General features: G+C 40.0%; 5 protein-coding genes, 1 non-coding gene and 1 pseudogene across 10 annotated transcripts; 3 read left to right on the forward strand and 4 right to left on the reverse strand.

Annotated features, from left to right (window-relative positions):
• Positions 1-14,789: 14,789 nt before the first annotated feature.
• LOC133741492 (glutamate receptor 2.2-like) lies at positions 14,790-18,530 on the forward strand. The gene is made up of 5 exons (XM_062169386.1): positions 14,790-15,128; positions 15,343-16,673; positions 16,886-17,195; positions 17,327-17,733; positions 18,185-18,530. The coding sequence occupies exons 1-5, from the start codon at positions 14,858-14,860 to the stop codon at positions 18,512-18,514; spliced, it is 2,649 nt and encodes an 882-aa protein (XP_062025370.1). The 5' UTR covers positions 14,790-14,857; the 3' UTR covers positions 18,515-18,530.
• An 11,197-nt stretch (positions 18,531-29,727) lies between these two features.
• LOC133737681 (splicing factor 3B subunit 6-like protein) lies at positions 29,728-37,419 on the forward strand (annotated as a pseudogene).
• An 8,905-nt stretch (positions 37,420-46,324) lies between these two features.
• LOC133741040 (protein FAR1-RELATED SEQUENCE 5-like) lies at positions 46,325-48,042 on the forward strand. Its single transcript, XM_062168978.1, has 3 exons — positions 46,325-46,474; positions 46,676-47,245; positions 47,600-48,042. The coding sequence occupies exons 2-3, from the start codon at positions 46,724-46,726 to the stop codon at positions 47,807-47,809; spliced, it is 732 nt and encodes a 243-aa protein (XP_062024962.1). The 5' UTR covers positions 46,325-46,474; positions 46,676-46,723; the 3' UTR covers positions 47,810-48,042.
• A 97-nt stretch (positions 48,043-48,139) lies between these two features.
• On the reverse strand, positions 48,140-50,466 carry LOC133741038 (uncharacterized CRM domain-containing protein At3g25440, chloroplastic). Of its 5 annotated transcripts, none has more exons than XM_062168975.1 (4): positions 50,090-50,466; positions 49,696-50,005; positions 49,198-49,608; positions 48,140-48,697 (listed from the first exon to the last, which is right to left on the reverse strand). In XM_062168975.1, exons 1-4 carry the CDS (start codon positions 50,170-50,172, stop codon positions 48,149-48,151), a joined length of 1,353 nt encoding a protein of 450 aa, XP_062024959.1. In that variant the 5' UTR covers positions 50,173-50,466; the 3' UTR covers positions 48,140-48,148. The 5 variants fall into 5 exon arrangements, with proteins under 5 accessions (XP_062024959.1, XP_062024957.1, XP_062024961.1 ...); XM_062168973.1 differs by having other exon boundaries at positions 49,696-50,008; positions 50,090-50,465; XM_062168977.1 differs by having other exon boundaries at positions 49,696-49,983; positions 50,090-50,464.
• Positions 50,467-51,589: 1,123 nt separating this feature from the next.
• LOC133738863 (calmodulin-like protein 3) lies at positions 51,590-52,454 on the reverse strand. The gene has a single exon (XM_062166533.1). The coding sequence runs from the start codon at positions 52,165-52,167 to the stop codon at positions 51,703-51,705; it is 465 nt and encodes a 154-aa protein (XP_062022517.1). The 5' UTR covers positions 52,168-52,454; the 3' UTR covers positions 51,590-51,702.
• Positions 52,455-53,780: 1,326 nt separating this feature from the next.
• Positions 53,781-53,860, reverse strand: LOC133741592 (small nucleolar RNA snoR53Y). Its single transcript, XR_009862035.1, has one exon. It is a non-coding gene; the product is annotated as a small nucleolar RNA snoR53Y (small nucleolar RNA).
• Positions 53,861-56,929: 3,069 nt separating this feature from the next.
• LOC133738462 (uncharacterized) lies at positions 56,930-57,655 on the reverse strand. Its single transcript, XM_062166013.1, has one exon. It carries the CDS (start codon positions 57,620-57,622, stop codon positions 57,149-57,151), a length of 474 nt encoding a protein of 157 aa, XP_062021997.1. The 5' UTR covers positions 57,623-57,655; the 3' UTR covers positions 56,930-57,148.
• Positions 57,656-60,948: the final 3,293 nt, after the last annotated feature.

Genomic DNA, 60,948 nt, shown 5'->3' on the forward strand with positions numbered 1-60,948 from the left:
TTTACAGATATTTCTTCACTTTATTGGGGACATTTTCTAAAATTCTTCACTTTATCGGAGATATATCACAAATATCGTATATATATCAACGAGCGGCTTTCAACCACCTACAATATCTTTTTGTTCTTATAAACCTATTATAACTTGTAGTGTATAGGTTGAAAGACAAAATAAAAAAAAATAAAAAATGAAAAAACAGAAGAAAAAAATAAAAAAATAAAAAAATGAAAAAACAGGAAAAATAAAAAAATAAAAAATAAAAGAAAAAAAATATAAAAATTCCTTTTTTTTTTTTTAGTTTTTATTTTTTTGTCTTGAAATGACCATTTTAGCTCTCAAAAATCAGACTTAACGTCCAAATTGGATGGAATGGACACGGTTGAGGAGAATTGACAAGCTTGGGGGGTAAACTGATTAAATTGAAAGGACAGGAACTAACATGAAATTACCCCCAAACCTCAGGGGGGTAAACTGAATTTAATCCTTACCATATTGTCTTGGAGTTATGGGATTAACTGTGACTATAGTGGTATTAGTGGCATTCCTGAGTGGATAACCATGTATATATATATATATTTGCGTGATATATATATGTATTGGTGGAATATGTGTGATGAGTTGGATGATTACGATCTGTGTGATGATTGGTGAAATTGTGTATTGATTTGTGATTGTAGAATATCATGTGTTGAGATGCCATGGGTCTAATATGACCGTCTTAAGTGATATTTAAGATATGGTAAAGCTTGTGTAGGAATATCTGTGTGATGAATCTGTGTGATGATTGCTATATGTGTGATGACCGGCGATATCTGTGTGATGATCGCTATCTGTGTGATGACCGGCGATATCTGTGTCATGAATCTGTGTGATGATCGCTATCTGTGTGATGACCGGCAATATATGTGTGATGAATCTGTGTGATGATCGCTATCTGTGTGATGACCGGCGATATCTGTGTGATGATCGCTATCTGTGTGATGACTGGCGATATATGTGTGATGATTAGTTGGATGATCGCTATCTGTGTGATGACTGGCGATATATGTGTGATGATTAGTTGGATGATCGCATCTGTGTGATGACTGGCGATATCGGTGTGATGATTAGTTAGATGATCGCATCTGTGTGATGACTGGCGATATCGGTGTGATGATTAGTTGGATGATCACTATTTGTGTGATGACTGGCGATATCGGTGTGATGATTAGTTGGATGATCGCTATCTGTGTGATGACAGCTCGGTAGCGGAGTTGAATTGTTATTAAGTTAACAAAGATCGAGAGGACTGCTGTGATAGTCAGAGCTACCTATGGATGTCAGAGTGTGGGGTTATGATGATTACTATGACTTGTTTTGCTTGTTTTGAATTGTGATTGCCTTGTTTTCTTCTTGATTTTATTGATTGATGGTTTGATTTATCTTGAAGACCATAGTGGTGACGATTGTGCTTTGTGTGAGGATAGGAAGGTGATTCATTGCTTTCACCTTGATGTCATGTTGATGACAAAGGCTTCCGGTGGAAAGGAAACGAGTGTGATCCTTGTGATTCGCCATTGTGCATCAAGGGATTTCCAAACATTATCTGAGGAGGTCTTGTTTGATGGGAAATTTGTGTAATGGGATGCTAGGTTGAGAATCTGAGCATGTAGTTTAGTCACGAGTTGACCTACGTAAGCATGTTATGGAAGATTTTGCAAACAGATGGTTGTAATTGTGAGTTATGTGCTTATCGTGGTTAGGGTGAGGTGACGTAAGAATGTGTTTCTGTTTTGTGGTTTTGAGTTTACTCATACGGGCTTGCAAAAGCTTACCGGGTTTGTTGTGTGGCAACCCGGTGCACCATTCAAACGGTGTAGGGGTTAATCCTGCAGGTCAGGGTAATCGTGGCTGAAGCTGAGGTGGCGTGCTGGCAGCATTACTGTAGGAAGCCAATGTTGTGACTTTACCGTTATAAAGACTTCCGCTTGTAGTGAGCTCTGAGGAGCATTTACGTTTTATCTTGTTGGTGACAATTTAATTCGTAAGCTTATGTAATATATGACTCTACGGAGCGGGTCAATATTGACATAGTAGGTTCAGGGCATCAATATGTGTGTAGTTAAAGGGAAAAAAGTTTCCAGGTATTTGATATTGATGACTGAACGTTCACGCATGTATAATTATGGGGTTATATATCGATTTTTATTTGTGTTAAAAATCAGGGGCGTGACAGATTAGTATCAGAGCGTAAGGTGCATATTTGGTGACAATCAATACTCCTCGAGTGATGGCCCGTCTGCAGCGGATCCCCATCTGATGCTCTTCGGTATTGATATAGTCATTGGGTATGCAGTGAGCATTGGAATACGAGTCTTCAATGCAGTGTTGGCTCAGTGAACAAAGTGTAGGAGCTTAGAGTAGCTTCTAGGAGTTATAATCTTTTGAGGAGTGAGGGCCTTTAGATTTAACTCTAGATTGACGTGGGGGATGGGATGGTTCCTCTGACGTAGTGTTGTGGTTGATCGAGTCATAGCGTTGACTTATACTTGTGTTTGAGGATTTTGCAAGTATTAATCAAGGGTGCTATGCTCCTTGGGTGATGGATTCACAAGGAGGCAGAGCTTGGGGTGCAAGGTACCTTATCTGCTTGGAATTATCTTGTGTAGATGAAGTGTGATGTTTGCGTGTCTTATCTCTTTGTGACTGTGTGGTGTTGGGTTGCCTGATGTCTAAGTTAGACCTTTGCATGTGGCGTCTTTTTGTGGAGCGATTACTGAGCATTGTGTGTTGTGTGTTGCATATTTCACTTTGTGGTAGTTGAAATTCTTTGCAACCCTCTCTGTGTGTGCGATTTCATGTAATGGTTTACGTGTGGATTGATCGATGCTAGACCTTATCTTAAATGTGTTTTGAGACAGCAGTACATCATGGAGTGTGATGCATAATTCTTTTCTATTGTGGTAGAAATTGCTGTGAGGGTTGGTCTATGGAGAAAACTTTGTGTTGTTATTGTGAAAGGTCGACTGTGAAGGAACTGTGTGTTGATGTTTGCTGTGTGTTGATGTTTGAATTGAAGTGATGTTGTCATTTTCAATTCTAGGAAATGCCAGTGTGGCTTTATCAATGTGTTGATGCAGATACTGTGTGAGGACAGGATTCTGAATTCTTGTGTAGTCTGTGTGCAGTGTTATAGTTAGCAGAATTGTTGTGATGTTGTGTGCAGAAATGAGATTTATGAAATGCTTGTTACCACCAAGTGGAGTGGTAGATTGTGCCAGTGTGGCGATATGGGGTATTGTACCTGTAGTTGTGGTTTGATCTAGGCATGTTTTACTTCGAGGATTTAAAACTGTTCTAGAAACTACAAGGGATCACTCAAAGTGCGAGTCCAATCATTGTTGGTAGTTGAATTTCATTTTGTATGGTTGACTAGCTCAATGTGGTGCGGAGGCTTCGTGGTGAGAGCAATTCTTGTTGGGGAATGAGAATTGGATTTGAGCATGATTTATTCGTACTTGTTGGCGTGGTACGTTTAAATTTCGGGACGAAATTTCTTTAAGTGGGGTAGAATGTGATGCCCCGGAAATTTGTATTTATTTTTTGAGGATTTTCCGGAATTTAATTGGTGGTTATTGGACGGTTTCGTGGCTCGTGGATGGAGCGGAAGTGTTTTGGACGAATTGTTATTCAAAAAGTATGGTTTTAGGGGGGGTGCGAAGGTTGACTTTTTATACATTGAGATTCTTCAAAAACTTCCTTCACGAAAGTTGTAGAGCGCGTCGATACGAGTTCGTGGACATGCGGAACGCGAGAATCGGAGTTCGTATGAAGAAGTTATGGGCTTCGGAAAAACTTTCCATTTTGGTATAAAAGGACGAAATTTTCCGGAAATTGCAAAAAAGGCCAGATTTCCCAAAATGGAAACCCAGCTCTGTTTCTCTCTCCACGAGCCCGAGTCGCCACTCCATTTTCGCCGGCGTCATTCTCCCTCCTCCAGCCACCGTTTGCTTCGATTCAAAAGTGGGTTTTGCTCGCCTCAATCCCTTCTAGAGGTCTGTGGAAGGATTGGAGAGAGATTCGAGCTGTGGAGGGAGCTACATCAACTGGAAGAGGCCGCTTCGGGGACGAAATCGCCTTGATTGGAGTCGGAGATTCCGGCCACCATAGCCTGTGGTTCTTGAGGGCTTTTGGAGCCCTGAGGACGTGGATGGTTCTCCCAAAGTGGCTTGCATCGATTCAACTCGTGGATGTCAAATTTTGGAATTGAAATTCTAGGGTTTCAATCGGTCCGATTTGTTCTAAGGTACTTGACGAGGTATCCTTGGACGGTTGTTTTGTGGTGTGGCTGCCTTGTCCTGTATTGAAGACGCAGCGGGAGTTTCGAGGTGAATAAATCTTACGATATTTGTTATGAGCCTAATTACCATATTGTCTTGGAGTTATGGGATTAACTGTGACTATAGTGGTATTAGTGGCATTCCTGAGTGGATGACCATGTATATATATATTTGCGTGATATATATATGTATCGGTGGAATCTGTGTGATGAGTTGGATGATTACTATCTGTGTGATGATTGGTGAAATTGTGTATTGATTTGTGATTGTAGAATATCATGTGTTGAGATGTCATGGGTCTAATATGACCGTCTTAAGTGAGATTTAAGATATGGTAAAGCTTGTGTAGGAATATCTGTGTGATGAATCTGTGTGATGATCGCTATCTGTGTGATGACCGGCGATATATGTGTGATGATTAGTTGGATGATCGCTATCTGTGTGATGACTGGCGATATCGGTGTGATGATTAGTTGGATGATCGCTATCTGTGTGATGACTGGCGTTTTCGGTGTGATGATTAGTTAGATGATTAGTTGGATGATCGCTATTTGTGTGATGACTGGCGATATCGGTGTGATGATTAGTTGGATGATCGCTATCTGTGTGATGATCAGTGTGATGACAGCTCGGTAGCGGAGTTGAATTGTTATTAAGTTAACAAAGATCGAGAGGACTGCTGTGATAGTCAGAGCTACCTATGGATGTCAGAGTGTGGGGTTATGATGATTACTATGACTTGTTTTGCTTGTTTTGAATTGTGATTGCCTTGTTTTCTTCTTGATTTTATTGATTGATGGTTTGATTTATCTTGAAGACCATAGTGGTGACGATTGTGCTCTATGTGAGGATAGGAAGGTGATTCATTGCTTTCACCTTGATGTCATGTTGATGACAAAGGCTTCCGGTGGAAAGGAAACGAGTGTGATCCTTGTGATTCGCCATTGTGCATCAAGGGATTTCCAAACATTATCTGATGAGGTCTTGTTTGATGGGAAATTTGTGTAATAGGATGCTAGGTTGAGAATCTGAGCATGTAGTTTAGTCACGAGTTGACCTACGTAAGCATGTTATGGAATATTTTGCAAACAGATGGTTGTAATTGTGAGTTATGTGCTTATCGTGGTTAGGGTGAGGTGACTTAAGAATGTGTTTCTGTTTTGTGGTTTTGAGTTTACTCATACGGGCTTGCAAAAGCTTACAGGGTTTGTTGTGTGGCAACCCGGTGAACCATTCAAACGGTGTAGGGGTTAATCCTGCAGGTCAGGGTAATCGTGGCTGAAGCTGAGGTGGCGTGCTGGCAGCATTACGGTAGGAAGCCAATGTAGTGAGTTTACCGTTATAAAGATTTCCGCTTGTAGTGAGCTCTGAGGAGCATTTACGTTTTATCTTGTTGGTGACAATTTAATTCGTAAGCTTATGTAATATATGACTCTACGGAGCGGGTCAATATTGACATAGTAGGTTCAGGGCATCAATATGTGTGTAGTTAAGGGGAAAAAAGTTTCCAGGTATTTGATATTGATGATTGAACGTTCACGCATGTATAATTATGGGGTTATATATCGATTTTTATTTGTGTTAAAAATCAGGGGAGTGACACACCTTCTTTGCTGTGATCATCACTTGTGCACTACCTTGGAGCTGCTTTGGATCTTTGGGACGTAATCAAGGGTTGTTCATACCACCTCTTCCATGTATTCTTCACGGTTTAGTCATTTTGTAGTTAGAAAATCTGCTTTGGTATTTCTGTTGTGTAAACCGAAACTATGAGTTGACAATCTGATTTTTTGATGCAATTTTGATATTCTTTTCAATGATTGATGTATTTATGTGTGTTTGATTCTTGTTAGTTGCCGAAACATTGGTTTGATAATCTGATTTTGTTTTATAGAAAACTTTTGCATGTTCTTGTTCTTTGCTGCGCAACTTAGAGTGATTGCATGTAATTGGAGCTAGTAATTAGGTTTATGCTTTGTAACCCTAATGCACTATAGTAGTAAAGGCTTTGGACAAAGGTCGAAATCAGATTATGTATGCATTGAATTGAATTGCTTTGAGTACTTGAATTTGCATATTTATTGACCAAACTTTCACTTGTTCTTAATGATTTGAAACTTGAGATTACAAATTGTTTTGATTGTGTGATACCTGTTTTTGAAATATATTGGTTAGGTGCTTTGCTTGATCAATTGTGATTAATTAGAGTTTGTTTCCTACTTGTATTTGTATTCCTAATTAGTGTATAACTAGTATTGTTTGTCTAGTGTGGATTCCTAACTTGACTATGACTTGTAAATTGTATTTAAATAGGAGTGAGATTCCTAAATTAATTTTAACTTGTATTCCTCTACTTATTTCGAAATTGTATGTCTAAATATGTTGTTTTCGTTGCTTTCATGTTTTGTTCTCTTGATTTCGTGTGACTTGTATATTTTCTCTCTAATTTCGTGTGTTGCATGTAAGTATCCTCAATCCCCGGCTTGAACAATCCCTACTTATTCTATACTAACAACTGTTTTTTCAGGGTTTAAATTGGCACTCGTTCTGAATGTATCACTAGTCATTGCTTTTTTTTTTTTGTTACAAGGAGGGCTAAAAACCCGAAAACTAACTAAGCAAGAACAAGTCTCAGTCTCAGAAGACCCTCTTTATCTTCTTGTAGTCTTCCCTTGTTACAATCAGGCGATTCCTCAAAAAAGTGTTGTCCCAAATTCAAAGTTTGTCAAAACGTACCCAAGCCGTCTGCAGACATGTTACATTCTCGGTAGTTATGCATTATCGTGTAATTCCAATTCCTCAACCAAAGAGCTTTGCAAACTGTCATGATTCCATGGAGGGGATGGGTATCATCCCACCCCCCGCCCTTTAAGCAGATTAACCACAAGAGAAGAATCAGAATCAACCATAATATGGGTAGCATTACATCCTAAATCCATTTTCAAATCAATACACAAAACCCATAGTTCAACTACAAATATTTCTCCTACACCAAGATTGGGAGAAAAACCCCAAACCCAGTCTCCATCACTATTTCTAAGCAGTCCCCCAACTGCAATGCAACCATTTTGAGATAATCTAGATCCATCAATATTAAGCTTTAGGACATCGCAAGGATGAGGAGACCATTTTAAGAGAACTTGATCACGTAAAGGTCGAGAATTGGGGAGTTTATTAGTATTACACCAATCTTTAAGAAAAAGTTGAATTACTAACCTTGGATTGAAGGGAGATCTGAAGTGAGGATCAAATATTGCACTACATCGCCACTTCCATATGAACCAACAAGTACAAGCAAAAACACCTTGCCACTGCATGGAATTGCATAACTCATACTTCGAACGTAGATTTGACAACAGTCCATCATAAAAAGTTATAATCAAAATAACCTCTTATACAATGAGGGATAGAGATAATGTTCCAGATCAGTTTAGCTTTAGGACAACCAAGGAAGACATGATGCAAAGACTCTGAAGATGAGAGCATAGCGAACAAGTGGCATTGTCTTCTTATTCTTTGCTCATGGGTTAGGATCTTGCCTTGAGTGAGGAGTCAGAGAAAAGTTTTAATCCTTGGAGGAATATTAATCTTCAAAATGAAGTTCCATTTTGACTCAGTGTGATCATCTTGGCGACAACAAAGACTGTAAGCAGACTTAATATTCCATTAGAAGACAGTTCCCAAATACAAGCATCATGCAGACCACTCTCAACCCCTAGAGGAACACTGATGATTTTTTGTATGTCTTTATTAGAAAGACTGCTATATAGCTTATCTATATTCCACTGGCCCTCAATTAAGTAATCTGCCATATACTCTGAAAGATCAACATTATCAACATTCACAAGCCCCAATTCAAGTAAGGACTTTGTTCCAATCCATTTGTCCGTCCAAAACTTCACATCCCTACCATCCCCCAAACGCCATTTTAGATCATTTTGAAGAGTTTCAGCTCCAAAAATTATACTTTCCCAAGTACTAGAAGTATGGCTAGGGGCTTCATTGTAGCTGGAGAAATTAGAGCTTCCCCCAAGATATTTTTTTTCCTCATAATCTCAGCCCATAAACCTTCATCTTTATTAGTGATTCTCCAACTGGCCTTTGCTAGCAACGCTTGATTCATGTGGGCAGATTTTTTAATTCTAAGACCACCATATCTCTTTGGCTGACACACATAATCCCAATTTACCAAATAGACTTTAGCACGAGCAGTGGTGTCCCCCCAAAGAAAATTTCTATTAATTTTATCCAATTGGTCACACACACTCACAGGCAATTTTGTTGTTTGCATAACTTATGTAGGAATGTCAGATGTGACTGCTTGAATGAGAGTTAATCTTTCAGCAAGAGAAAGCATCTGGCTTTTCCAAGAGGTGAGCTTAGCTTGGACTTTATCAATCACATCTTTGTAAGTATCACCTGTAACTCTCTCTTGGATAAGAGGGACACCCAATTTCTCTCTTGGAGAACCACAAACCCTACTAATATCAGTAGCAATGTCATGGGGAGAATTAGGAGAACAGAAAATTGCAGATTTATCAAAATTTACCTGTTGCCCAGAGATCTCACAAAATTTATCAAGACAGTTCTTCATTAGAACAGCTTGTGAAGTTGTAGCTTCACCAAAAAGAAACAAATCTTCTGCGAAGAACAGGTGAGAAATTAAAGGCCCTGACCGAGAGCTTTAACTACTCTCCACTGTCTGTTGATGACTTTTTTCTGAAATTATATGGCTCGGTTTCTCCATATAGAGCACAAATAAATAAGGAGAAAGGGGATCTCCTTGTCAAATACCTTGGTGTGGAGTAAAAGAATCAGACAGCTCACCATTTAGCACCACTTTGTAATTTACTGACCTCACACAATGCATTGTCAGCTTAAGAAAGACACCGTTAAGGCCCATTTCTGCCAGCACCTCTGATCGGTTATTTTTATGCCAACAATTTTCCTACTACCGATTTGAATGTCAATTGTAGAATAAGGAAGTAGGGTCTCCCGCAGAGGACTTATGGAACTAATTGTAAGACTTTCCGAGTTTAAGAGTTGATTGTGAAGTTTGTGAAAACAATTGAAAGTAAATAACAAATAATGAAATTGTTTAAGGTTGAGAATCAATAGAGAAGCAGAAGTCAGGGAATGTATCCACCACCAATCAATCAAGTATGCAAACCATATCTAACCTAGTCTTATTTACCTAAGGATGAAGATGCTCAAGTTAACCCAACGCCTGAATTAACCTATTGTTTTTCCTTACTTGTATGCTAGGTGAGAGACGCTCTACACCTAACCTATTTCCTAAAATGCAACCTAGGTTGACGCAACTCTAGATTTAACACAAAGAAATCATTAAGATTAAGAAAAACGAGACATCACAAGACATCATGAGTACGACGCGTCTCAATTAATCTAGGAACCTAATCACTCGCCTTATAGACGATTTACTACTCTAGAACTTTCAACGGAACCTTCTTAAAAGGAACAGGCAATGATCATTCATAGCAATAGAATCCTAAACATGCAATCTAAGTTGGCCACCAAAGAAAGCACATAAAGAAATCATCAATGTAAAAATAGTGATTAAGTTCTCATCCATTGAATAAACAAAAACTAATTAAATGTCATAGCATTGCATACAATCATGATTGGGGCTTCAACATGCCCTAACTACTTAGAATTTAGTTGCACATGGTTTGAATTGGAAGCACAAAAGAATTCATAAGCAAAGTAAAACAGAAAAACCCTAAAAATCAAGTTGGAAAAGTCGTCAGAACGACTGGTCGGCGGGATCTGCCGACTGGTCGGTGGATGGCTGATCTGCTTTCTTCTGCTCGGGTTTCTTGCTTGATTCTCGCGCGTAAGCCTCTTTTCGTTAGCTTTTCTAGCCTTTTTATAGTGCTCTTGAGTCCTCCTCTATTCCTTTTTGGTTTGAGAGTCCTTAAAGTGTAGAGAAGATCAACTTCTTAATTCTCTGATTGAATTAGGATTTCTCCACATCACTTTGTCAAATGAGAATTCGTCATGTCATCATCAATATCTCTGCGAATATCTCCATAATTTCCTGCAATATCTCCATGGATTGGGCTTCTCGTTCCGTCAAGGTCTTCTGCTTGGGCTAGGACTTCAAGCTTTTCCTTATTTGCGCATCTTTCCTCAATATTATCTTCTTTTTGTATATTTGCTCCGAAAAACCTAATAAACACAAAAGTAAATAAATAAAGAGAAAATAGAATAAACTAACAAAGATTAATATAGGGATTAACCATATACACATCGCATAAAATGCTCCTATCAGCCTCCTCAATAAAATTTCATCTCAGTCTATCACAGGCCTTTGATAAGTTAATTTTCCAAGCATCGAGGATATATCGATATTTGTGAAGCACTTCTTGAGCTATAAGTATATTGTCAGTAATTTGATAACCTGGGACAAAACTCACTTGATTGAGGCTGACCACTTTGCACATAAGGGGTCTCAATTTCTGACAATAATTTTTGAAATAACTTTATACAAAGTATTGCATAAACTGATTGGTCTCATCTGCAGCATAGATTCCAGCTGAGGGATCTATGGAACCAAAGTGATTTAATGTATCATTTAGATTACCTGGAATCAATCCTGTATTAAAGATATCCAGAATAAAGCTAACTACATCATCCAAGGACCAAAATATCGAGTTTCGAGGAAATTTCGATGGTCCCGAAAACGAAAATTTCAACGGAAACATCGAGGATATATCGATTTTGGTAAATAATCAAGAAAAATGATAGAAATTTGAAGAAAAATATGGAAATTTTAAGTGAAACTTTTGGATATATTTGTTTTATCAATTGTCTACTATATATGAAAAGAAAACCTTGAATAAACATTGTTATATAGTAATTTGTAATAATTTAAGATGAAACGGTAAATGCTGAATTGCTGACAACTCTGAAATTTTTTGAAATAAACATCTAATTATTTTTTTGATTGCTGGAAACCCAATAGGAGGCTAGGCCATCACGCCTTATATACTTTCTTTGTACATATCATACATTACACCTTGAATTACATGAGTGACTTAGAACAACGTAGAAGACCGATGAGGTACAAAATCTTCACTATCTTCATCATCTCTATTTGTAGAGTCTTGAGTGTATTGTGAAGAATAGTCATTAAATGATATCTCCCCTTTGTAGTTTTGCATGTATTGACTTACATGCCAACCATATAGGTCCGGGGGATTGGCTGTGGGTTTTCAACTGTATAAAAATCTCAATACGTTACTAATCTCCTATATAATGTAGGAGTGTATTGAGATAATGTAGGAATATATTAATTTAAGCCACCAAATAATAAAAGTAGTAAATGTCATTAATTAGAACAATAAAATAAACAATAAGAACTAAATGGTTAATAATATTAACTTATTACTTACTTAGTAGGAGAAACAAGTGGAGAAAGAAACTTGTAGTTTCCTTCGGCGCAAGGAATGGATGTTTCATTTGAACTATTTATAGAAGTTAAATTTTGAAATGTTGTTGTAAAATTTTTGAACATTTGGTAAAAATAATTCAATATAGTAAATTATTGTTCCAAGTTAGTTGTTGATTGGACATGTACCTAAGTTTTCAGATTTCATAGGCAAATCAAATATATATTACAATGTTGCAAAATAAAACATGAAGCCATGTGCAGCAGAGTTGGCCAAGGCTCTGAAAGAACAATGGGGTGACCAAGGTTTGATCCTTGGTGCGGATGTTGATTTTTTGATTGAATTTTAGGCCAACCAATTGTCCACCACGTGGTGGGCCATCAAGTTTGACCTTGCATGTGAGAGAATGGATGTTGGAGTTGGAATGTTTCGGAAATATCTCAAATCTCGGTGATATTTCGCCATTATATCGATATTTCCTGAAATTTCGGGAAATTCCCAAAATCTCGGTCGAAAGACTCACGGTATGCAACGGAAATATCGGCCCTTAAAAAAATGAAAATTTCGAAAATAGCTGGGAAGCCATCTGGCCCTAGAGCTTTTAGAGGACCAATTGCAAAAAGAGCTGCTTCAATTTCTTCCCCAGTGGCAAATGCCCCAACATTTCTGGAAGAAAATAGCTGGGAAGCCATCTGGCACTAGAGCTTTTAGAGGACCAATTGCAAAAAGAGCTGCTTCAATTTCTTCCCCAGTGACAGCAGCAGTAATTTCTTCCATATCATGTAAATCAACTTCAAGAAATAAGCAAGGTAGTGAATAACTGACCTGAACAGAGTAAGGTGAATCAAATAAATTCTTGAAATTTTTATAAGATATTGGTATATTAGATGAGTTGATTTACAATAGATTTTGAAATATTAGTATCAAAGCATGTTTTGAGATGATTTGAATTTATTTTGAGATTTCAATACTAGAGGCTAGTTAAGAGTATTTTCACGAGACGTTACTGCATGCCTGGTTTTATATGGAAACAAATTTTGGGAAAGCAATAAATTTTATTTTATTTTCTTGAAATTTATTTATTTTTCGTCCACTCACTCTAACAGTTTTTAAATGCTTTTCCTGGGTTTTTCGGTTTTATGTGCCTAGTCTGCAGATTAGTTGAGGTTGGGCGTGCATAAGAGTCTAGGCATAGCATCCACCGCTACCATCTTCGTTGTAGATTAATGTTTAACCTACTTGTGTCATATTTCAGTTCATTGTCTAGTTTGCTTTGATGACCAACTTTCAGTTGTATTAATGATAATTTGAGACTCGAGATCTAAGTTTAAGTTTTCTTATATGTGTTATGAGAGTTGAATTATTTGTGGAGAGCATGTAGGCTCTTGACGTTTGGGTGTCTTTATGGGTATTAGAAGTGTTCCTTTTGTTTACAGGTTTGATGTTTTGGGTAGTCCACTTAAGGGAAGTTCCGCCAAATTTTTGGTAGAATTCATTCTAAGTTGGACCCTGCAGGGCTAGTTCGGATTTCAAAATGAAATCCAGGGCGGGTCCTGTCACAACTGTTGGTTTTCTGTCTTGGCTGGTGGGCTGCATCGCTGCAGCGTTCATTGGTGGTGGAGTTGACGCGCGCCCAAGGGTGGTCGTTTTCTGACAATTGGAGTGGTTATGGATTGCAGTGGCGGCGGTAGCATGGTGAAGGAGGTTGTCTTCTCATCTTGGGCTAGGGTTTGTCCAAACTAGGCTTGGACATGGTCATTTTGGGCTGTGCTTTGGGCCTATTTATGGCTTATGTTTTTCTCTTTTTGTTAAAAAAGGGGATGTGTCTATGTTTTTCTTGCTTTGAGTGGGAAATATGGCAAAGAAAAGAGAGAGATGTTGTCAATTTTACTCTTCTTCAGAGGGCTCTACTTTTCTATGTTCTGAGCTTAGTCCTAAAAGGTGAGTGTGCTAGCTAGGTAGCTTGCTCTTTTGTTAGGGGTGGGCTTTGTAGTTTACTCTACATAATGATCTTTTTTGTCAAGGGTGTAGTGCTTGCTGAATTTAAATAAAAGTGTATATATATATATATATATACGGGTTCTGGAGCGGACGTCCGCACTATCGCTAAAGTGCAGACGTCGATGCTTCTGCAGCTTTTCAGGCGGCGACGGGGGCACGAATCATGCCGGACGGAGGCCGGAGGCATCCAAGACCGCTTCTGGGCATCGATCGAGGTCGGAGGAGATCGAGGTTGAAGGTTCTGGGCAGCGACCTCACCTGCAACTGTAAGGTTTTGGGCAGCGCTGCAAACCGGTCGCCAGCGACTCCACTCGACTGCAGACTGGTCCGGCTCGACTCCTGGCCTCCGTCCGGCAAGCCCCGCCGCCCCTTCGCGGCCTGAACACGACTGCGGCGTGGACGTCCACACTTTAGCGATAGTGCGGACGTCATCTTCAAAACGCCTCTCTCTCTCTCTCTCTCTATATATATATATATATATAATATAATATAATATAATATATATACACACACACAATTTTTTTTTCAATTAGTTCTTTGTCATCTACACGTTGTATTGTTTTGGCTTTGGGATATCTATGCTGCGAAATTACGTTCCATCATAGAGGGGCCTTGCAAACTGCTTTGGCATTGACTCCGCGGCACCATTACATTTATCCCCCATTCCTCCTCCTATCACATTAAACAAGAAGATTCTTAGCTTTTGATGTCGAATTTTGATATTCTTGTCTTTCCCTAAACCCCATAAGAGTAGGACGATTAAACTCTTGAGTAAGTCTGAGCAAAATTTCCTCGAAATGCTTGAGACAATATCTACAACAAGATTAGAACCAGCAGCTACAATCAACAAAATAAAAAATTGAGAGCGATTTGACAAATTATGTCTCTATGCACCATCAATGCTATCGGCAATCAACCCAAGTGCCGTAAGGTTGGAAATTTTGATAGTACCTCAGAAGTTTCTTCAAAATTTCTATTTTTTAACAATTACCGGTAGTTAATATAATTCTGATTTGTTTATGGCGTTTAATGGAATTGAATAAATGAATTAGAACAAGTAGCAGGCCGGTTTTCAGAAGTTCAAAAGCAATCCGCTCACTTGACCAAAAAAAACCTATTTCAAATATGAAAAAGAAAAAGTACCCAAAGTTTGCTCTTTTGATCTTCTTTTTCTCTCTTTGTTCTTGGTATGGAGATGCAACCCCACAAAGCAAGACCAACCTAGTGAATATTGGCGTTCTACTTGATGACCTTAACTCACGGGAGGCTAAAATATGGAAGAGTTGCCTTGACTTGGCCCTCTCAGACTTCTACTATTCTAATTCTCACTATAAGAGTAAACTGGTCTTGAACACTCAAGATTCAAAGAAGACTGTGGTTGGGGCAGCTGCTGCAGGTGAGCTATATATGGTGGTAATCCTTGCTGGGTTATATGGTGGCAAATTAACCTATTTTAGTTTAATCCATTCTAGACTTTTCAGTTAATTAATTACCATTTGCTTGTCGATATAATGGATCGAATGTTACTGCTCAATCTTTGTAGTCTTAATATATGTCACAATTATTGTAGATTTATTAACTAATATAATTATCCTTCCATTGAGACACAGCTGTTAATCTGATCAAGAAATCACAAGTGCAAGCCATCCTCGGGCCTGTTACATCGAAGCAAACTAACTTTGTCATTAATCTTGGAGATCAAGCTCATGTCCCCATAATATCATTTTCTGCCACAAGCCCTGCTCTCACGTCACTCCGGAGCTCTTATTTTTTCCAATTTTCAGAAAATGACTCCTGCCAAGTGAGAGCAATAAGTGCTCTTGTTGAAGAATTTGGATGGAGACAAGTCGTGCCCATTCTGGTAGACAATGAGTTTGCGGAGGGAGTCATGTCGTCTTTAACTGATGCCTTGCAAAATATTGATGCTGGTATCCCCCACCGGAGTTTCATCAGAGCATCAGCCACTGATGATCAAATTGTTGACGAGTTGTACAAGTTAATGAAGATGGAGACCCGGGTCTTTATTGTTCACATGACAACTGATCTATCGTCTAGACTATTTTCTAAGGCAAACGAGCTTGGAATGATGAGTGAAGGTTATGTCTGGATCAGCACTACTGAGATACTTAATAGTCTTCAGTCTCTGAATTCTTCAGTCATCTATTCCATGCAAGGTGTATTGGGTGTACAAACTCACATTCCAAGAACAATAAAGCTTGAAGAACTCAAGCAAAGGTGGAAATTACAATTCCAACAAAACAATCCCACCATCATTGATGCTCAATTAGATGTTTTTGGTCTCTGGCTATACGATGCTGCTCAAGCACTCGCAATGGCAGTTGAAAAGGTGGGGACGACAAGTACTCTAGGCTTCCAAACGTCAAATGCTTCGTTAAATTTGACAGATCTTGAAACTTTGGGGGTCTCTAAATATGGTCCAAAGCTATGTCAGGCGCTATCAATGACTAGATTTGAAGGCATTGTTGGAGATTTCAGAATTGTTGACAGACAACTTCAGTCATCTACTTTTGAGGTAGTTAATGTAAATGGTGGTGGAGCAACAACAATTGGATTTTGGACTAAGCAAAATGGGCTACTGAGAAAGTTAGGTTCATTAGCAAATTCTAGTTCCAAGTGCAATCTTGGACCTATCATATGGCCGGGCGAGTCTCTATCCGTCCCCAAGGGATGGGAGCTCCCTAAAAAAGGGAAGAAGTTGCGAATAGGTGTTCCTGTCAAGCTTGATTTTACCGAGCTTGTTAAGATTACTAAAGATCCAAAAACTGGCACTACGGACGTCACTGGTTTCTGCGCTGACATTTTTAAGGCTGTCGTAGAAGGACTACCTTATGCTCTCCCTTATGATCTCATTCCCTTTGCGAAACCTGATGGCTCCAGCGCTGGCACAGAAAATGAATTGTGCTATCAAGTTCATCTTGGGGTAAATTTCTTAATTACCTTTTGTTTTTTGGTAGGAGAAATTATTGTAACTGATCATGATAAGGCTAGCTAATCGATCTGGTTGTGCCCTTTTATATACGGGCCATTTTTTGTTTATCTTTAAAAGCATCAAGTGAGGCCTGATTATCAAAGAAATTAAAACAGCAAGTTACATGATGATTTTCAGCTGAGATGACTGGGTATATTTTGCAGAACTATGATGCTGTTGTCGGAGACATAACAATCAACGCAAAGATGTCAGAGTACACAGAATTTTCAATGCCATACGCAGAAGCCAATGTGGCCATGGTTGTGCCAGTCATCGACCTCAAGAGAAAAGGTGCATGGACTTTCCTCAAGCCGTGGAGCTGGGATCTTTGGGTTGCAACATCTTGTTTCTGCCTCTTTATTGGTTTTGTGGTTTGGCTTCTTGAACCTACAAATCCAAATAATAACCGTCATATCTTATATCAAATTGGCACCTTTGTCTTGCTCTCCTTCCCAATAATATATTTGACAAACGGTAATTGTTCATCACTCTCTATTTCAATAATTTACCCAAGGATATGATTTTTAATTTCTCTTTTTTTTCTTTTAAATAAGAACAAATTTTGTTGACCAAAATAACAAACAAATTTTATGTCTATTGTACAGCGGACAGAGTACGGGGCAACTTGTCTAGGTTTGTATTGATTATGTGGATAATTTTTCTGGGAATACTGATACAAAGTTATGAAGCCAATCTAGAAACAGAATACACAAAGCTAAATGTCAAGCCTATTGTTACTGATATCAATTATCTATTGAAGAGGGGAGAAAGCATAGGCTACATAGCGGGTGCTTATACTTTCGACATCTTAAGACAGGCAGGTTTTGACAGTTCCAAGCTGAAGGGTTTTGGAACCATGAAAGATATTGACCAAGCTCTTTCAAAAGGAAGTGCAAATGGTGGTATTGGTGCTTTTGTTGGTGGCACCTCCCACATGCACCTTTTTCTTCAAAAATATTGCAGCAAATATATCATCGTTGCTAACGTCTTTAAAACGATGGGCTACGGCTTTGTAAGATCTCTAATTCCCTTCTACATGCGTGTCTATATTTTGGATAATAGAAACCAAATATTGGTTGATGTACTCCAGTAAGTGATTCGATGATCTTCATTGCTCGAATTTTAGCTTTGCTTTGGAAACAGTTTGAGATCAATCAATCAAAATCTTTCTATCATTCTATTAACATTATCCAATCATTTCATTATTTATAACCACATTGTAATAATTTTTACCTTGTTTTTTTTTATACTAATTTTTACCTTGTTAATCACGGTTAGAAGATGAATTAATTTCCAATTCAGATTTTTTCTTTTTCTTTTTTGTATTTAAATTTCTCAGATGGTTCCTAGAAGGCTAAAACACAAACCAAAATACATTTCAGGGGACCACTTCTTGGTGTAATGAGAATTTCTTTTTGGTTTCTGATTTTTTAAATTAATTTGTTGATAATGCAATTCTGCAGGTGTTTCCAAAGCGATCCCCTCTTCTATCAGATATTTCGCAAGCAATTCTGAACTTGAGGGGAGGAGAAAAGATGATCAACATTAGCAACATATGGTTGAAGAAACATAGCGATTGTCAAGAGTTAATTCCGTCAAGCAGACTTGGCCTTGATAGCTTTTGGGAACTCTTCTCAATAGTATTTATCTGTTCAATACTTGCTATAATGATTAATCTCATCGACTGTATTAGGGCTGTTTGGAATAATTTACGAGCGTCTGTATGGAATAGAATTACGGCCATGTTCAACCGCATAGTTACATTGTGGTTGGACATAAAAAGTCGGTATTAATTTCTCCTAAAGTCAAAATTTCACACAGCTAGCGAATATAAATTTATTTATTTATTTTTGATATAATTTAATTTATTTAATTTCAATATTGTTTTAGGGAAACGATATTTTAGAGAGAATTGCTGTGTGTTTTCATTGATAATAGAGGTCTCTTTATATAGAGGATTACAATGCATAGAAACTGAATCGTATAAGGAAAGGTAATCATACAATGAATGGATATCTCTACGATATTCTCCGAGATTTTCTCTAATTAAAACTCTATTACCACTAGATCAAGTAACCTAGAGTTTGCGCTAGACACAATTCGGATTTACTTAAACACTCCCCCTTGTGTCGCCCCAAACGCGGTGCTTCTCTCGTTGCCTCGTTAAAAACCTTGCCGAGTAACAAAAACCCAGTGGGACAAAAATAACCTCGGTCGAATGGGAAAAAGAGCACAACACATGTAGACATCTCCCCCTGATGTCTGCATCTCCCCCTGATGACAACGGTCATGGGAGTTCAGATAACGTCTGCAAACGATGCTACCAACACGTTTCTCGAAAGTGGAATTTAAGCAATGACTTAGTGAGCAAGTCTGCCACACTGTCCTCAGATCGAACCTAGTTCACTTTGATCTTGAGGAGAGTCTGTTGTTGCTGATTATCCTTGGTGATGTCGCTTTTGATGTAGCCTTGCTTCATTTGTTCAAAACAAGCAGCATTATCCTATACGCTCGTAGGCTCATCTGTGGTAGACTTCAAACCACAATTGTTCGAACATGCGTAATTATGGATCCAATCCATATACATTCACGAACCTCTTCGTGAAGAGCAATAGTCTCTGCATTGTTCGAAGATATAACGACTAGGATCTATTATGTAGACCTCCAAGTTATCACGGTCTTTACCCACGGTGAACACTTAACCAGTTTGGGAATGACCTTTGTGTGGGTCAGAGAGATATCCAATATCAGCAAAACCTTCCAAAACTCATGTCATTTTGGGATGGGGATAGTGGACGCAGGCCAGTGTTGACAGCGTTCTTGGTGTGTGATGGGTCCGAATCCATCGTCTCTCTGTAGGGATAGAACAAGCCCATATTAATCGTACACCTCAAGTACCGAAAGATATCTTTTACACCAATCTAATGGTGTCGCGTTGGCGCAAAGCTATACTTTAGCTAACAAGTTCACTGCAAATGAGATGTCCGGTCTTGTGCATTGAGCTAAGTACAATAATGCGCCTATTGTACTTAAGTGAGACACTTCTGCCCCTACCACATCTTCGTCATCATCCCTCAGACGAAGAGGATCCTTTTCAGGATCAAGACTACGGACGATCATGGGGATGCTTGAAGGCTTGACCTTGTCAAAATGCCTAAGCATCTATCAACATGATGCTCAAGTTCCAAACCGAGACATAAGCATGTTTTCCCAAAATTCTTCATCTTAAACTCGGATTTCAAGTGTTCAGCGGTTTCCCTTAACTCTTTAAGGGCTTCTAATGAAAATCATGTCCAACATGAACCGCGATAGAATCCGAAACTTGTTATGGAAACGCGCGGGCATATCCCTTCCCAATCAAGTAGTCACTTTAGTGAGCGTTTCAATCTTATTGCAAACGCGCTCCGTGGTCTAGAGCCACTTAACTTGGGTAAATGAAGTCCACCATGAACCTTCATGTATATTTCGTATCTAGATCCCCATAGAGATACGTAGTGACCACATTCGTAAGCTGCATGATCAGTTATTTGGAAACTACCAAACTGACAGGGTAGTGGAGTGCAATGACATCCATTACGAGAGAATATGTCTCATCGTAGTCGATTCTAGGGCGTTTTGTGAGAAGCCTTGCGCCATAAGGCGAGATTGCCATCTCTTTTTCTTATCACACTTTCTAACGAAGACCCATTAGTCAATAGGTTTTATGTCAGGAGGTGTTGGCATCACTGGCTCAAAAACCTTCCTCTTCGTTAGAGAATTCAACTTAATCTGGATCGCATCTTTCCATTTAGGCCAAATTTCTCTACGTTGGCATTCATTCATCAACGGAGCGTGGTTCGATATCATCGGGCTCAACAAACTCATGCGCAACGAAATGTGCAACTACATCATCAATTATGATGGAGTTTCTATCCCATGTCTCATGTACACTAGTATAATTTTCAAAGAGCTCTATATTCTCAGGAATAGGTTCTGACATTGAGGCGTCCCCCAACGGTAACCATAATCCGGAAGATACTCATGAGACGGATTTTGAGTATCGATGATTCAAGGATTGAGTTGTGCCAAAGTATCCTTCGAACCCACGGGCGTCCTACTCATCCTAGCTGAGGCCATGGCCTATAACGCCAGAGTGCCACTCTCTTTGGCGTTGGCGCCATGCCTTCCTCCGTATAGGGTGGCGCTACGTCCTCTCGTAGAGATGTCCATCCTTGCAGGCATGTTTGCAGCAGATATGTGTGATCTCGTCACTTTAACAGGGATCGAGATGAGACATAGTGGGGACAGACCACGACAATTCCTGTCGTTCCTGCTGAACATCTGTGTTCTTATCTCCCCCTAACGACGGGAAGACTGTCTCATCAAAGTGACATCCGCAAATCTAGCGGTAAGGAGATCGCCTAGCAAGGGCATTAAGTGGCGGACGATTGTCGGAGTCTCAAATCCAACGTAGTTGCCCATTCGTCTGTAAGGACCCATCATAGAGCACTGTGGTGGCGCAATTGGCACATAAATGGCACACTCAAAGATGCATAAGTATGATACTTGTTCCCAGTCATTAGCTGTAACGCAGAGGTAGATTGAGTGGCGGTGGGTCGTAGACGAATTAGCATAACTGCATGCGATATTGCATCACCCCAAGCGAATATAAGGAGATTGGTGCGCATTACCAATGTCCTGATTCCACGAGACCATTTGGGTGTGTTCATGGGAATATGATGTCCAACATCAGTCCCAGTGATATGCAATAACCATCGAAAGTCTTCGATGTAAACTCTCTAACATCGTCAAGTCCAATTGACGGAATAGGATGATCCGGGGAATGAGCCCGTTGTTATATGATATGTGCTAGGAATGTAGTATAAGCAGCATTACAAGTGGACAATGGCACAACACGTGACCAGCGTGTTTGCGTGTCAACCAACATCATGAGATATTTAAACGTCCGCAAGTTGGTTGAATCAGTCCATAGAATCCCCATGGGTTCTATGTAAGAACAAAATGAGTATTTTCATATCCTTTGCATAGGACGGTCTCAGTCCTAATTTCCCTAAGGAATGGGCTTTGTAAAACGAGCGAGAGGCTTTAGAAGCAACCAATGAGGATTTTGGTTGGGCCTGAGCGTCTGAAACTCTATTTGAAGAAAGTCAGTGATTGCAGTATCACCTGGGGTGTCATCACCATGATGTACGCTATCCATGGCGTCATGGATAAGGACTATGCTAGCCCTAGGCTGGTGGTGGACGGCAGCGGCGGCGGTCACACTTAGTCCAGGAATCAACTTTTGATTCATGCTATGTTTCGCTCGAAAGAAAGGATGTCCATGTGAAGTCTTTAGTAGACGGATCATCCTATCATGACCAGGATGACCTATCCTGTCGTGACAAAGCCAATATGTGTCTAAATCCAAGAGATCTTCTCTCATAACTTTATTGGATTTACTAGCTCGAATAGTGACATAGAGTCCACTAGAGAGACACGTAAACTTCTCTAAGATGCGCATTTGTTCGCTATCATTAAAGGTATTGCAAAGGAACTCATTTCCGTTCTCTACATGCGTTTTCGCATGGAATCCGTTGGCTATTCATAAGTGTGATTTGCCCTAGGAGCGTAGAGAGTTTCTGTGACAATAATCAAGGTGCCATTTAGCAAGGGGAACTTGGGCTATTCCATGTCCTTGAATTAATACTGATGGCCCAGCCATCGTAGTCACAAAGTAATGTGCTCAGAATCAAAATGGAGTCACGAAAAGAACTCGAAGTTTTATTCATAAGCCAACGGAGTTACATCATTGTCTCTTTGACCAAAGAAAATCTAATCCAAAATGCTAGCTAATGCAAAACAATGGTAGTCGTCTAACTTCTTTCGGTAACTCCAAAATAAATGTGACCAGGTGAGTAGAGAGATGTCGGTGGAGCAAGGCTCGCTTAAGTACCACTAATCTCATAACTTTCCTAGACATCACACTTACTTTGGGTGAGCCTACTTTGAAGAAATACTAAACCATTGGCATCTACTACAAAAATATATGGCAATTGCCTATTACATCTCTTGGAAAATAAAAAGACTTAATCAAAATCGCCAGTCTCTGGATCTTGGCCTTTGAAGTCTTCAACCCTTAGAGCGAGATCGTTATCTTGATCTTCTTGCTCCATGTAATTTGTTTCCCTTACTTCACGATACGTCTTGTACGCGTTAGCAACATTCTGGGGTGCATTACATGCTTTAGCCCAATGTCCGGACGCTCCACACCGAAGACAAACATCATCATGGTCAGGCTCCCTTGATCGAGGTGCGCCTAGAGCGCGTTGGGGACGGCTATGATCCTTGGTGGCGCCACCACCATAGCCGGAGGCTCTGCCTCTCTCTCTCTCTTCACACGTTGACCTCTACGGTTCCGTGCACGCCTATCTTGGCGGTTTCCTTCCTCTTTGGGGTGAGAATATGGACCAGAACGTCCAGAATAATCCCTTTCCTTAGGGTTTCACTCCTAGCGCCCTCTCTTAGGGGCGCGACTATAATTAGACTCCGGAATTGGCTTTTCTCCCACGGGTCTAGAGTTATAGTTCTTCACAAGTATGTTGTCGTGCTTTTCAGCTACGTTCATGACACCAATAAGCTCATGAAATCTTGTGATGCGTCCAGCATTGACATCAATCCGATAGTTCTTGGCTATCATCAATGCAGAGACGAGGAAGGTAGAGAGAGTCTTCTCGATCAACATAGTATCAGTGATTTTCTGCCCACAGAATTCCATTAAAGACTTGATACGAAGTGCTTCCGAATTGTAGTCAAGTACAGACTTGAAATCACAAAAGCGGAGGCTATGCCATCTCACTTCTAAATCAGGAAGCAGGGAGTCACGAACGTTGCAAAAACGCTGCTCGAGTTCTACCCATAGTTTACTGGGGTCTTCCTCGTTGAGGTACTCATTCTGGAGCGCGTCATTCATGTGCCTTGTCATGAGAATTATGCTTCATTGGCCTCTCTCGTAGCTCTATTCGCTTCAAAAGCGGCAGCTTGTTGAGGTGTAAGCACTTTCTGACTTGGCTCTTGGATCGTATTTAGGATCCCATCAGCCTTAAGATGCTGGCGCACATCACGGACCCATTTGTGGTATCCTGCGCCTGTTGTCTCTTGTGGAGCGAAGCTCAACTTGTTCAGGTTACTCATCCTGAAAAACAACAAAAGATTAGGGTTAGTTTCGGAGAGAAAAAGGCTACCACAAAAACAATAAAAATTTCTGAGCGTAGTCGCTTCCAAGAAATTAGGAATTTCCGAGCGTAGTCGCTTCCAAGAAATTCGATTCCAAGAGGAGTTGGATTAGATCGAAACAATGATGTTTGTGGTCGATTGTTTTATCTCAACAAACTCTAAGTTTGGACGACTCTACAAGCTCCAAGCTTGGAGTGAGCACGAACCCCCACAGTTCAGCTTAATTTGGTCTCCCCTATGATGAAGAAAGGGGGGTAGAAGAAGGGAGGTTGCAAGTCCCCGAAAAACAAGAGAAATTGAATTAAAAAAACGGGAACCTTTAGAAAAAAATACCTCTAAATAGGTCGCCGGAAAATTTGGCCGGAAAAATGCCAGAAAGTCGCCGGCGGAGTCCTGAAAAAGTTGCCGGCGGTGACGTGGTACCGGACTACTGATGTGGCACCGGATTGCTGACGTGGCTTGCGTCAGTGGGCCGCGGCGTGGGCCTCGACTTGGGCTCGGCTCGGGCTCGGCTTGGGCTGCCTCCTCCTTTTTTTTCTCTTTTTTGGGCTTCTGTCCTTTTTGGGCTTGCAGGCTTCTGGGTTTGGGCTCGGTGGTGCTGCAGGTGTAGATATTGGCAGTGGCTGACCGGCTCGGAATTTCCGAGCTTCAACTGGCCGGTTCAGGAAGTATATGGTCGGTTAGGGTGAGTTTCTTCCCGGTTCCCAGATTCTGGGGTATAGTTGCAGTCTGTGACAGAATTTGAAGGTAAATGGTGGACAGAAAAAGTGTGAACCGGGCAGGAGATGTTGTGGTTGTTCTCGGGGCCGGTTCAGTGTCTTTCTGGCCGGTTCCGGGGGTGGCGCCGCCTGTTCTGGACTCCTGGAGTTGAGAGCTTCAAGGTGGGCGGCGGAGGTTTCTGGGATTTGAAGGCTACGAATTTAGGGTTTCAGGGTTAGAGCTTCGTGCTGATAACGTGTTTTAGGGAAACGATATTTTAGAGAGAATTGCTGTATGTTCTCATTGATAATAGGGACCTCTTTATATAGAGGATTACAATGCATAGAATCTGAATCGTATAAGGAAAGGTAATCATACAATGAATGGATATCTCGAAGATATTCTCCTAGATTCTCTCTAATTAAAACCCTATTACCACTAGGTCAAGTAACCTAGAGTTTGGGCTAGACACAATTCGGATTTACTTAAACAAATATTATTTTTTTGTGAAATGTTTAACTTAATTTTTTTTAGTTTAAGATAGAACTTTTTTTTCTTCGATTGATTTGTTTAAGATAGAATTTAAACTATTCACCATTATAGAGAGATTTCTTAGCAATTTTTAATATATATATCTGTGAGACAAAAACTAAATTGTAGTTTCATGGCCCAGTACTATTTGATCTAGTGGCATAAGTCTCTCATTCATAAGTGGGAGGTTGTGAGTTCGACTCACAATAGACTAGTTGTTGTATATGAGTTGTTTATTTGATAAAAAAAAAATTACAATTTCATGACTCTGCGTTGAAATTTCCATCCAAAATAACGTAATTTTACAAATGTTGAAAATGCACCGAGCCGTTTTTGTTGTCATCTCAATGGCTCTTACTAGGAGTGCAAGTTGGATTGAAAAATTTCGAGTCCGGCTAAATACACCCTTAAATATTGTTTTCCTTAAAACAACCTATTATGCCCTTCTCATATGAAAAAACAAAGATTAACTAGTTGTACTTACATAAGCATTTGCCTAAGCATAATTAGCTATATTGGGTTAGCCCTAGATTGCCGCCAGTGACACTAGCGCCTTCAAGGGTGTGACCTTCGGGAACACCGTCACATAGACTATCGCCTGAGCTCAGGCTCAGGCCAAGATCACCTCTGATGCGCTGCCACGCGCCGCGTTTAGATCACCTCGCTGAGACATTAGAAGCTGCAAACTGATGCATATCAATCCCACATCGAAAACCAAAAGGAGATCACTCTCTTCTCCTCCTAGAAAAGGTCCATTCATCTTTCTTCATTGATTACGCATTAAATACTTGTCTAACGTTACTTTGTCAACACAAATACATTGACTGACTTAGGCATCGGAGTAGAAAAGACCGCCAACTGCGGTCTCCCTCTGACGCCATTTGTATTTTACTTGACAGGTGACGCTAGCGCTACTCATCCTTCAGTGGCGGTCCGAGCTTAGACCAGCGTTAACGAGATTTGGCTACTACCAGAGCTTGAGCATTAACACTAGTGTGCCAGATTGCGAGGTTGACAAAGAGATAGTGTAGACGTAGGGAATGGTAAGGCTAGACAAGATGAGGATGCTGGTCGTTTATAACCCTAATTAAATATAAGGACTAAATACAGTTTACTCCCTATACTTATAGGGTCTCGATGTTTCAGTCAGATACTCCCTAAACTCTCTAATTTCACATAATAGGTCCTTGCCCTCAACTCTCCGTCAAAAGCTCTGTTATCTTGCTGACGTGGCATCCCTTTCACGCCAAAATGTCTATTTTACTCTCACTAACTCTTTTTTTTTTTTTTAAATTTTCTTTTTCTCTCTTTATTTATTTTTATTTTTTTACCTCTTCTTCTTCCAGCTCTCTCTCCTCCTTCTGCTTGTCTCCTCCTTCTCTCCTCCTATTGACAAAGAAAGAAATGCAATAACTTGCTAATGCCATCAAAGTACTACCTTTGGGACCTAATTAACAAAATTTTACCCTACATTCCAAACAACCAACCAAAAAAAAGTACTACTCTCAGCAAACGCAATTCAATTTCCCAAATTCACCAGTCTAATTAAGTATAGCAATATTGCACAATCTACCACCCCAAAGAAAAAAGCAATCAATTCTGGCACAAATCATCACATGCAACGGTGACAAAGCTGACAAATATTTGTCGAAAGCTGAGGTGGATGGCCAAACATTGGCAACGGCAGCGGAATCATTGTGCTTTATGGGCAACAATTTCCCTTCAAGACCGCCACAAGATGGAGAAGCTCCCCGACCTCAGCTTCGGGTCGGGTTGGCCCTACTTCGATCTCATGAAGCGGCTCGAACAGGGCCCCATGCCCATCTTCGCGAGACGGCCGTATCAGAAGGAGGAAGACGAAGAAGAAGCGCAGGATCAAGACGACGAAGAACCTCTGCCCTACCTCCAACTCCTCCAATTCTCATCCCAGCCTTTCATAATCTTCCTCCATCTTGGGAGCAGTGGTGACTACGACGGTCGGCGGTGATGTCCTTGGTCAAGTTGCAGTGATATTGCGGAGAAGGGGAAATCATGTTCTAGGGTTTTGCGCTTCGAAATTGGGCGGATCTTTGTTGAGAGAGAAGAGGTTGAACGGGAGAGAGAGGAGGTTGAAGCAGTGCAAGTGCTTGAAGCAAAGAGAGACAAGGTGCAAGGGTAAAGAGAGGAGGTTGGAAACGACGAAGATGAGGCCAGAGGTGTGGTAGAGGAGGTGCAATTGGACAGAGAGGAGGAGGTCAAATTGGAGGGAGAGCAATTCGAATTTGAGAAAGTGGAGGTCAAATTCGAGAAAGCGGAGGTCGAATTAGAGATGGATGAGGTCGAATTAAAGAGAGAAGAGATCATAGAGGAGGAAGAGAAGGCCGACGAGCAAAGACATGGTGGAAGAAGAAGAGGTAAAAATAAAAATAAAAATAAAAAGAGTCATTGAGGGTAAACTAGACATTTTGGCATGAAAGGGATGCCACGTCAGTAAGATAACAGAGCTTTTGACGGAGAGTTGACGGCAATGACCTATTGTGTGAAATTAGAGAGTTTAGGGAGTATCTCGGTGAAATTGAAAAGTGAGAGACTGAAACGTCGAGATCCTATAAGTATAGGGATACACAGTATTTAGTCCTAAATATAATCATAGACTACCATTAATTTCTAAGGCTGGGTACGGTCCCAGACCGGCACTGCTTTTACAGAGACCGGGACCGGGACCGGCAGAGCTACTTCAGACCGGGCTTGCAGATGTAGAGAACAGGGACCGACCTAAACCTGGACCGAGACAAACGGGCCGGTTTTTCCGGGCTTTCGGTTTCGGTCAATCTTTGCAGCACTGCTGCATTTTGCTGCTTGGCTGCTTCTGTTTAGGCAAAACAAAGCTGCAAATACCATTCTGCAATCTGCACTAGCTATGTTTGACTGGCCCGTTACAGATCTTGGAAGAAGATCAGTTTGTTCCCACATAAACTGATCTTCTCCCAAAAAGCAAAACCCTCCATCCCATTCCTCTCCTCCTCTACAACCTCACATCCACCAGACCCATATCCAAATTCACCTCCATCCCTAAGAAATTGGACCAAGTCCGCGCCAATTACATGGAAATCGAGAAGAAGATTCAGAAAGTCCTCCAACTCCAGGATCTATTGCTGGTTAACCCGAAAAGCCCACCTCCAAATCGAGCATGAGAAGTTAGCCATCACCGACGTGGGTCTCCGACGATGCAGATCCAGTCGATTGGCGCCTTTAGAAGATGTGGAGGATCAAGATGGCGTTAGCAGAAGAAGGGGTTGTGCACTGAGGAAGAAGAAGAGGAAGAGAAAAAGAAACTAACGAAGAAGAAGAAGAAGAAGGAAAAACCGGAAGGAGAAACCGAGAAAGAGAAAAAAGGAGACCGCGAGTAATAGAAGAGCCAAATGAGTGAATTACGCTGGGTAAAAAAGAAAGAAGGAAATATTAACTAATACTTCGGGCCCAACGGGCTTTTACATATTTCAGAATCCAAGCCCAGGACCGGACCGGGTGTGAAATTGTTTGGACCGAACCGGCCCGATTAAGCATATTTTTTTTGCATAACCCGGACCGAACAGGTCAGGCCGAGCCGGTTTTTCAGGCTAATGGGTTTTTTTGCCCAGCCCTAACCATTTCCTTTTTTTCTTTCTCTTTTTGGTCAGGAAATGATAAGGCATGCTCACCTAAGGGACATTTTGTAAGGAACTGTGAGGGACAAGTGAATCTGACGAATGAAAATAAATGCACAATTTTAAGTTGTTATAATTTCTGCTTTTATATTTAATACATGTGGTTGTGATGCATTTATCCCTCACAGTCCCTTAAAACTATCCCTTAGGTGAGCAAATATGAGGAAATGATATCAATTAGTCACATACAAGAGCCCAGAAACTACAGTAGAGGAATCTAAAAACAAGAAAGGAGATAAAACTAGAGAAACAACACATAAAAGCAAGCTAATGATATCAAAGAGGTTTCAAAAAAATTGAAGCTGAGGGAGATTCAAAGCTGATAATGGATGTTGTTAAAGGAGTCTCTCCACCTCTTTGGAAAGTATTGAAGATCATTTGTGACATACAACAACTTGCAAGTTTATTTGATAATATTTTGTTCAACCACATCTATCCTTTTATTGGTCTTCTTGGTCATTTTACATAAATTGACAAACTCAACTATCGGTTGCAAAAAATGGAGGTCCAAATACCAATTTTGGAGGTATAAATAGAAACACCCAAGGGTAAAAGAGTATTTAAATTCTTTATAAAAATTGAGAGTGTGTCTCAAGTAGATAGAGATGTGTGGGTAAAATCTCTCTAATGAAAATCTATTAATGGAAAAAACAATTAATTGGAATTCAAATGCTTACATAATTTCCATTGTGATCTGCATTCTGTGTTTAATGTTTTTTGGGCTTTTGTAAGAGTGTAAGACTAGGCTCATCGCCTTATTGTACTATTTATGGCCCTTGTTTTATTTGGCTATACTAAATTTTGCTTCTGTTATCTTCGACTTTTCTCAAACCCAAACAACACGAACACTTCAAGAACATAAAACCCCTAGCAAGATGAGCGCAGTCAGTCTTCGAAAACACGTGACTTTTGCCAAAAGTGAACCGGTTCATGTACGTCAGGAACCTCCTATAATAACCAGGATTTTCGTATTAATTTCTTGTATTTTGCGTGAAATTAATAAATGTCCAAGTTAGTACAAATTATGGTTTCGATGCCTCGTTCTTTTGGTTGATCGAGAAATAGAAATTATTTCGAACAATTATTCGCTCGGAATGCTTCGATTCAAGGGTTGATTTTTTATACGTTAGGATTTTGTGAAAACTTCCTTCACGGAAACTGTAGAGCGCATCGATACCAATTCGTGGACATGTGGAATGGGAAAATCGGAGTTCGTATGAAGAAGTTATGACAATCAGAAAAAGTTTTCATTTTGGTTAAATAGAAAAATTTCCAGAATAATTCAGAAAAACCTAAATTTCTGTTTTTGGAAACTTTTTCTCTCTCTTCTCTCCCGAACCGCAATCGGGGACCAAACTTCGATAGGCGATTTCTCTCACGTTTGGGCACCAATCGACGCGCCACCAGTCCTATTCTCTTCATCTATCATCCTCTCCAAGTCTGTGGCAGCTTCATCGCTCGGTTTGAGCCTTGGACGGCGCAGCAAGGGCGAAAAGAAGTGGCGGCGCTGCAGTCGGGGTCCTCCTTGGAACTTCCGATTCCGGCCACCTCAGGCGACTGTTCTTGAGGGCTTTTGGAGTCCATAGGACGTAGAAGCTTTCTCCCTAAGCGGCTTTTATCGATTCAAAGCGTGGAGGTTGAATTTTGGAATTGAAATTCTAAGGTTTCACCGGATTTCAGAGCTTTTGAGGTAAATTCCGGCCAAATGGCTTTGATTCAGACTTTGTTCTAGTTATGAATGTTGTTGTACATGTTGAGAGGAAGATTTTGGCATAGGTCTCGCCACCCAATTAGGAGGTTGACGGCGGCGCTGCCACCTTCTGTGGCGGCGTTTTTCCGGCAGCTTCAGGCTACTCTAGGGACAATTTCTATCCCTGATTATGATCTACTCATTGATACGAGCATTTTGATATACAACACTTTATTTTTGGAGATCGTATGAGTATGTTAGGGTTTTAGCGTTTTCGATTCGATCGATTTTCGATCCGTGAGGATCCGGCCATTCGATTGACTTGTAGCTTTGATATATTGAACGTATAAGTATTCCGGAGACCTTGAGTGATCTTGGATGAAGTTTCGCCTCGATTGGCATTACTTTCAGGGTTTCAGTTCAAACGGGGGTTCGAAACTTAATCGCTTTTGATTTGTGTACTAAGTTGTGACGTATATTACTTAGGTGATTGACGGAGCATATTCGATACCTTATCTCTGCTGTAAGAGAAGACGCAGCAGGATTTAGAGGTGAGTAAATCTCACATGGTTCATTTACGAACGGATTTACTTAAATTGATAAATTGATATGAACTCGATCGACTACGGTTCATAGGACTGGGGTTCACAGGTATGGAAAATGTGTTTTTAAGTATAAAAATGAGTTTCTCGAGTTTTGTGATTGTGAACTATTGTTGGTATTAGTGGCATTCCTGAGTGGATGACCATGTATATATATATTTATGTGAAATATATATGTTGATGGCGTGACATTGTGATATGCGTATGATTTGTGAATTATTCAAAATATTTTTTGAGCGTTTACTCTTTGTGGAAATATATTATATCATGGAATTGATGATTTTATTGTGTTGAAAGAGTAGTCAAGTTTTGGTAACATTTTGAGTCATGTGGACTTTTCAAATGTTTCGGTCTAAGGACCTTTTGTCACATTGGTGATCGAGGCAAGGAAATCGGGATCCATGCCTTTGGCCGGGTGAGTGGTTACGAACAGTTAGAGCTCTAGTCTGTCTGCCAATGTACTGCTTGGGGGATGACTTTGTGTCATCGTGCTCTTAAGTGTTTGTAAAAGAGAGTTTCGAGTTGTTCCTTTCTTTTATGGGCTAATTACTGTTTAGTACCCTATGGTTTTAGTCCAACATCGATTCAGTCCCTCATCTTTCAATTTCATCAAAAACACCCCTGCATTATCAAATTTCATCTAATAGGTCCTTCCGTCAATAATCCGTCAATTGGAACCGTTAACTCGCTGACGAGGCATGCCATGTCAGATCATGTGGGCCCCACCTTTCAGGCAAAATTCCAAAATTGCCCCTGCCTCTCTCCCAGCTCCAGAAGAACTCGGCTTTGGCTTGAAACTCTGCGTCTTCTCTCTGTTTCTGCATAATTTGGGTCGAAACTCTTCGAAAATGCAATGCTCTCTTTGTTTCAATTATTTCTTCATAGATCCTTTGTTCCGAGTTAACACACACACTCTCTCTCTCTAACCCTTCTTTTGCATTTTACTTTTCAATTTCGCTCTACATATTTGGTGTTGATGCAATTTTGTTCATGGTGTTGATAATTTGACAGCGAAGAGATTCTGAATCCAAGAGCTCTCTTTTCTCAACACGACCTCGTGAACCAACGTTGTATCGATGCCATTGATGTCGTGGCTGCGGATGAGTCTGCACTCTGCAGCAATTGAACAAATTGAGAAGATTGAGGGTCCGGCAGACCTCGTTCGCGAAGTCAAAAGTGGCTAAATTGAAAGGCGCGGTGGGGGACACCGGAGAGGATCAACGGCGGAGAAGCGTTGTCTGAGATTCCAATTGAATTAGCGACGTCCTTTCCGGCATGGGTCCCGACACAGAGGGTAACGCCACCGTCGACGTTCGAGGCACCGACGCCATCATTCTCGGATCCCAATGGAAATGAGGGGAAGATAGCCCGACCCAGCTTGACAGGACCCACCCCGAATTTCACCCTGAAATCCGAGGTGGCCCTGTGGGGCCCACCTTAGGAATAACTCTACTGAAAATTCGACAGAGTCACCCCTAAAATGGACTACCCAAAACCTGTGGAAAAACATTTACACTTCTAAGCAATCCATCCTTATTCTCCTGGAGCAACCTGCTCCCCAAATCACAACTCCAAATTCACAAACAATTGTCTCAACCCCAATACAATATTGATCCCACAGATTATTAGAGCAATACTAATCCACTAGTTAACAAAGAAAACAGAAATAGAATGAGTACGCGGAAGCAATGCTGTTGGCTATGCCTCGACTCCATGTACGCCCGACCTCAATTAACCTAGCCTGCAAACTGGGCATTTGAAACCGAAGGGCCCAGGGGAAAAGTATTGAAAAACACGTTAGTGTGAGTAGACCAAAAATAAATAATTAAGATGGTTTAAATGAAGCAAACTTAAATACTTTTCCCACTTATTTAAATTTATAAAACCTCGATGCATGCAACGTTTATAAAATTTCATTTCTTAAAATCAGGAAACTGGAAACTGTAATTCAAACCTGCTGAGTATCGTATCATCGGACTAGACCCCGCTAGCCCAGAAATAATATAACAGTGGGGGAAGAAGATAGCCATACGAATGAGCCACCCAGGCTCGGGTGATAGCCTCTCAGGCTAAAGTACTCCCATATACTCCCGTTATATACCCACACGCCACTATGTGTAGCGATTAGGATACTGGGCTTCAGCATTACTGTCACAAAGACAGTAACCAGCGCCACAAAGGCGGACGAATCAATGCTAGCAATGATAATAGTCACCCAACGTATGGCAAAAGAAAATCCAAAAACCACATAAATCCATAAAGCTTCCCCCAAATTCTCACAGTAAGGCGAAATATCATCGACGTGTCCCACACGCCAAAAGTATCTCAAAATCAATAGCAGAAAGGCGAGGTCAAACAAAATCATAATTCTCAAACCGAAATCATTACTAAGGCATTCCCAATGCCAAAACCAAAGATCGAATAAATAAACAAGAAATAATTCCATCGAAATCCCATTTCGAAAATCTTTCAGAAATCTCAAATCGACAAATAGAAATATAATTAAATAGTATAATTCCGGAAATCACCTCGGAAAATAATTCATTAAAAATCACATAATCATAATTTCAAATAATAATCAATCTCTGAAAATCAATTCATATTCTCAAAAATAAATCATAAATCCAAACCCGAGCATAATAAGTTCATATCCGAAACTCATGAAAAATCAATGTCAAATTATAATCCAAGACAAAATATCATGCTCGATAAATAAAACGATAATTAAATAAACCAATAATTTCAAAATAAATGCATGCATCATTTACTTAAAAACAAAAGTCCACTCACAGTACTATTTAGGCGATCACGCGTACGAGTTCCTTCGTCGAGCAATAGCTCGGTACAACGCCCTGTACATAAATATAATTCGTGAATAACTATTCTAATTAAATACGATTCTCAAAATCGAATCCTCATAAATCAACTCTCCAATTCTTTTCGGATTCAACCCACAACATACCCATAACACCAATTCCTCGATTTACATATTCCACAACGAATACAAGGGAAGTCCGACGGCCGGATTTCCCACAATTCAATCACAAACTCCAAACTTCGGAAAATCACAACCAATTCCAAACTCCTCCAAAATTCACCAAACTTCACATACAAGCTCTACAACATTTATAGGATTTAATTGGGCTAAAACAGGAATTAAAAACCAACCCTACACGCCTCCACGCGCCACCCACAGTAGCGGCGCGTGGGGTCCACGCGCCGGTGACCACCACCTCCAATGGCCACCAAATTTTGGCAGCACCACCTACTCAACAGACCCAACACTTTTCACAACTACAAGAAATTCCAATTTTACCTTTAAGTGCTCGAGATTGGCCGGTGAAGAAAACCCATAAATTTTCCAAGAACCCTAGGATCGGGTTTGATCGATTCTCCCTCTACATTGCAAATCGTGGCTCAAGGCTAGGGGCAAAATGATCCTTGGCAAAAACCGCACCTTCGACAGTGGTTTGGTGGCCGGAAACGGAAGAATTCGCCGGTGGAAGAAAACGGGCAGAAGGGGAAGGAAAGTCGGGGAAGAAGAGAGAGAAAATTCGGTAGATTTCCGAAAATGGAAATCTACCACAGTAACTCAGCTATTTATAGAAAGTTACCGTAAACAGTAACCATGAACAGTAACTTTAATCTTTCGCTTATAACTTTCGCATACGAACTCCGATTTTTACGTACCACATATGCACGCGCTCGGTTTAACGTCCTCTACAACTTTCATGAAGGAAACTTTCTCAAATTTTGACCCGAACAAAAAGTCAACAATTTAGGGCCACTAAAAGTATTAAAACAAAGTAAAAGTGAAAGTAATTCCTGTTTACCATCCAAATGACTAGTAGACCGGTAAATTGAGATACGGGACGTAACATAGCTGGAACTGGATTGCCTCTCGGATTCTCAAGACCTGTAGTGCCTAATCCAGCGGCGGCGTTACGACCGTGATTTTGCTCTCTGATCTCTCCCTGGTATAGGTTTTTAGCCAATCTAGGTTCTCGCTTTCGGTTTGTGTTTGGTTGCTGAGAAAATTAGGGATGATAAAAATTGATCGAAATTGTGTTGATTTGATTAGGCGTGGCATGAGCAAAATAGGGACAGGCCTGTGAAGAAAATGCCGGAATGTGTGAAGCAATTGCGAAAGAAGTATAAGCGAAGGAAGCTTTCGAACACTGTGACTATTGATTCCATTTACAAGAAGAATTTCTTGTCCTTGAACAGTGTTTTTGAAGTAGTGATTGTCGACGTTTTTGTTCTCCCTAGTCATTTGTTACTTTTGAAAGTTTTGCTGTAATCTGTATTCTGTAATGTGATGTTATTGTCTTTTGTTTTTGACAAAGGCACCAACATTTATCTGCTTTCCCTGGGGATTTTTGGAGCCCCAGTACCATTGATCTTTTTCTCCACCGCAAGTAAAAGATTGCGCTGTTATGATGTATTGGACATAGTCGGTATTCCTTTTGTTTATCTGATTTTCGGGAACCCCCGCAACTATGGAGGTGGCGCTGGATCTGGAGCTGGGAGAGAGGCAGGGGCAATTTTTGGAATTTTGCCTGAAAGGTGGGGCCCACATGTTCTGACATGGCATGCCTCGTCAGTGATTTAACGGTTTCAGTTGACGGATTATTGACGGAAGGACCTATTAGATGAGATTTGATAATGCAGGGGTGTTTTTGATGAAATTGAAAATCGAGTGACTGAATCGATGTTGGACTAAAATCACAGGGTACTGAACAGTAATTAGCCCTTCTTTTATTGTCCATGAGGGACTTGACTTATTATTGATTTGTGTTGTTGTTTTTGGGTTGCTTGATTTATTCATGAGTTGAGGAATTGTTAAGCATGTGGCGTTCGTGTCATTCTAATTCAGTTTACTTATACGAGCTTCAAAAGCTTACCAGGTTTGTTGGTTGCAATCTGGTGCACTATTCCATGGTGTAGCGGTTATTCCTGCAGATCAGGACCACCAGGGTGGAGATCGCGGCGTGTAGTTCAGCAGTGTTAGGTTCAGGACCTATTTTTGTTATCGTACTGCTGTATGTAGTATGCTCCTAGCGAGCGCTTGCTTTTGTATTTCATTCTTTCGAGTTTTGTAAACACTTGATGATGTTATATTCGACTCTAGTGTTTGAGTTTTTATTGACATTATGTTTTTGGTTATGTTGTATTTTGGGCCCTGAATTTTAGATTAAATTGAAAAAGTTTCTATGTATTTCGGGCAATTGGTTAAGTTATCGTGTTTTGGATTCAAATTTCTTTATTCGAAATTCAGGGCGTGACATCTCCCCTTCAATATATTGTTGGTGCGCAAAAACTCGGTAGAAGATTTCCTCACCTACTTTTCTCAATGGAGTGAGAGTGAAGGCTTATGGTTCAAGAGGTTATCGTCACACCCCTGGAATTTGGATTGGTATTGGCAAGTCAAATTGGAAGAAGGGGTACTTGCAAAAGATACTTTGATGCCTAAGTTAATAAGTGTTTTAGTAGTAGTGAGTGTTGTTGGGATTGATTGTTTACCTCGAATATCCATCTTACCAAGTTTTTATAGGTGAGTCTGAGCGGATATCTAGTGTGTATATTGGTGTGAAATGTCTACAAGTCATGCGTTAGTGGATCTATTATGCCACTCTAAAGACAACGTCGGGGAGTGTTTCCCACTTGCTACAAATTCAGCTGAGCTGACTGATTCCGCCGACCGATTCTGCTTTATCCACATCCACCTCGAGGGGATTTCACTTTGAGGGGAAGTTCCCAAAATAGACTGGGTCATCTCACTTTTGGCCCGTTTTCTGACTAAAACATGATTTAACCTCACCCATATCCGCCTCGAAAGGATTCACCTTGAGGAATCTCCCAAACATGTCAAGCTGCTTCTCCTCTGACCCATTTCTTGATTAGAGAACCCATTATTTCTCATTTATTGATTATGAACTCATTCCAAAATTTTACACCCCACACATACACATCAACGAGATGTACGACATCTTCGGCCAATACGGTGGTATACGGCAGATTCATATTGAGACGAACAAAGACACGAGCAGCACGGCGTTTGTGGTCTACGAGGACATCTACGACTCCAAGACCGCCATCAACCGCCTCTCTGGCTTCAACATCCCCAACCGCTATCTGATCTTCCTCTATTACTAGTAAGCTAAGATAGGCAAAAGTTTGACCAGAAGAAGGAGGACAAAATTGCCAAAATGCCGGAAAAGTACGGCATCTCCACCGAATGGAGGTGGCAAATGGGCCGGCCTGGCCCATTTTAAGCGGGCCTATTTGTGCTTCGTGCCGTGCATGGGCCGACCCATTTATTATCGTGTTGGGCTCGTGCCGGGTCTATAAACGGGTCGTGCTCATGCTATCCTATTATAAAACACGGTCTTTAAATTTTAATTTGAGTAAATAAAAATTAATTTTATTTAACTATTTAGAAAATTAAAATAAATAAAGTTCTACAATATTTTTCTTAATCTTAGTTTTTTAAGATTAGTTTTCTAATAATTTTTCATATTCCACTATAAGAAAGAAAGGGAAAAAAAAATCAAAAATATATTATTTTAAATTTAGAACAAATACTTATGTCAAAACAATGATATAATGTTTTATTTCACTACTTTGACAACATTAATGAAATAACATTGGTGGAATTGTCATGAGATTTTGAATAAAGAGGTCTAACGTGGGAGTCCCGTATTATAATTTGAAAGAAAAATCAACTCCAAGTCATTGTTTTTTTTTTTTTTTTTTTTGAGATAAAGAGCTCGCTCTAGTCATTGTTTATTTATTTAGGGGAGTGAAATTCACAATCCTCAATTTAAAACCACACTCTATGTTTTATTTTTTAATATCTTAAAATTTTATTTTTTTATAGTGTGAATTATAAAATATTTGATGTTGAATACTAAAATAGAAAACATAGAGCGTAGATTGTAGATTGTAAAATGATGAATGTGTTAAAGGAAAAACACGTTATGTGTCTTCGTCAAAGTAACTGACGAAGAGGGAATTAGCGGTTATAGCTCAATCATCCATTATTGTTATTATTGTAATTGCTATTACCATTGTAATCCTCACCCTATATAAATGGACTATCTAATGAAATGAGTAGACGAATTTTCCCATTTTATTTTTACACATTATCAGCACGCTCAGAGCCAATAGCCAAGAAAAAAATAGAGGAAAAAACCCTAGATTTTTTTTCTTATTCCCGTCGAAACCAGATGAAAACAAAACCAGAGAAAAAAACCTAGATCTGTCAAGCCGAGCCGCACGGCCTAGCTCAGAGCACAGAAATCAGCAAGCCCAGCAGAAGTCCAAAAACATCGCTACGCACGTCTGCATCAACACGCGCATGCGCTAGGATCGTTTTGTTTTCTCGAAACCAAGTATTTACAATTAGAACTTTTTAGCCTGTATGGTTAGATAATATTGATCCTTTTAGCATGCCTTGTTATTTTATCTATGTTTTATTATTCGTAGAAATTTGAGCATGCTAGATTATTGCTGTTATTATGTGTCGCATATATTTTGTTATTTATTATTTGTAAAATTTGAGCATGTCCTGTAATTTATGTTACTACCTTCTATAATTGTTTTATTTAGCATGTTATATATAAATTGAGTTTTGCCCTGATAATGAAAATTCATGCGTATTATAAATACATTAGTACCGTGATAAAGTATTTTCACACAGCATCGAAAAAAATGTGACCATTACAAATCTTGGTCTTGAAATCTAATTCATATCCTTGGAAAATAATTCACGTGGATGTCTTTATGACTGCGTAATTTATATATCTTCTCTCTTGTTTATGTAGATGGCTGATCCAACTCGACCTGAATTTGACATTTTGGACTCAGAAGGACTTTAGTACCATCGTTGGACTTTCGATGTGGATACCGCCTTTGTGGCAAAAGACTACCCTGCCACCATCGAAACTCCCACCGACCCCAAAGACGATGGACCGTCTAACAAGGTGAAAGCAAGTGCCTTAATGTTTCTAAGGCGACATATTGATCCTAGCCTACGCTGGGAGTACCTTCAGTTGAAGACACCCAAAGAACTGTGGGATGCCCTTAAGAGACGTTTTGGGAACATTCATGACACTTTGCTCCCAGAACTGACCGTTCAGTGGAATGAAATCTGCTTGCTTGACTACAAAAGGGTCAATGACTTCAACAATGGCATGTTGCGCCTAAAGGCACGTCTCAATTTATGTGGAAAGGAACTCACAGAAGATGATATAATCCAGAAGACTCTTTCCACTTTTCCTACTTCAGCACTTATATTAGCGAACCAGTATAGGCTGGAGTATGACAACAAAAGAATCACAACCTTCAATAAGCTGATCAACCTACTGCAAGTGGCTGAGAGGCATAATGAGGTTCTTTTGAACAACAATGTTAGGCCCATTGGGACAAAGAAAATTCCCGAGGCTAATTATGGCAAGGTGAAAGGTGGAAAGAACCCCAATGCAAAGGGGTTTGGACGTGTTGATCCCTACCCACGTGGAAAGGGACATGGGGGTCGTGGTATGGGCTGTGGAGGCCCTCCCAATGTATGGCGCAGAGATGGTGGTGCTGGCCCTAGTGGTCATGGAAACAAGGTGCAAAAGGCACCTAAGAACCCTTCAGTCAAAAAGGAAAGAGTTGGCATTGAACCATGCTATAGGTGTGGAATTATTGGGCATTGGTACAAGAACTGCCAAGCAAGCAACAGAGTAACAACCACTTACAAGAGATATAGGGAGTCTAAAGAACAAGAGGCTCACTATATGGAAAAAGGAGGCCATGACCCAGACGTCAACCTCACAATTGCATACTTCAATGGCAACAAGGAACTTGCTCAGTCAATGGATGCTCCAGATTATGACTGATCTGCTTTATTTATTTATTTTATTTTCCAAAGACGGTTTTGAAGGCATAATGCCTCATTTTTTTTTTAATTAGACTATTGCTTGGTCTTAAAGTTTATTTAAATAATAGTTTGATGAATTAGATTTCTGAACAAGACCTTGAGTTGATTATCGTTGGCTTATTAATAAATTTCGGATTTTATTCTGAAGCATTGAATTCATTCGATTTTATTTACTACACATATATACATGGTTCGAAATAGCACTATAAAGATGTAAAGCAATACATCTAGAAAAATCAAGAAAAATTATTAGAATGAAAAGATTATCATTCTACCTAAATCGAAATACTCTAAAAAATATGAGATATATTTTTTTGAATTATTTAAATAATACCTCCCATTTACTTGTAGGAATGAATCGAGGAGAACTTGAGTGCTTAGTTGATAGTGGGACTACCCACACCATATTAAGGAATAGGCAATTATTCATTGAATTAATAGCCTATGATTCCTCTATGACTACAATGATTGGATCATCACAAGTAATAAAAGGGCGAGGAACTGCCAAATTTTTGCTGCCTAACAACACAATGTTTAAAGTCACAGACGCTTTGTATGCACTCAAAGCTAATCGAACCTTGTTAAGTTTTAAAGATATTCGTGCCAATGGTTATCATATAGAAACCCACTGTGAGAATGGAACTGAATACCTTTATATTACCTCTAATGAATGTGGAAGGAAACGCATTTTAGAGAAACTAATGGGTCGATCTAGTGGACTGTACCTCACTACTATTCAGATCATTGAAACCTATGCTATCACCAACAATGAAATGTGGGACTCTGACTCATACAGGTTTTGGCATGACCGCCTAGGGCACCCTGGTCGTGACATGATGATCTGTATTTTAAAGAACTCACACGAACATCCCTTCTTTCGAGTGAAAAATAAAATGGGACAAATAATCCGCCACACTGCAAGGTGTCGATCCTAGTACTGCTCAAATGCAGCCATTGCCTTCTGAAGTACCAGAAGCACTACCTCCCTCCCATTATGCCTCATCGACTATTTCGAAGCCACATCACTCGTTTTGCAAAGCCTGCTCTTTAGCAAAACCAGGATCGAGACCTTCCTATGCTAAAGATACAAAACATTCTATTCTTACAAAGGATACAAGGAGATATATGTGGACCTATCCATCCAGATTGCGGATCATTCAAGTACTTTATGGTTCTGGCTCAATACGCTGGTCACATGTCTCATTATTGTCCACAAGAAATGCTGCATTTGCAAAACTCCTAGCACAGATTATACTTTTAAGGGCTCACCACCCTGATCACCCTATCAAGTCTATAAGGCTTGATAACGCTGGAGAGTTTACATCAAAAGCATTTGATGATTATTGCATGTCTATTAGGATCGATGTAGAGCATCCTGTACCCCATGTGCATACACAAAATGGTCTCGCAAAAGCCACCATCAAAAGGCTATAGATGATGGCTAGGGCACTGGTTATGCGCGCCAACCTGCCTATATCTGCCTGGGGTTATGCAATATTGCACGCAGCTTTACTTATACGTTTCAAACCCACTGCTAGCCAACCATTTTCTGTGTACCAGTTGGTAACTGGATATGAGCCTGACATTTCACACTTACGCATATTTGGTTGCAGAGTATATGTGCCTATTGCGCCCCCACAGCGCACTAAGATGGGTCCTCAGAGACGATTAGGTATTTATGTTGGATACGAATCTCCAACCATTATCCGCTATTTGGAACCCTTGACAAGCGATCTCTTTACCGCTAGATTTGCGGATTGTCACTTTGATGAGACAGTCTTCCCGTTGTTAGGGGAGATAGGAAAAAGGATTTTCCAAGGGAACGACAGGAATTGTCGTGGTTTGTCCCCACTCTGTCTCATTTTGATCCCCGCACTTCACAATGTGAAAGTGAAGTGAAAAGAATAATCAATCTTCAGAACGTAGCAGATTCGATGCCTGATGCGTTTACTGATGTCGCAAAAGTGACGAGATCACATATACCAGCTACAAATGTGCCTGCAAGGTTAGAAGTCCCCAACAAGGGGCACGACGCCACAGATAGAGGCGCTGCAACCACACTTAGTGGAGGTGTGGTTGAGGCCGTGGCTCCCCAAAGGAAGAGGGGGAGGCCACTTGGTTCGATTGACACTCACCCAAGGAAGAAGAGGGCGAGTAAGGCACAAACTGATCCATTAATCATCAATGTAGAGAATCTCTCTCATGAGATTGTCTCTTATTATAGTTATGTCCATGAATCAATACTGAAGGACGCTCCGATGTTTGAAATGATTCCAGAGAACAAAGAAATCTCAATGGATTATGAAAGTGTGTATGAGTTGATGGAAAGATCTTCCATACACATTGATGATGTATTTGCATACACTGTTGCTCAAGAAATCATAGAGCACGATGATAGCGAACCACGCTCTGTTGCAGAATGTCAACAAAGAGCAGATTGGCCTAAATGGAAAGAAGCAATCCAGGCAGAACTAGATTCTCTGGCAAAGAGATGGGTATTTGGTCCGGTAGAGCTAACCCCACCAAGTGTAAAGCATGTAGGACATAAATGGGTCTTTGTCAGAAAGCGTAATGAGAAGAATGAAATCCTGAGGTACAAGGCTCGCCTTATGGCGCAAGGTTTCTCACAACGTCCTGGAATTGACTACGAGGAGACATACTCTTCCGTAATGAACGTTATAACGTTCCGCTACTTAGTTAGCTTGGTAGTTTCCGAAGGACTGGAAATGCAGCTCATGGGTGTGGTTACTGCATATCTCTATGGGGATCTTGATTCAGAGATATATATGAAAGTGCCTGATGGCCTTACATTACCCAAGTCAAGTGACTCTAAACCACGGAGTGCATTTGCAATTAGGTTGAAACGCTCATTTTACGGATTGAAACAATCCAGGCGGATGTGGTATACCCGTCTAAGTGACTAATTGATTGAGAAGGGATATAAGAACGATAAATTATGCCCCTGCGTATTCATAAAGAAAACAAGTTCCGAATTTGCAATTGTAGCTGTATATGTCAATGATATGAACATAATAGGTACTCTTGATGAAATAAGAGAAACCGCGAGGTACTAGAAATCCGAATTTGAGATGAAGGATCTTGGGAAAACTCGATTCTGTCTAGGCCTTGAACTAGAACACAGAGTTTGTGGAATACTAATCCACCAGTCTGCGTATGTCCAAAAGATGCTCAGGCGATTTAACATGGACAAAGCGCATCCTGGTAGCACTCCCATGATCGGTCAAAGTTTGGATGCAAGGAAAGACCCATTTAGTCCAAAGGAAGATGATGAAGAGGTGTTGGGAGCTGAAATTCCCTATCTAAGTGCAATAGGCGCATTATTGTACTTAGCCCAGTGCACTCGACCAGACATTGCATTCTCAGTGAACATGTTAGCTAGATTTAGCTCAGCGCCAACGCAACGTCACTGGAATGGTATCAAGAACATTTTCCGATACCTAAAAGGAACCATTGATTTGGGACTGTTCTTTCCCTACAGAGAGACAAGAGGGACCGCAGATGGAACTGCAATCCCTAAAGGAAACGTTGATGGCGAAAGCGCCACCCACTACACCGAAACCCCAAATAATGTTTTGGTTGGTTTTGCAGATGCTGGGTACCTCTCTGACCCACATAAAGGTCGTTCCCAAACTGGTTATGTATTTACCATTGGCAACAAGGCGATATCTTGGAGATCAACCAAGCAAACCCTTGTGGCTACCTCCTCGAACCACTCTGAGATCATTGCTCTACATGAGGCGGTTCATGAATGTATATGGTTAAGGGCTATCATTACACATATTCGAGGGACTAGTGGTTTGAGTTCTACCACTGAAGAGCCTACTTGCATTTATAAAGATAATGCAGCTTGCATCGAACAGATGAAGCTAGGTTATATCAAGGGTGATGATACAAAACACATATCGCCAAAGTTTTTCTACAATCAGCAACAACAGGCTCTCCTCAAGATTCAAGTTAATCAAGTAAGGTCTGAGGAGAATGTGGCAGATTTGTTTACCAAATCATTGCCTAAGGCCATATTTGAGAAACATGTGAAAAACATAGGAATGCGAAGACTTTTCAAGCTCCCTTGACTGATGTAAGGATCAGGGGGAGGTGTAGACTTCAGGGGGGGTCTAACACACACATGTCATCATCAAATGTAATAGGTGTGTTGTGCTCTTTTCCATCTACCAAGGTGTATTTTTTCCACAGGATTTTTATTGATACTTGGCAAGGTTTTTAGTGAGGCAACAATTCATGCACCATTTCGTCTTTGACTTGGCACAAGGGGGAGTGTTAAAGGAAAAACATGTTATGTGCCTTCGTCAAAGTAACTGACGAATAGGGAATTAGGGAATTAGCAGTTACAGCTCAATCATCCATTATTGTCATTATTCTAATTACTACTATCATTGTAATCCTCACCCTATATTAAGAGGCTATCTAATCCTCTATTTTACTTTTAAAGAATGTGAATTTCATTGTCCTTTATTTATGGGGAGTGAAATTTGCACCCCCCATATTACAATCTGCACCCCTTTCCTAATTTTTTAATATTTTCTGATGCCCTCTTACATGTGTTTCCCATATTACCCTTCTTCTCCAACCATTTTTCTTCAGTCTCTCTCTCTCTCTCTCTCTATCTATCTCAAAACTCTCACTCCTCACCTTTCAAAAAAAAAAAAAACTCTCACTCCTCACTCCCTCCCTCCCTCCCTCCCTCTCTCTATCTCTTACTCTAGTCTCCGGCGATGGACACCAAACCGAGTCGCTAAAGCTGGCCTGCGACAAAGAGATTCTTGCTCAGCTGCAGAAGACAGACGCTGCCGCGGCGGATCGTTGACCCGAGTGCTCCTACCGGCTACCCGATTCCATCTTCGCCATCCGGCCACGACACGACAGCGGACCTCCATCAATCGAAGCGTCTCTTCATCGTCGACCTGTTGGTGGTCTCGGATCATCCATGCACTGGCTGTAGAGAGAGTCGAAGGCCCGAAGTTCATGATCCTCTGACGGTTTCTGGGCAAGTTCCGGCAACTCCGGCGTTCGGCCCCCCCACGACTGCGCACCGGCACCGTTCTCTTCTTCTCAACGTCGCCGTCACACTTCTGGTGGTAGTTTGTTCAATTGTCGACTGTGGAGGAAGAATCGACGACGAGAGGTTTTTGGAGCTCCGGCGGTCATCATCGAATTCGGGCCATGAAAATCGATCCCCTCGTAATACTCTCACATTAGTCTACTTAGCTTTTCAATTCGATCGATTTTGACTGATTTTGGTTTTGGGGTTGCTTTGGCCCCGTCGCTGTCTTCGACGCCGGCAAGTTTTCCGGCGATCTTCTGGGCTGTTCGAGGTATGAACCTTCTTCTACTCGTTGTGCTCTACACGCGAAGAAGTTGAAGATCGGTGTGTATTTTGCTATGTGGTGGGCTCTGAATGTGGTGTTCATTATTTACAATAAGAAGGTGTTGAATGCGTACCCGTTCCCTTGGTTGACCTCCACTCTGTCTCTGGCATGCGGGTCTTTGATCATGTTGGTGTCTTAGGCTACCAGGATTGTTGAGGCGCCCAAGACAGATATGGATTTTTGGAAGGCTTTTTTTCCTGTAAGTTTGATTTGGGTTTTGTTTGGCTGGTTCCTTTTGAATTGTTTTTGGTTTTGTGTGAATGATGGATGGAGTTTGCTGAGAAAGTGAGGGTTTTAACTTGTTCTGCTTTATGGTCTTTAGATTTTGTTTTGTTTTTGAAAGCGAGTCGGGATTTTTGAAGGTCTTTGGTTGTGAAGATAACTATTTTGTTTAGATGCTGAGAAATCGAAGGAAAAGAAATTAAATGAAAGTTCTGATATCAAATGAAAACAAGTTGGGAAAATTATTGGTATAATTGGTTTTCAGTTTTGATGGATGGGTGTTTTGATTGTTTCGGCCGTCGTCGTCGTTCACTGTGCTTGGCGATCGGTCTGTGTCACTGTGCTTCTAATGCTTTGGCCCCCTCTCCGATTGCTGCATAAGCTTTGGCTCAGTAACCGGTCTGTTCTCTCTTTGCAAAGCGGGTTTGGGAGGATGAGATGCAACTTTGAGTTGGTTGGAGAAGAAGGGTAATATGGGAAACAAATGTAAGAGGGGACATCAGAAAATATTTAAAAATTAGAAAGAGGGTGCAGATTGTAATATGGGGGGGGTGCAAATTTCACTCCCCTTTATTTATCTATTCATATACTTAGACGTCGTCGTTTCTTGACATCAATGCACCAGTCGTTTAATCGACGGGTTAGGGGACCTCCTCACTCTGCAAATTCGACGCTGAATTACACTGTTCTGCGATTCTCTCAGTTCATTTTTAGAAAACAAGTGAGACCTCCTAAAAGACTGAAGCTTGGTATTTCTCACCTGCCGATTTCCAGGTATGGAATTCTTTTCCGAAATGTAAGTACTTTGGGTTTGAAAATTCAGATAATCTAGAGCAAGTTTCAGTTTCTTCCGAACAATTTGACTTCAATTCTACATGGGTTTACTTCTTTATTTATGTTTCAGATTAGATTCTATAGTTTTGGTGAAAATGAACTGGAAAGTTGAGTAATTTTAGGTGTGTTTGTTGCTAGCAGAGTTGTCATGGGTATAGAGCTTGTGTGAATTTGGTTCTAGAAGTAACAATGGAAAGCGAGAGTAACAACAACAACAACCCATTTGATTCAGATGAGAGCCAAAGTTGTGAGCTTCCAAATGACATTGATTTGTGCTCAGGTGAAGTAGATAAGATCATAGAACTGTCCAATGGAAGCTCACATTTGATGGGTAATCCCATAGAGCCTTACATAGGAATGGAGTTCAAGTCTAGAGACAGTGCTCGAGAGTTTTACATTGCTTATGGCAGGCACACTGGGTTTACAGTTAGGATTCATCACAACCGTCGTTCGAGGATGAATAACATGGTGATTGGCCAAGATTTTGTTTGCTCGAAAGAGGGTTTTCGTGACAAGAAGTATGTGTACAGGGACAATAGAGTTCTTCCTCCACCGCCTGTGACAAGAGAAGGTTGTGCTGCAATGCTGAGGGTAGCTTTAAGAGATGGGGAAAAGTGGGTTGTTACCAAGTTTGTGAAGGAGCACAATCACACATTGATGTCTCCGAGTAAAGTTCCTTGGCGAGGATCTGGGAAAACCTTGATCAATGAGGTGTGTGTCTAATTCTCTATGATAACATAGCAAGTTTTTGTGACATAATTTGAACTGTAAAGTGTGTGCAGAGCTGACGGATTTTGCAATATTTTACTTCCTCACTGATAACCTAATCTAAACTTTTCAAAACCACGTATGTCAGTGTATGGATTGAATTCAATAACATTTTTGTGGTCCTTGAAGTATTTGTATGCAACATTTTTAAACTATGGGAGTGAAATTGCTGCTAAAGCAATGTTCTTAAAATAATGAAAGCACAGAAGGAAGTCTGTGTTAATGATGGGACAATGATTCCCAGTCTTTTGTTTTACTTTTGTTCTGATACTGTATCTCTCATGTTATCATTTGCAGGATGAGAAGGATCGGAAAATTAGGGAGCTGACCATTGAACTGAGCAATGAGAGACAGCGATGTAAACGTAAGTGTGCAGCATATCAAGATCAATTGAATAGGCTTTTGAAAGATATCCAAGACCACAGTGATCACTTGTCAGAAAGAGTTCAAGACATAGTGAAGAACATAAGAGAATTAGAGAGTGAGCAATCTGAGGACTCGGAATAACAATGCTACGTGTACATTGTTTTTGAGGCTTGATGCAGATGCCGCTAATTTTAACATTAATTTGTATTGACCGATGATGTAGAGTTTGATGAACCCTAGAGGATATCGATGTGCATTGCCTCCAATGTATCGCGTAGCATAGGGCCCCAAAAGAATGAACATTTATGCCTTCTTAGAAGGCATCATTTGTCTGTAATCTCCTTTAATTTATGGGAGGCCCCTTCTCAACACAACGTTTTAGCACACAAGAAAGTCATCCTGGCTCCAAATATTAACATTAACACGAAACTAACAAACATCTAACAATCGCATTGCAATCTTTAGCAATTTACAAGTGTCTCATCTTCTCTTTTTTTTCAACAGTGAAGCAGCACGCAGAAATATCCTATCGACCTCATCAAAGTTTGGCAAGCCAGCATCTTCTTCATTCAGTGATTTAGCCTTCTTTGAGTCCATGGATATTTGACGCAGATGATCCTCAAAATCATCAGGCTCTCCATCACTTTTAACTGGGAACTTCTCAAATTCTTCCAAATACAGAGGTCGTTGCGCTTTGTTCTCAGTCTCCTTGTCAGAGTCGGTCTCAAAAATATCTGATAAATCTTCCGAGTCCGAAGCCATGTCTCCATCTGTTATAAGGTCATCCTCAGGGCTCTCCTTTCTTCTATCCAAAATTTCTTTGAGCTTATCTGAAGGCTCCAGCTTTAAGTTTGAGGAGCTCTCAGACTCTACACTCTCAATATCTTCTGGAGTTTCTTCAATAGCATCAGAACTAAATTCAACTTTTCTTTGAGCCTGTGCTCTAAGCAACTCAAGGTCCTGTTCCAGCTTCGGAATGTGCTTCCTTACTGCTCGAAGGCCATCCATATACTTTGATTTATCCAATGCCTGTAACGGGTAGGAGAGAACAAAAAGAGGAAAATGAGAATTAATGATGGACAGAGTCTCAAGTATATGATTAAGGGCCCTAGTTTTAATTTCAATATCTGTAAGCATCTGACCAGTGTTCAGTGATCATAAGATCTAGTTGTAACTAAGCAAAGTGGACACAAACACTAATAACCCTACCAAATTATATAGTGAAAATTGCATTTAAGAAGTAGCATACACCCCAGGAATACGGCCAACAGAATTAAGCTCTCACAAACTACTAGTTATTATTCAAGAAGGGAAGCTAAGAGCACATTTTAAGAAAAATTTGCAATCAATTCCATCAAAGACATAATTAGCAGTTGAATCGAAAAATGTATATGGAAGTTATCTCCAATAAGCAGTTAGAAAGCAGAGCACATTATTATGTAGTGTTAGAATGCACCCAATGCAGACATCTAACTCCAACTCTGTTCTGTAAAAGCCATAAATTTAATAGAAGTAGAGTAGAACAGAACCTTCTTCCTCGAGAGAGTGATCCTAGGTGACATAATCTCTGTTGGCGGCTGCGAATAGTTCTTCCCTCTATACATAATAATCGTGTACTCCTCATGAATTCCGAGCACAATCCCTCCTGTCAACCTCGCCAGCTCAGAAGCAATATCCTTAACCTCCTCAGGTGAGAATGTCTTGACTATCACCTGCAGCGTTTGATGTTTCTTCCAATGCAAATGCATGTTCAGAATCACACCCTGGTATATCCCCCGCCTTCCGACAGGCACATAGTTCTTGCACTTGAGCCCCATCTTCAAAAAGAAGAAGTGCTCCTCTGGTGTCAATATCTCCGGATCATGGGCGGTTTCTGCCGACTCTGACGGCTCGATCTTCTTAAGAGCTTCCAGTAGCCTTTCCTCTTTCCTTTGAGCCTGCTGACAACATCAACCAATGCATAAGCAGTTAAATCATAACTCCAACACTACATTATCTTATAAAACACAAGTACCCAAGTTGATTACCTTTCTCAATTTGTGTAGAATCTTTTCTTCCGCGGTCATTCTCTCGAAATCTTTCTTCTTCTTGTACCTGAAGAACTTGAGCCACCTAACCACAGCTCGTTTCCCCTTGAGCTTTTTCCTCTTCACTTTAGCATTACCACCGCCACCATCATCGACTTTACCTTCTCCAGAACGCTCCACTGGCGCCGCAGCTTTGTGCTCCGGAGCCGAATGCACCCATCTGTGACCCTCCAATGGAAACCTTGCGATACCAATTGGGTCCACACAAGCAGGCATTTCGTCGAACACCTTGCATACAACACCACCCAAGCTACTGCATTGTGAGGTCGGATTATGAAATGGTGATTTGAATTACATGGGTATGTATGTCATGGGATTTGAGAGAGAAAGGTACCTGCTTTTGAGAATCTTGAGGTGATTATGGGGTTTGAGAAGACGCGGGGAACGAGAAAGAGTCATCCGCACTAGTTTCTGCATTGGGTCTTGAGTTATGGAGACGCACTTGTCCGTTTGGAACCCCCCAAAACTAAAAGAAGACGAGAATTTAACACATTTGAGTTGTACCCTTTTGAAATCAGGGGTCTGGGACCTTACTGGTGATAGAATTGGCTTCAGTTCTAATTCTCATTTGCCAGTATATCCTCAATTTTGGGAAGAAAAGAAAGCAGCAGCTGTACCTTACGACGGCGTTTTAAGAATTTTCACTTATGACATTTTTCACTTAAGCCCCCAGTGGTTGTGGCATTTTTACTTCAGCCTTGTAGTTTCAGATTTACACATACTACAGATTTTTCCGATTGCAACAAGATTACAAGGAGCCTCTCTTACAATAACCAGCACCTAAGGCATGATAAGATTGTAAAGGTCATCCTTCAGACCAACTAGAGATATATAAGGAGTGTTCAAGATTCGTCAGAGCATCAGCCACAAAATTAGCTTCTCTTTGAACTTTTTGGAAATGATAGAATTGAAATCCACTAGCAGTCTTCCTAATGTCTTGAACTATGAAATTGATTCTCCAAGGACGAGTATACATAAACAACTGTTAAAGTGTTGCGATTGTTGAATCTTTGGGTTCGTCTACGATATATCAATGTATCGATACATTAAATAGACTAATTCAATTAAGAGGTAGACTAGCTTCATTAATTGATAGATAGTATGGGACTACTCTACTTTTATATGGAACCAGCCCACCTTTATATCGAACTAAATTGACTTGATATATATCAATACATTGATGTACCACATAACTTTTCTAAACCTTTATCAACATTCTTCTTCTTCTCGTGGTGTTTCTTCTTCCCGAACTAAAGTCTTCGAGTTTGAGCTACCTTATTATATCATCCTCTAAAGGGTTTACTTACAATTGTTGCAGCATGTCTAAAAAATTGTTGAGTTTATAAATAAAAATATAAAATGATCATCTGCACCAAAATAGTCTTTTCATGATCGAATATTTCAACTTGTTTACCGCTCAAGCACATCCAACTCTAATGCAAGAGGCAGCTAGCTTTGAATTTTCACCAACATTAACATTCTTTTGCATAATGATTCGGTCATGGTGATAATTAATCCGCAGATGCAAATCATAAAATAGACATTGATTTTCAAGAAACAAACTTAAATAAGAACCGGCAAATTCTATAACTCTTTGTTCAATAATAACGACATATCCATTTGTAATGTCAAATGAACTTCAAATACATTCAATCAATCGCACAACATCAGAATCGAGAAAAAAAATTGCTCATGAAGAAAGAGTTATCTTCATACTCCCCTAGAAACTCTACCAAAGTATGAAAGGAAGAACAGAACAAAGTAACGAAGATCACCTACAATAATCAAGATCACCACCACTAAAAAAATCAAAAGCCAAGGATGACAAGATGAATGAAATGAAAGAATTTGTTTTTCTTTTGATAAAATTACACAAGAGAGAGACCTCTAAATCCTTTATACAAAGGCTGCTCTTCTTCTCTAACAAATCCTCCCATGGAAATTACATTAATTTGAACTCAAAGCAGCAAAGCCACCACCCTTCATCATCTGCTTAAACTCCTTGAAATTCACCCTCCCATCTCCATCCACATCCACCTTCTTTATCATAATCTTGCAATCCTCCAACGTCCTCCCTTGCTTGAGCCCCAAGGAAGCCAACACCGACCTCAACTCGTCAACCGTGATGAAACCATCGCCGTTCTGATCAAACACATTGAACGCTTCCCTCATGTCCTCCTCCGGGTCCTCGTCCCTCTCGTCCATCAGGTTCTGGTACAACGCCCCGAACTCGTCGATGTCTACAAACCCATCTCCATTGGCGTCGATCTTGTCTATCATCTGGTGCAAGTCCTTGTCGGGGATGAAGATGCCGAGATTCTCTAGCGAGTGACTCAGCTCCTGCTTGGTGATGCGGCCGTCGCCGTTCCGGTCGAACATCTGGAAAACCCGTTGGAGCTCTGCTCTGTCCATTATTGCTATCGATCGACGTAAAACCAAAAGGGGTGAAGCTAATTGCGAAAACGAAGTGATTGAGAGGATTAACGTACAACAACAAAAGGCAGATGAGGAATGGAGAGGCAGAGAGAGATATGGAGACGAAAAGTGGTTGCCAAAGGTGGTTAATTGTTAGGAAAGGAGGCAATGCATGTGTGGTGCGTGGGGAATGGAGTTGTTGTGGAAATGGAGTTGAAATTAAAGAAAGAGGGGAAAGAGTCTAATGGAAGAAGGGGTATGACGCCGGCCATCAAACGCGTTCCATCGTCGGTTATGGAGTTTGGTTGAAATAGGAAAATACGCGCTTAAAATCATGAGTTTCAAGTGGTTGAAGAAGTAGGTTTTTCTAAAAACCGCGTTTCTTTGCAGCGATACCGGCTAAAGACATATTTTAATCCGATTAGGGTGGCGCTGATTTCTCAATTTAGAACTCGACTTTTATATTTTTGTTTATGAGACTTTTATGTCGAAGGTTTAGTCCTTATTTGTCGATTAATTAGAAATGATTGGAATTTGGAATATTTTGTTGACTAGAAATGCCTTACTGCTGCAGTTTTGGTTTAATATATCCAAGTTTGTGACATATTCTCAATCCCATTTTAAGGAGGGGCGCAATTTTCTAAAATTAGGACTTTCAGTGTTTTTAAGTTCCAAATGCTCGGCACATTAGGACTTTCGGTGTTTTCAAGTTCCAAATGATTGTGACGAAGTGGTGTTAGCTCAGTGGTTAGAGCACCCACTACATATGTACGAAGTCATAGGTTCAAGTCACCATGAGAGCAGGAGTGAAATCTTTTGATCATCCTTAAAATTAAAGGGAAAAAAAAAAACAGTTCCAAATGCTTGTCACTTCTACAGACACTATGTGCACCAAGTTTCCTTACATTACCAAACATCTGAATGAAAAGTTCTGAAATTTCCCTTCCCATAGGAAAGACAAAGGAAATACTTTACTTTCTGTGAATCAAACGAGGCCAAAATGCTAGTTGTTTCTTGACACTTACCAAAAGAGTGGTTTTGTGAATGGCCGTGCTTAGGACAAGTTCACCCGTTGGGTCACCAGGTCACCCACTATTCACTACTTTTTAGTGTTAATTTCGTGCTCTGGGTCACGAGCACAGTGTATTTCGTGCCCTGGGTCACCCAGTACAGTGTTCTGGGTCACCATGGTGACCTGCACAGTATATTTCGTGCCCTGGGTCACGAGCACAGTGTATTTCGTGACCCAGAGAATGAAAATATACACTAAAAAGCAGTGAATAGTAAGTGACCCGGTGACCCAACGGGTGAACTTGCTCTTAGTTTCTAGTGCCTCAGCTAGAGTCCAAATTTTAGCTTTAAACAAAACTAAATCTTTCCTAACCATTTTTTGTTTGATGTTCAAACAGTACAGGCAAATTTTGAGGTTCTGTTCCAATTTTAAACCTCCTATAGTTACCAGATGGAAAGACGAAGACCAATTTGATACCAGCATTCAATCTCAAATTCCGCAACGGCTACGAACATTTTCTGGTCTAATCAACTATATCCCCAAACTTGAAATATGGAAAATATACTAGTATTTTCTTTCATTGGCAAGTTCATCAGCTACTTCCCTCAGAATATTTGAAATTATCGATCATGCAATAATCAGCATTAGCATGGTTCAAACTGAAACATCACAGGGAAGCTTTTGAACCACCAATATATATATATATATATATAAGAGAATCCATAAAAATAAAACACCCACAAACTTGTTAATCAACGATTTGTTATGGGATGTAATCCATCCATGTGCCGAGAAGACCAATGGAATAGAGATCTTCAGGCGAGTAAGGTGGATTTTTTCCATTCAATTTCGCAAACGAAGAAATTGCCTCGAAACATTGACGGTTTTGGGACAGAGTGCGTTTGCTTAACACACCTAAATAAATAAATTAGCAGGAAAATTACTTGTAAAAAAAAGTAAATTCGGGGAAAAGATGTGACAGTAATATAAGGGCCTGAAGAATCAGAAAGAGGTCAAATTCAGGCGAGTGATACTGACGGATTCTATTTCGCAAGGTTTGAAAATCAATTGGCTGGGTCGTCGAGATCGAGACCCAGCCAAGAAGCTATACTTGCTTATTATTCAGGACAAACAATCGTGAAATTATAAACAAAATAGCATAGCAAAATAGAAAAGGAGGATGAAGCTAAGCAGAAATGGAGCGCGAGAAGCAGCGGCGACTAAGACCCGGAGAGAGTTGTGCTCTGTTTCTCAGATTGAAGTATTTATAGAGGAAACCGGCAGACTAGGGTTTTGTTTGGTCAAGTGGTACTTCTGTAATTTCAGTAGCTATAGTTGTGCTTAGCCTTAGCGGATCGGTTCGGATTGACTGGATGTCTTGGCCCATATATTCCATTGTGGGCTTCATACTGTTCTTTCTTACCAATCTACTTGGGTAGGTGAAATGATTTGAAGTTTAAAGTCTACGAAGAAGTTATATATACGCCAATACATTCCAATAGTCTTTTGTTTTTAAGAGTTTGGAAGAGTGCCGCTACGTAAATACATGGTTTGACACATTTGCTTCTTCAGTACCTCACATCTAGTATCATTGGTATATGAGTATCACTGGTTGCATTAATGTAAAGTTCAAACTTCAATCTGGTTAGTTGGGTCATTTAACGAATGTCTGCAATCTACTATTAGAAAATGCTGAGACTTTAACATGTTAGCATATTGGTACACCAGAGAGATTTCCCTTGAATAGTTCTGAAAGTTGTGTAGCAGATATACGAGCTGTGCACAATGGCATCATCTAATCGCTATAATTCATCACTCATATGTACAAAATACAGTTGAGCAGGATGAAGGATGATGCGGATTATCATGATCATGATAAATTCTCTTTGAGAAGCAAGCTCAAATAACCTTTTAACAAAGGCGATGCTCATAGGATCTCAAAAGAAATATATAATTGTGTTAAACATCAAGTTCCACACATGATCACATCCAAGAGATATAACATATAAGATATCCATTTATTCTCACAAGCATTCCCAACTCATTCCAATGGCTAGAAAATGGAAGTGTACAGATCAAGTGGCAAGCCAAGTAACCTAAGCCCGAGGAAAAGTTTCTCAGGTAATCCAACACAAGGCAAATCCGAAATCCATTCTGTATCGGGCGCAAGATCAGATTGGACATGTTAACTAACTAGATCTAACGTGTGATGAAGGAAGAAGAGATCAGTGATAAAGGGTTCATATCTGAAACGCCTTCCCACTAATTGCAATATATTTCTAGTATTTTGTTGTTGGGGGGTGTGGGGCGGGCGCATGTTTTAGATAGCAACCGTTTTATAACTAATCTATCTTCTACCTTCAAGTCACAACATTCTTCTTGGCTCTCATTTACCCTACCCCTTCCTGTCATAGGAACTAAACGGACTCTTCTAAGCAAGAGCAATCATCAACATGGCCAACAGGCTATCACATTCACGTTTTTTAAGTGTACAAGTATATGATCTTATATTTTACAAAATCTAAGATCAATATCTTGTATATGTATTTCTTGAAGGGTTCTAGTAACTCATAGTAAAATAACAAAAGTCAGCCTTCTTAAAACCAAAGCTTCAAATTTGAACCTCTATTCCTAACATAACTCTCCCTCCTTCCAGCATGCTATTTAATATGTTCCGGAACAGTATGATGGAAAGATATTATAGAAATTTGTGTATATTTAATACCTAGGGAGTTAAAAAGTTAGCTCCCCCTGGGTGCTAATAAAATATCAGAACAGAAGAAAAAAAGCCAAGTGCAAAATGTTAAGGCTTATTATGAACTGCAGGTTCCTGGGGCAGTCAGGAAAATGCTATGGCAAGACAAACGAAGTTATATCCTCTCCTATCCGATTGAGATCTTTCATGCATCCTAACACCTGCAACACTTTTCAACAGTCATACGCAAGCAGAGCTCAATGATTCTAATAAACCCGTAAGACTAGAATCATAATTCTACCAGAGTTCAAAAGTTTCCTAAATGGGGAATTACAGTTTGTCACTGACAGTGGCATAGTCATCTACATCCTTCCTAGAGCCACCCACATGTTATGACACACATTTCCACTTAGCAGAACTCAGAACCTCGAGATCAAATCAGGTTGCTGATAAGCAAACCAGCTTATATCGCTTCTCACACCACACTAATATCAAGTTCCTACACGCTATTATGATTTAGTACTATCATTAGATCAAGCCGCTAGAATCCACCCATGAATATTAGAAAGGATTGACAATCAAAGTTTAACAATCTTCTCATAATTGTTATCATAACACTATTACTAGGTAAAAACTAAAACTTCAAACCGCAAACCTCCTTTGCCCAATTTCTTGCATTACATTCTCTTTATGCAACATTTCAAAGTTATCTATCACTTGCAGTAATTCTCTATCCAAGCAAAACAAATTGAACTGCAATTACTCACATAAAGAAATGCACATTCAAGTCGGTTCAAGTCAAAATTTTAAGCTTTCTTGCCTCAAGCTGCTCCTATTAAAAAAAAAAATCCACTCCCTATTACTAGAGGAACACTTGAAATTCATCACTAAGCACGAGACTTGCATTTCTGATCCCCCTTCTACAAACCCCCCAAATCTGGTACTCGATTTTTCTCTCCCTTATTTCCTACATTTGGCAAATTCTCACCTATAGCTAAAATCACAGAGATTGCAGCTGATACCAGAGCAAACAATTGAACATAACCGAATCATGAAATCGAACAGCATTTCTCTTACTAGAGAAAACAATTAAACATGATAACCGAATCATGAAATTGAACGGCAATTCTCTTACACAGAATCAAGCACATTATGCCACAACATAAAAAGCTGGTTCAAAAAAAGCCACCAGAGCTAGCAGCGAGCACATTATTATATCCAAAAGCACCACAATAAAGCCCTAGTCTCCATTTCAATTCAACCAAAAAATCTTACGGAATGTCCCAGGGTTTGGGCTCGGGGATCGCGACCACCATACCTTGGAGCTCATTGGTGAGGACGATCTGGCATCCGAGCCTGGAGTGCTTGTTGAGAACCCTAGCCCTAGCGTACTTCTTGAGCAAGTACTCCTCGTCGTAGGTCCGCGGCGGCAGCTTATCGAACCACTCCTGAGCGATGTTGACCTCGCACTCGGAGGAGCAGGCGTCGATGTCTTCGAGGCGGTGGGAGGCCGGCTCGATCAGGCCGCTGTTGGCTAGGGCTTTCAGGAGGGTTTGGCCGGAGAGCCCCACTATCTCGCGCTTCCGGCCGTCGAAGTCGATCGCGAAGAGCTTGACGATGCGGTCGGAGACTTTCCTGGAGGAGGATGGGGCGGCGGCGGCGGCGGTGGCGGAGGATCTGGAGATTAGGGACTTGGAGAGGGAAGGGAGGCGGTGGATTTGGGAGCGAAGGGAGGCCATCGCCATTGTTTGGTTCTTTTGTTTTGGGCTGTGGAGTGGTGATGCGGTCGATTTGTTATTAGGAAACTTTTTTTTTTTTTTTGGAATTATTTTATTTTATTTTTAAAAAATTGGAAATAAGAAAATGGAAATAATTAGAGGGTCTTGCTACTTTAGACCTCTGTAATTACAAGTTCATTAAGCCATACATACATTTGAAATCCCAAAGTGTGAATTTCCTCTTGCACAATGTTATTGAATGAAATGTCGGAGCATGTGAGCATGAAAAAAACAAGAAATTAATTCAAAAAGAGACAAAGACAATACTCAATAATGTGAGATATATTCATATTTCATATAATAGCAAAGGAGCCGATACATAAAATCTTAAATCTTGTTTTGTTAACACAGTGAAGAACAAAACTTATTATCATCCTTAGAACAAATGAACAATCACTAAATATACTTAATTAATGATGCTATCAGGATAGTCACAATCACACATTTAGTGTTAGTATTGCTGCTGGTGGTGGTGATTTAATTTAGCGGACAAAAGACAACTTCCAAAGCCACCAGGATGCAGATCAACTTCTACAAGTTGCGTTGCAGTCAGCAATGCTCTCGCAAGAACTCACTGGTTTGTAGCAAATATCTATATCTGCCTTCACAAACATCCTCATCACTGCAACTGCATGTCATCACCATTTGCAATGTAAGCTAATGTTAGTTACCATAAATTAAAAATTTGCATCTTAATTTACTTTGACATTCAATTACATGAAATTGTAAATATGAACAAATCGTGGGGCAACACCTATTCATTATTTTTGAAACTTTCACAAGCAACTAAAATAAAAATTTGATAAATTCAAAGTATAGTAATTGGATATGTTAGGGCTTAGGAGTTAGGATGATATATCTACATGATGCAAGAACGAGTAGAGCAAGTTGAGTGGAAGACATGATGGCCATGGAGAGAGCTTGGCGTTACTGTTTTCTATAGCCGCGTGTATCAATTTTTATTGAAATTCTGATGGATATGTTCTTGGAGTCATCGTTATATTTATATGATGATCATGAAAATAAAAAATAATATAGAAATTAAGTGTTCCTTTTGACAATATCATAAAGTATTTTGAGCATCACACGCAAATTTAAATAGTGAGTCCAAACTCTTATAAACTCTTACGCAATGTTGTATTTGGAGAATATGGATACAACATCTTGATGGATGATATGTTCTTGGAATCATCGTCATGTTTATATGGTGATCATGAAGATAATAAATGATAAGAAAGTTAAGTGTTCATCTTGACAATTTGATAATGTATTAAAGTATGATAAAATATTTTGAGCATCACACGCAAATTTAACTGACAATATATGAGTCCAAACTCTTATAAACTCTTATGGATACACTTCACATTCTCAACACATTGGAGATTTGGAGCCTTGTAGATCATTGGTGAGAATTTGTCTAAAAGTTAAGCCCCTTTTATGATTTGACTAATTGACATCTAAAATTTCTAATTATTGATGAGCAAAAACCCATTCTAAAGCAAAACCCTAAACGGCAGACTGCATCACCGCCACACTTGATCTACTACAACACTACCATCATCATGTCATCTATCGAACACGTAAAAGCTAGTTTTGCAACATCATTGGCTATTCCAAGCAATGAAACCAAGGAGAAATGATAAGTTCGTTTCAATTTCCTGCAAATTGTTAATCAAATTGAAGAAAGAATTTCTTGATAACTAACATTTATACTTGTAGCTATTATATTGTCATGAATTTCTTGAACAAATGAATTGATGGAGAAGAGAGTAGAAGAAAAGTGAAAGTACTAGAATGACCTAGAGGGGGGGTGAATAGGCAACACGCTGGGATGTACACACAAAACTGTTGGATCATAATTCATATACATACTTGTGCCCTAAAACATGAAAATTACTTGTTCTAAAGTCCAATTTAATGTTGACTAATCCAATTTCATTATTTTCCTAATCTTGTACTTTACTTAATCTTTGTATTTATTTATATATATTTATTTTCCTTATCATGTTAGGAAATAAACGAGAAGAGAAAGTGAGCTAGACATTTTCCTACTCCGGCTAAGAGAAAGTGAGCTAGACAAGAAAGGAGGGGTAGCCGCCTGACCAAACGAACTCCGAATGAGTTGAAACTTTCCAGTTTCATCCAAGAAATCCCAAGGATCATTTGTTATGAAGAGTGCCAGAGCTAGTTTTGAGTGGAAAGCCTTCAAACAGTCAGTCCAATTTTCTGAAAGACGAAAACTGGAAAACCTGACCTGTACGTATTTCAGAAGCATTTACGGCCGAACCACAGTGAGTTTAACTCTGAAATTTTACCAGAATGATCTACACTCATGGAGGAATATTTGACATGAAGAAGTCAGAGGCCCATTCTGAAGTCTTAGTGGAGAATTAATTGAAGGAATTAAGGGGCAGAAGGTGACCTAAAACCAGCTCAACATTCATCATGTTCATGTTTCTCACTCACATAAATGTTGATGATGGAATATGAGAAGTAGAAATTATCAAGTTGTGAAATGGTGGAATGATGAAGCTTTATGTATATGAAATAGAATGGGTAGATGGAAAAGATGATGGCTTTGGTGATGGAGGTTTTGGATTGATGGTGGTGGTGATGGAGGTTTTGTGGAGGATATGATAGTGGATTGTAGAGAATATAGAGAGAAAAAGATGTAATGGGGTGGAATGGGTGGTGTCTCAAGAGTGTAAGGAATGAATGTTTATATAGAGAAGAGAAAGAGGAGTATGATAGAGGAAATAATGATGAAAGTAGAATAAATGAGGTGGAGTATGATAGTGGAAGTATGGAGGTGATGATTAAAAAGAGTAGAGTAGAAAAATATATCCAAGGAAAAAGAGAAAAGCATCTAGCTTTCTTTATGTGAGTGGGAAACATGAACATGATGAATGTTGAGCTGGTTTTAGGTCACCTTCTGCCCCTTAATTACTTCAATTAATTATCCACTAAGAATTCAGAATGGGCCTCTGACTTCTTCATATCAAATGTTCCTTTGTGAGTGTAGATCATCTTGGTAAAATTTCAGAGTTAAATTCACTATGGTTAGGCCGTAAATGCTTCTGAAATACGTAAAGGTCAGGTTTTCCAGTTTTCGTCTTTCAGAAAATTGGACTGACTGTTTGAAGGCTTTCCACTCAAAAATAGCTCTGGTACTCTTCATAAAAAATGATCATTGGGATGTCTAGGATGGAACTGGAAAGTTTCAACTCATTCGGAGTTCTTTTGGTCAGGCGGCTACCCCTCCTTTCTTGTCTAGCTCACTTTCTCTTAGCCAG

The sequence above is a fragment of the Rosa rugosa genome, chromosome 3 (assembly GCF_958449725.1).
Source record: "Rosa rugosa chromosome 3, drRosRugo1.1, whole genome shotgun sequence".
Classification (NCBI taxonomy): Eukaryota; Viridiplantae; Streptophyta; class Magnoliopsida; order Rosales; family Rosaceae; genus Rosa; species Rosa rugosa.

Excerpts from the sequence above, each read along its gene's own strand:
- LOC133741040 (XM_062168978.1), top strand. The coding sequence starts at position 46,724 with ATGGAAAGCGAGAGTAACAACAACAACAACCCATTTGATTCAGATGAG. Across the intron at positions 47,246-47,599 it reads GGAAAACCTTGATCAATGAG|GATGAGAAGGATCGGAAAAT; the intron begins GTGTGTGTCTAA and ends TATCATTTGCAG.
- LOC133741038 (XM_062168973.1), bottom strand. The coding sequence starts at position 50,172 with ATGCAGAAACTAGTGCGGATGACTCTTTCTCGTTCCCCGCGTCTTCTC. Across the intron at positions 50,009-50,089 it reads CTCAAGATTCTCAAAAGCAG|TAGCTTGGGTGGTGTTGTAT; the intron begins GTACCTTTCTCT and ends CTCACAATGCAG. Across the intron at positions 49,609-49,695 it reads TTCTACACAAATTGAGAAAG|CAGGCTCAAAGGAAAGAGGA; the intron begins GTAATCAACTTG and ends TGATGTTGTCAG.
- LOC133738863 (XM_062166533.1), bottom strand. The coding sequence starts at position 52,167 with ATGGACAGAGCAGAGCTCCAACGGGTTTTCCAGATGTTCGACCGGAAC.
- LOC133738462 (XM_062166013.1), bottom strand. The coding sequence starts at position 57,622 with ATGGCGATGGCCTCCCTTCGCTCCCAAATCCACCGCCTCCCTTCCCTC.
- LOC133741492 (XM_062169386.1), top strand. The coding sequence starts at position 14,858 with ATGAAAAAGAAAAAGTACCCAAAGTTTGCTCTTTTGATCTTCTTTTTC. Across the intron at positions 15,129-15,342 it reads GGTTGGGGCAGCTGCTGCAG|CTGTTAATCTGATCAAGAAA; the intron begins GTGAGCTATATA and ends ATTGAGACACAG. Across the intron at positions 16,674-16,885 it reads GCTATCAAGTTCATCTTGGG|AACTATGATGCTGTTGTCGG; the intron begins GTAAATTTCTTA and ends TATATTTTGCAG.